Source organism: Dipodomys spectabilis, unplaced genomic scaffold, assembly GCF_019054845.1.
Source record: "Dipodomys spectabilis isolate Male_0828 unplaced genomic scaffold, ASM1905484v1 ptg000365l, whole genome shotgun sequence".
Taxonomy (NCBI): domain Eukaryota; kingdom Metazoa; phylum Chordata; class Mammalia; order Rodentia; family Heteromyidae; genus Dipodomys; species Dipodomys spectabilis.
The window spans coordinates 12,116,896-12,188,984 of record NW_024871042.1 but is presented as its reverse complement, the minus strand read 5'-3'; the positions used below and the strand labels follow the sequence as shown (position 1 = coordinate 12,188,984).

Sequence of the window (72,089 nt, the reverse complement as noted above, 5' to 3'; positions counted from 1 at the left end):
GGGGATAGGGTCTACTGGTTAACTACGGGTTTATCTGAGGATGTGCAGGACAAGAGTTAAGTCACATAAAGATGAACAAAGAGGAAAAGATGGAAAGGATAGGAAAGTGAGAAGAAAAGATCAGAAGTTCAGTAGAGCTAGAAAAAAAAACAAAAAGATAATTAAGAATGAAAGAAAAAGAGAAAGAAGACAAGAAAAGAAAAGAAAACACACATTCACGTATTCCTAAAATAAAAATTATAAGAGGAGAAAAAAAAAAGTTAATGGAAAACAATTATTTTTTCAGAAGAGGCAAAAATTAAAGATTAATAAAAGTTTTAGAAAAGCAAAAAAAAATTTTTATATATATATAAGGTAACAAAAAACGAAAAAAAACAAAACAAGAAAAAGAAAAAAAGAAAAGAAGAAGAAGAAAAAAAAAGTTCTTTGATTTTTTTTTTTTTTTTTTTTTTTTGGGAGGGGTGGGAAGAGTCCTGTATCTCCCTTTTGTCTGTAACCAGAGTCTGGTTGGAGTCTCTGGTCAGCTTGAGGTCCTGTGGCTTGATTGGTTTCTTAAGTCAGTTTGTTGGAACAGGCAGGAAAATGCTCTGCTTTACCCAAGATTTTGAGATCCCCCTCCCAGTTTAGTTTACTGGGAGGGTGATCTGCTTTGAGAATCACAAAAGAGGGGGATGCAGTGATGAGGCTAGGTTCTGGGTAGAGTTGAGGCCTTTCAAGAAACAGTAGCTTTTCCCTGGGGCTATTTTGTGAAAAAAAACTCACAGCACCCAGCCTGGAGCCATTCTCAGGGTTTCTGTTTTTCAATTGATTGTGGTGGCTGCTAGAGGGAGGGGCAGCCTCTGGCTCTGGCCACCCAGCGAGGAGAGCCACTCCAGTGGCTGGTGCCTGAGCTGGGCGACCCCTCCCTGGATGGAACTGAGTCTGTGAGGTCACCTCGCCGCCAAGCTCCTGTGACCTGCCAAATGACTAGCTGTATTCCAAGGCCTGAGCTGGAGCTAGCCGCTCCTCCAAGCTTTGTCGGTATCCAAGATGGAGATCACCGGTGCTGGGGGGGGAGGGGTGGCCTTCCCTCCTCTGCTCCCAGAGGAGTGAGGAAGTGGGGCTTCTACTCACGCGGAGTCTTGGATCTCGGGTCGTCTCTGGTCTGCAAAGTGCAGGATGAAGTTGTCCGCTCCTTGTCGGTTCTTGCTGGTGTTGAGTAGAATCCGCTCGTCCGCTGCGTCTGGCTCCTTCGTCCCGGACTGCGTCTCAGGTATGCCTCCGCGGCGGTGGTCGCCGCTGCGACCCTGCCGCCGCAGCAGCAGCTGCTCAGATGTGTCTGCTTGGCTTCCCCTCTCTTGACTAACTCTCTGTCCTGTGATGGCACACTTGGTGTGATTCTCTGGCTTGGGACTGTTCACTGGAACTCTGAAACTGTTTTCTATGCAAGAGCTTGTTCAGATTCCAGCTTCTCCTCCGCCATCTTCCTGGAACTTCCAGGACTATTATTTAAGAGCTGGATTTCCATGTTTACTGGCAACTGCCCGAGAGCCTAGGGATACACGGTCCCACATCCTGACACCCTCACTTTGCTTAGGAGGCTTCTGTGCTAGTGTGATGTCAGTTAGACTCAGAATGTTTAGCTTTCTGGAGATGTTATAAGCACTTCCTGGGAGGAGCTGTGGGTGGCTGAGTCACAGCCCTGCTCAGACGCACATCACTGTGTCTGGATTGAACTTGGGGAGCTGGGTAAACTTGTCCTAGCTCTGCAACTGCAAGGTGGTAAATGAGGAGTTCCATCACCAGCCAAACGAGGGTCTAGAGAACCCAAAGGGCCATGTATCCTTCACCCCAAGTAACTGACCTTCAGGGGGAGCTCCCTCTTTGTCGATGCCTGTGTCTTCTGGCTAAACTCAAGTCCTCCACCAGATGACTGCTTTTACGATAGGGTTCAACTGAATAATGAAATTAGAATATGTCAAACTTACCTCCACATGCTAAGCTCTTGTCTCATTCCTGAAGATTCTGAGATCATAGTTCGTGTATGTGGTGTGTGTGTGTGTGTGTGTGTGTGTGTGTGTGTGTGTGTGTGTGTGTGTGTGTGTGTGTGTGTGTGTGTGTGTGTGTGTGTGCCTGGGCATTGTCCCAGAACTTTTCTTTTCTCAAGGTTGGTGCTCTACCATTTGAGCTACAGCTCTTTTTTCAGCTTTTTAATGGTTAATTGGAGATAAGAGTCTTATAGACTTTCTTGCCCAGGCTGGCTTTGAAATGCAATCCTCAGATCTTAGCCTGCTGAGTAGATAGGCTTACAGGTGTGAGCCATGGGCACCCGGCTGAGATCATAGTTTTATAGGGGAGGCAGACAGACTTTACAGTCGATGCGGGCACCATGGTGCAGTATGATAAGGAAGAAGAAGGTTCTTGCTACTCTTTGGATCTGGGCTAAGAGAGCTGGGGGAGGCTAGTGGGTTCAACAGGTGAAACTGTGTGTACTGACTTGGAAGATTCCACTAGCTCTTGGGTTCTGGGCTGTCTCAGTAGTGAGAAATGACAGTGAGGGAAGGTTGTAAGGAAGTGAGAAGTGAGAAGTGCTCATGAAAACCACAAGAGGAGTCCTTGCCACAGTGGACCTACAGAAGGTCAACCTTAGGAAGAAGCAAAGCTCCAGGAAGGCTTACATGTATCCTTTCTTCATTGTAATGGCCTCCAGTGGGGGTGGCAAGGAATCAAAGCTCCCAATAGTGGGATTTCAGGAGTTGACACACTTGTGAATGAGTTTCTTCTTGGATGAGGAAGGTTTTTTAGTTGCCAGTGGAGGTCTGCCACTTGGCGTGGTATCTGTTTTTTTTTTTTTCCAAGAAGAGCTGACAATACTTGACCTTATATGGAGAAGGATGGGATGACGAAAAGCCAGATAACCTGGGAAAGGATGGAACATTCTGGAACATTCTGATCAGTAAGGCCATCTGCTCTTGTTTGACTCTCAGTTTTGATTTTTAAAGACTTTTTTATTGACATCAATTAGTTGTACAAAGGGTTTCATTGTGACACTTCCATACACACGTGTGACCTGATTAAATTCACACTCTTCCACATACCCTCATACCCTTCCACTTCTTAAAACAATCTCAAGCTGGGCGCCGGTGGCTCACGCCTGTAATCCTAACTACTCAGAAGGTTGATATCTGAGGATAGAGGTTCAAAGCCAACCTGGGCAGGAAAGTTTGTGAGACTCTTATCTCCAATAAACTACCAGAAAACCAGAAGTGGTGCTGTGTCTCAAGTGGTAGAGACCTAGTCTTTTTTTTTTTTTTTTTTTTAAATTTTATTTTATTTTATTTGAGAACATACTGTACAGAGGGGTTACAATTACATGGGCAGGATAATGCATACATTTCTTACCAAGCATTGCATCCTCCTGGTAGAGACCTAGTCTTGAGCTGAAAAGCTGAGAGACAGCGCCCAGGCCCAGAGTTCAAGCCCCACAACAGACATAAAACCCCCCAAAACCCAAAACCCAAAACCAAAATAACCCAATCTCAACAGGTCTCATTGTTGAATATTTATAGGTGCGTATAAAAGTACTTCAAACACATTCCCTCTCCTCTATTTTCTCTATTAGCTCTCTCCCTCCCACTGGTACCCAACCCCATTATAATCTGTCCTGCCATTCACGTTTATTTGTAAGTGTATATTAATTTGCACAGCTTATTTTAATATAACCTGAATCATATTGCTTTGTAAATAACTTCTTTTTAGTTTCTTTTAAGGTTTTCTTTTTCTTTTCTTTTTAATTTTTGGTGCTAGTTCTTGGGCTTGAACTCAATGTCTCACATTTTCCCTGGGCTTTCCTTCACTCAAGTCTGAGGCCCTACCAATTAAGCCATACCACCATTTTTTTTTTAGTGATGGGGCTTTCTAGAATCTAAGGAAATTTATTATATTTGAAAAAGTAAGTGGGTTATTAACTGCATAAAATAAACATAGCTTGGATGCTTAATGTGTACAAATACCTTGTTTCTTATGACCCCTTAAGACTTTTCCCTTTTTCTTACTCTTTAAAAATCTTATTCCCATCTTTCCTGAGAAGTAGGGAGTACCGTATTTCCACATGGGCTGGAATTTTTACAGGGATCATTGTTGATGGTGATATGAGGCTGTTGGTAGTGTAATGGAGATGATCCTGGTGATGCTGACAATGGCTATGAGATTATAGATCCTGATGAAATCATCATGTGACAAGTAGGTTGTGGCATGTAGAAGGTACACAATCCCTTGATTCTAGCTGTTATCAGTAAGCTACATAGTGATAATGAAGGAATTATACCAAATTGCTAACAACTCCATTGCACATCTTGTAAATTCCTTGTCCATGTAAAGAGACTTTGTTTGCTTTTAGTGGAGAAAATAGAGATGAAGACTGACCTAGAAGTCTTGAACCTAGTACAGTAGCCACCATCATGGTAGATGCATATCATATTCACATATGGTTATTTAATAAGTAAAGAAAGGCAGAGTGAACCAAAAGATTGAGTTTAGAGTCTAGCATTTGGAACCTTGCTATATCCTGAATTACTTTAGGTCCCTTCTGAACTAGCTCACAAGATGTCAACTTAGACTAGACACCAGATATTTTTTTGAGCAGCTACCCTGTGCTCAGAACAGTATGTGGCTGAGAAATACTGAAGTACCACAGTGAGACAGAGCTTCTGTGTGCTCATCTCATTGACAGGTCTGACTTGGCTTGATGGAGCCTTATTTATTACTAAGTCCCTAGGGCTCCTGGAATCCCATGTCATGTGCTCAAGAGAGGGTTGATGAGAGAATGACAAGTACTCAGAGACCTGTGTTAGGAACACATGTCATTTGTCATGTGTGGGACTGACCTCAATGATCGTACTTTCCAGAATTTATAGATAAGAGGGTGGACAGTGGCAGGGCAAGACAGATCTGATCTTGCTCCTTCCGTGAATTGTGTTCTGACCTTAGAAGGCCCTTGGCTGAAACAAGCCTCTCAGCATGGTAAAATGAGAGCTTTGGATCAGTATTTTCTCCAGTGTCTCTTGCAGCTCTATTAATAGGGATTTTAGAACTCAGGATTCCAAGATGTAAAAATGTGTTGAGTCCTGAGGTTTGTGACAGGATTCAAAGGCCCTAAAAAAGAATTCTTGGAACTTTGGACCTACTTCTGCCTTGCTTAGAAAGGTCTTATTTCCTTCCCTTATAAAATGTAGATAGGAAAGCCTACTGTGTACCCTGGGGTCTTAGGGCAACTAATTAGTTAATATTTGTGAGGTACAAAAGGAACAACAAAAGAGCTGCCTGTAAAAATAGTCATATAAGTGCTAAGTGTTAGTGTTTTCTGTCTGTTTTTCTCCATTCTCTTTTAGTTTCTTATCAGAGTAGTTATAACAACATCAGTTGGGGCTCTTCTGGCTAATTATGCTCTTCTCCCTGTTATCTCTTGTTCTCTGTTCTCTCCTTCTAATTATGAAGTTCCCCCTGTCTCTAACTCCCTCCTCTCATCTCTAGTGTGTCATTCAGAGTTGCTAACCACTGTTGCTGACCAGAGTTACTCACCTCTGTGATCTCTCCACCCTCTCTCCAAGTTAGCAAATGGTACATCAGTGCTTCTAGACATAAGCTATGAAGGACTCAAAAATAACCCCCCAGCAGCTCCCTACTTCCCAGAGCTCCTGTGTGTGTGTGTGTGTGTGTGTGTGTGTGTGTGTGTGTGTGTGTGTGTGTGTGTGTATGTGGGGGGAAAACAGTCCTTCTCTTCTGCCACAGGTAGAATGTGGCACACTGGCTGAGGGCAAGACTGTGGTGTTTTTGATGTGCCAAATAGTAAATGTGGGGCGTTGAGACAAATGCAGATGATTCTGTGAATTAGCTATTTATTGCCATGTTAATTTCACATAACAAAACAACCTGAAATTTAGTGTCTGAGTGCTATATTTGTTCAGTCTTAGAATCTGCAGGTGGATAATTCTCTTTGGGTTTTCCCCTCATGTCTGGGATCAGGTGGCTATTGACAAGTGGCTGGCCTTGGAAAGGATGGCCGCAGGATAAGCTCTGTCTTACCCTATCATGTTGACTTTGGCCACCTTGAGTGTGTCACTCATAGGAAATTGCAAAGGCACAAGGAGAGGGACATCCACAGGCTTCCCAAGACCTATGTTCAGAAGTGACATCCTCACTGTTGTCTGTTTGCTTGGCAAAAGAAAGTTATGTAGCTCTGTGGAAATCAGTATGGAGGCTCTTCAGAAAACTAAAATGGAACTACAATATGATACTTCTACACCACTTCTGGGCATATGTCTGGAAGAATGTAAGTCTGCATACAATGACAGCACATGTATACCCATCTTTTATAGCAGCACTATTCACAGTAGTTAAACTATGAGATCAACTGATGAATGAATAAAATGTGAGTATCTATCTATCTATCTATTTTACACACACACACATACACACACACAGTGGAGTATTAGTTAACCATAAAGAAGAATGAAATTATGTCATTTGCAGGAAAAATGGATGGAACTGGAAATCATAAACAAAATAAGACATAGTGAGACAAATATCACATTTTCCTTCGATTGTGTAGTCTCAATTATATAGCTATATAAGCTGCAATCTCAATTATATATCTGTGTGTCACATTCTCCTTCAAATATGTAACCACAAAGCCAGGACCAAAGAGACAAAGAATGAATGTTTTCTTTCATATGTGGAACCAAGAATTAATGTATAAATAGAAGTAAACTTTGGGGTGATATACAAGAGGGCATAACTGTATTAACTGAAATAGAATAGATTCAGGGGAGAACTCAAGTGGCATAATTTCTTAGAAAGGCTAACTTGCAGTCCAACAAAATAAACACCAGGAAATGTGTACTCAGAAGGGGCGATGGCGCCAAGGGGAGGGGTCTAAACAAATGTAGACAGGAAGTGGGGGGGGGGAGAATGCAGTCATAAAATATTTAATGCATATCCTACAAAATTAAGAAAATTGAGAGAAGGTGTGGGGGTGGTGAGGGGGTGAGTGGTGAAAGCGGTAACGTTGGTCAAGATGCATTCATTGTTCACAAATCACTTTGTTGAATGGCAACTCTTAAAGATAATTAAAAAACTATGCAAAGATAACTTTAAAAAGTTAACGTAGATGTGACTGTTGGGGGGAACTAGTAGAAGGGGAAGAGGGAATGGAAAAGACGATGGGGTAATACAATTGAAGCATATTAAATTTGTGTATGAAGATATCATAACGGTATGCACCTCCATGGTCATTGCTGCACTGTTCACAATAACCAAGATATGGAAACAAACAACCCAGATGCCACACTACGGATGAATGGATCCAAAAATTGTGGTACCTATATACAATGGAATATTATGTAGCCATTAGAAAGGACAAAATAATGGCATTTGCAGGGGAATGGATGGGGCCAGAACACATCATGTTGAGTGAAATAAGCCAGAGAGACAAATGGCTCATGGTCTCCCTGATATGTGGGTGTTAAATTCAAAACACAATGTGATATGACAAAGTAAACGGGATTCAAGAAACAAAGGACCTCTTCTCAATTTGTAGCATTGTTTTTAGCTGACCCTATGTTCTTTTTTTTGGGGGGGGGGTCCAGTCATGGGGCCTGAACAATGGGCCTGGGCGCTGTCCCTCAGCTCTTCAGCTCAAGGCTAGTGCTCTACCACTTGAGCCACAGCTCCACTTCTGGCTTTTTCTGCTTATGTGGTGCTGAGGAATCGAACCCAGGGCCTCATGCATGCAAGGCAAGCACTCTACCACTGAGCCACCTTCCCAGCCTCGACCCTATGTTCTTGACCCCACGTTATATGCACAAAAGAAGGTAGCTAGGGGGAGGGCACAGAATCAGAGGAAAATCAGTGGGGGAAAAGCAAGCTAGTGCCAGTTACTAAAGAAGCAGAGGTAGGTGGATGGAAGTCTAAGGCAAGCGTAGGGGAAAATTGAGAGACATTAACTGAAAAACAGACTAAAAGCAAAGGATTAGAGTTGTGGTTCAAATGACAGAGCAGTTCAATGCCTAATATGAACAAAGAAAACACAATTTTCCAGTAACTTGATGGCAATTATATCAGCCAATTGTATTGCTCAAGAAAAATCTTTTTCTGTGGTGTATATAAAAGTAATTTTCACAAACAAAAACCATAGTAAAATAAAATGCCATTTAAATATGTTTAATATAAAAAGAAAATATCATAATGAAATCCACCCAAAACTCAAAAAAAAAAAAAAGGAGGAAGAGAGGGGAAATGGGATAAGGAAGAGTAGTAGAAGGGCCAAATTAGATCCAAGTACAATAATATATGTATATGGAAATACCACAGTGAAACTTCTTTGTACAATTCATATATATTAATAGAAGCGAAAGTCATGTGATTGAGATTCAGGAAGGGGTTGGGAACTAGGGCTATTAATACAATCAACCAGCCACAATACATGTGAGCTCTCCATCTCTGTCATTAGTATGTTTACATTCTTAAGGAGTTCCCTGTTACTTGGTCACATGATCAGCACAGTTTGGAGACAACTGAACACAAGCAGAGGTCAGTGGAACAGAAGGAGCCTGGAGAAGACATGAGCTCAATAGAGGCCTAAGCCAGTCTGCCCCAAGTTCTCCTTGCCTGTCAGTTCCATTTCCACCTTTCCAGAGCAATTGAGACAAATCTCAAAGTTGTTAGGCCAAGCACACCGTGACTCTACATTGGCCCCTCCAAGGAGGCCCTGTAGAACTAGGTCAGGAGCCCTGGCAGTCTGCACAGACTTCAGCACAAGGGTATGGAGACGCAGTCAGAGCAAAAGCCTGGAGGCAAGGGAGTGGAAGGAACTGCAGTCTGGTGTGGAGAACTGGGAGGGATGTCTGGGATGGTAGATTCATCTCAAGCTGTGCTGTGTCTTTCAGCGGCTGGGACATGGTTGAGTCAGTGGTTAGTGTAGGAGCCTTGGGGACAAGTCTGAAAAGAGTTCAAGTTTGAAATGGGAACAGAAGTACCATGTGCTGAAACAGGACTTTTCCAATTCTAACATCAGAACTCATAACACAAGGACCTGCATTAGAAAATGGTGTTGAAAATGTGGTACCTATACACAATGGAATTTTACACAGCCATTAGAAAGAATAATAATATCTCATTTGAAGTGAAATGGATATACCTAGAACAAATCCTATTACGTGGGGTAAGTCAGTCTCAAAGAGACAAACGGTAGTAGTGTCTCTCATGTACAGAAGCTAGATATAAAATAAGGGGACATGATAAATTATATAGGACTCTATGCATGCACACACAGTGAGACCAAAGGAGGATACTCTTAGGAGAGGAATACAAAGCAAAATGCCTAGGTACATCTGATCATTCAAAATAATATTATTGAAATAAACTCCAGGAAATGAATACAAGAGGTTTTTTCTTTTTTGCTGTTACTGTTTTCTTTTTTGTTCTGGTTGTTTGTTCATATGTCTTTGGGAGGGTCAGGGAAGGCACAGAAATGAAGGGACAAAAGGTGAGCAAATGCAATGAACTACACAACTTGTGGGTGGCAATGGGAGGGAAAAACTGGGAGAGAGCAAGGGAAGAGGTGAATTGTTAAAAAAGAAATGTACTCTTTACCTGTAATTGTAACCCCTCCGTACATCACCTTTATAACAGCAATAAAAATAAAGAAAAAAGAAAATAGCATTGAATCAGCCACGTGGGGGTGTAATCATATACAATTTTTTTGTCTCATTGTTTTATTGTTATGTCTGATGGGACTCCACTCTTGGGTGACAATTCACATGGACTCAGTGAGTTCTTCAGTCACTGCTGGGCTGAGTAATTCAACCATCATTTTCAAAGCAGGAGTCAAAACTTTGAGCTTGGTTTGATGTGCTGTCTTCTCATTTTGCATTTTTGGTTCCACCAGCTAGTGAATGAGGAGAGGAAGAGGAGATCTCCACTTCTTCTAGTGACTTCAGTGTCTACCCTTCATACCCACACTGCCATCACAGCTGCAGCAGGTCTATGACTAGGATTTGAAGAAGAAAGGAGAGGAGACAGGAAGACAGGAAGAGAGACAGGAAGCATCTTTCCCTGAGGGCGGGGTCATCTGATATCCTCTCTGACTTTTTCTCTTGGGGCTCTGCAGTGACTCCTGTGGTAGACAGAGTGTAAGTAGTGGCAAAAACTGGATGGGAAAACTGTGATTTCAGGCAAGTTCCCAGGAGAGTTGATGGCTAAGAGGGAGCAGGAGTGTAAATTACACCTTGGAGCTTATTCTGAGTTATATAGACTTCATCCCTGGGCCTCCACCCATCTGGTTCGACTTTGGCAGAGTGCCACACAGGCAGCAGGGTGCAAACATAAACTTCCAGACAATTGCAGCTACTTGTCCCCACAGAAGCAGCCCCAGCTTGAGGACAGACTTAGAGACAGAGAGAGAGAGAGAGAGAGAGAGAGAGAGAGAGAGAGAGAGAGAGAGAGAGAGAGAGTTCAGAGGTTGGAGAATCATTAGACAATAGTGAGTGGCAAAGGCACTTTGTGGGAGGTAATGGTGTGCTGACATCACCCCGGCACTCACTCCTCCTCCCTGGAGGCAGCAGAGGGAGCCTCACAAAGTTCCCAGTGCTCCTGTTTCAGTCCTCAGGCATCTGGGAGGTCCTAGTTTCTCTCTGCTTAGGCTTGCTCAGTCCTTCCATGAGTCTCTGTAGGCGGGAGTCAAATGACCCTCTGTCTGTGTTATTCTCCTTTCAGTAAGTTCCCACTGTCCTCAGGAAACGAGAATTGCTGTCTTTCCTCCCCCTCCTCTCTTTTATTGGTCCTGGGGCTTGAACTCTGGGCCTGGGTGCTGTCCCTGAGCTCTTCAGCTCAAGGCGAGAGCTTTACCACTTGAGCCACAGTGCCACTTCCAGTTTTCTGGTGGCTAATTGGAGATAAGAGACTCATGGACTTTCCTGCCCAGGCTAGCTTTGAACCACCACTATCCTCAGATCTCAGTCTCCTGGGCAGCTAGGATTACAGGTGTGAGCCACTGGGACCTGGCGTCTCCTGGCATCTCTTGAGGTAAAGGCCACCTTACTAGCCCTCCCTCCTCTGATATGGCTTCTGGCTGTTGCCCAGCCTTTCCTTTCTGTGTCTATTGTATTGCCTAGTGCTCATCTCATAAGTGAGCGTGGTACTCCGAGGGGATTCTCCAAGACCTTTTTCCTACAATCAACTCCCAGTCCCTTTTTGTGGACTGAGACTCCTGCCATCTTCCTTACAAATATCCTAGATGTTCTGCTGTGTCCTTAGGAATGAGTTTTAGATGAATGTCATTTCTTCCATCCTGTCACTACTAATTCGTATGACCTTCTGCAAGAAGGTCTCAGATATTTTGTAACAGTATCACAAAATGGATCAAGACGTGTGTATGGGGGTGTCCTCAAAAATCTTCCTAGTGACTGAATGAAAGGAGCAAGGCCTTTCGGTTGTGAAATGAGTGCTAGTTTTCTTCCTTTGAAGTCAAGAAGTTAAAAGAAAGTTCTTCTCTGTGACTAATACTTGTAATTTTAGCTACTTGAAAGACTGAGATCTGAAGATCGTGGTTTGTAGTCAGCCCAAGCAATAAAGTCCATGAGACTCTTTTTTGTTTGTTTGTTTGTTTTTTTTGAGTCCAGTCATGGGGCCTGAAGTCTGGGCCTGGGTGCTGTCCCTCAGCTCTTCAGCTCAAGGCTAGCGCTCTACCCTTTGAGCCACAGCACCACTTCTGGCTTTTTTTTTTTTTTTGCTTATGTGGTGCTGAGGCATCAAGCCCAGGGCCTCATGCATGCAAGGCAAGTGCTCTACCACTGAGCCACCTTCCCAGCCCCTCCATGAAACTCTTAAATTTACAATTAGCTACCAAAAAGCTGGAAGTAGAGCTGTGGCACAAATAGTAGAGCATTTGCTTTGAGCAAAATAGCTCAGAGACAGCACCCAGGCTTTGAGTTCATGCCTCGGATTGGGCACAAACACTTTAAATTACAGGCTCATGCCTATAATCCTAGCTACTCAGAAGGCTGAGATCCAGAGGATCAAGACTTGAATTTGGCCCCAGCTAAATAACCAGGGAAAACTAGGCTTGCACCAGCTGAGCAAGCAGTGAGAGTGTAATACAGACCCTGAGTTAAAACCACAGTACCAACACCAGAAGGAGGAAGAGGACTAAGAGATAAAGGAGGAGGAGGAGAACAAGGAATAGGAGAAGGGAAAAGAGGAGTAGGAGGAGGGGAAGAAGAAAAAGAGGGAGAGGAGGAGGAGGAGGAGAGGAGGAGGAGGAGGAGGAAGAGGAGGAGGAGGAGGTCCCACTATTTCCTCAAAGTGCTCATAGAGGAGTATGTTTTATCAGAAAGGGAGTTGGGAGGTTCAGTACAACTTCATCCCATGGGGGCCCCCATCGGGCTAACTGTGGAAGGAAGAGAGTAAGACAGCAAAGTAGTCCCTCTGAGGATTGTTTCCACTGCCAGCCAGTGGGCCAGGAGGGGACACAGCTGTGTCAGGTATACCTGTGTGACAGGTACACCAGGGGCTGGAACGTTCATGCTCTCTGCAGCAGGGTGATTTCCAGCAGCCTCGCCGGTCTATGGTGCGTGTCTGCAGCGTGTGCTGTGCTTCTTCATTGCTGGGGCAGTGGCAGTGAGCACCTCGAAGCCTCAGAGTGCTGTTTCACTTCAGGCTGGGTTACCTTCAAGCTCTGTATTTGTGAACATGGTTCTCAGTATCCCTGGGTCTCGGTTTACTTGCCTGTAAAATGGGGGCATCTGTGCCTGGTGAGGCAATGCAGTGAAGAGGAAATGAGATAGTTCGTGGGTAAAGCCTCTGAGACTTGGCAGAAGTGCCACAAATATCCATTTCTGTCCTTGCTTACTGGTGAGAGGGGTTTGGAAAGAAAGAGGAGCAACTGGCTTCCCTTCTCAGCAGCCATAACCTGGGCCTGGAAGCTGGAGCCTTACTGGGGAAAAGCCTGTCTCATTTAATTGTTTTCATTGCTCTTAAATGCTCAATTTCTCAACAAAACAAGACAGAAAAGCAACTTGCTCTTTGTGGGGGCTTGGGGGGTGGGGGTGAGGGGTGGGGGCGGGGTGGGGGGTGGGGGCTGGGCGGTGGAGGCTCAGGTGGTGTAGCAACAGCTAATAAGCAAAAGTGGCAGATACCAAGTTTGAGCTCTGGTCTTGGAAGGAGAAAAAAAAAGCAAAAGATAAAACCAAAATAAATGTCTGAATTCTGCAGGGAACTTATAGGGCCTAGGTTATCTAGTGCCTAAATAGAAAAGCTAGGGTAAAGGGGACGCCTAAGAGCTGATGTGATTGGCCCAAGGCCAGCCAATGAGTGAAGGAGTTGGGAGTCAACCGTTTTCCTGGGGCTCTGTGCTAGTCTGGATGCTGCTGGTTGGGAGAGTGAATTGGTTGTGATTCTGCTCCTGGCTCTGGGATGCACAGCTGGGACCCCACTCCTGACCCTATATAATAGTTTCTGTCATGGCAGGGGTGTGGTGGTGGAAGTGAGGAGGTTGGGGGGGCAGGGCAGTTGCTTTCCCCTCCAGGCATCTTTTCTGACCTTATTTCAAGGGAGGTGATCCTTCCGGGTTCTCCTGGGACCCTGGTATGAAATGTGTCTGTTTCTCTTTTAACCTGTTTTTCTAGACTCTGGAGGTATATCTGGGCCTTCATGTCCCTGAGCTTAGACGAGGGCTTGTTCTTTATCTAAGGCTTTCCAATGCTCCTAGCATTAGTGGTTGGTGGGTGAATGACCAGGTCAGTTGAGTTCACCTGCTGAACCCTGAGCCAGGCATTGGGGGGAGGGGTCCAACTTAGTGTGAGTCCTAGGGATTCCTACTCTAGGAATAATCTAGCTTCTCAAGGTGGCCCTAGTTGGGGCATGAGGGGCAAGAATACTGAGGGCTCTGTGGTCTAAACTCAAGGAGATTCAACTTTTCAGATTCAGCTTCCTTTTTGCCACCTGAAATTTGGAGAATGCCTGAATAGCTGTCAGATGGACTCTCCAAGACAAGCTCAGTAACTTGTACCATAAGAGCACAGAAGCTCTTTGAGTTCTGGGGTCCCATTCGGGGCTGCTTCTGGGTATCTATCTGCCCTGAGCTCCTAGGAAACAAATGCCTACTTGTGTGCCAGGCTGGGGCTGTGTAGTGAGGAGATGAGCTAGCTACTCTGGGCTCCGTCAGTGTCAGCTCCCTTAGGCACAGGGTGTAGTCTCAGGAGATGATGACTATCTAGAGCTGTCTTCAGTGCTATGGAATGCCTTTTGTGCTAAGCAGAACAGGCAGCTTTAGCTGGATCATTACATCTTCTCCCAGGAGGCTAGCAAAGGCAGGAGGAGAGTGACATGGATGGGCTGTAGTGACTTATTGAAATTGCAAAGAAAGACAGATTCAGGGTGAAGCTGTGAGGGGGGAATCCCAGTTTCACTGATCTTGTTGGGTAGGGGTAGAAAGGTACAGAGGAAAAAGGAGGGAGAGGATGAAGGCGGGGCCAGGGACAGACAACCAAATGTATGGTTATTCATGTTGAAATAATACCCATATGAGCTTGGTGCTGGTGGCTCACATCTGTAATCATAGCTACTAAGGAGAATGAGATGAGAGGCTTGTGGTTCAAAGCTGGCCTGGGCAGAAAAGTCTATGAGTTGCTTATATCCAATTTTAGTAAAAAGCTAGAAACGGAGATGTGGCTGCGGTGGTAGAGTATCAGTCTTGTGTGAAAAAGCTAAGGGAGAGTAAGCAGGCCCTGAGTTCAAGGCCCGGTATTAAATAGGGGGACACACAGACACAGACACAGACACAGACACAGATACAGACACAGACACAGACAGACAGACAGACAGACACACACACCACAAAACAAAGAGTACTAAAATAATTTTGTGGCATTTTCTTAAAACCATAGTTAATTTGAAATGCATAATCTTCTACTTGATTGGGTACTTATTTCATGGGTTATATTTGTCTTTGCTGTGAAATCTTGCAAACAAATCTAAATTTTTCTAGTAATAGTATTTCTCAGGTACAGTACCCATATTTGCACTCATGATGACAAAGAGCTGTTTGATCAGAGCTGTGATGGCTCTTGGGATTTTCAATACCTAGGAAATTCAAGAGCAGAGGGAATGACTTCAGTTAAGACTTTACTGTTTGTAAAGAGTTTAGTAGAGCCAATGCATGCTTCAAGGTCCAAGTTCTCTTCCCTCCCCTTGTTCCCTCTCTATCTCTCTTAGTTATTTATTCATCAAACATTTATTGAACATTTACTAGGTACCAGCTGGGATACAGAGATGAACAAGAGAAACAGACCATAATTTTCCAGTACAGATATGGTAGGAGACAAGAAGAGTCAGTCATTTTTTTCAATAAGCATTCAGAGAGTTCTTGATATTTAATCATCTCTGTGCTCGCCGTTGGGAACACAGATATGAACCATAGAGAACAATAAATTATCTTTGCTTTTATGCAGGCTATAATTAGATAGGAAAGATGGTCAGCAAAGAAGTTCCTAAAATAAAGACATAATGATATAGTCTGGAAGATGCTGAGCGGTCTAGACCACATGGGGATCTTCCCTTGTTGGCTTAAGTCTCATGAATGCATTCAATGTAAAGCTGTATAAGTGCACATCTATGTGTTTAGGCGCCAGGAAACCAGGGCAATGTGCATTTCCTTCCTCATCTATTCTCAAAATGGGGTGGATTATTGATTGATTGATTTTTTTTTGTCTTGTCCCTGGGGCTTGAACTCAGGGCCTGGGTACTGTCTCTTAGCTTTTCTGCTCAAGACTTGCACTGTACCAATTGAGCTACAGCTTTTTGGTAGTTAACTGGAGATTAGAGTCTCAATGGCTTTCTTGTCTGGGCTGAACTTGAACGCTGATCTACAAATTTCATCCTCTTGAGTATATAGGATTAGAGGTATGAGGAGCCACTGGTGCCTGACTTCTGGTTGATTCTTATCAAGTGAATGTCTGAGGTCTTTTTGGTTACCATCTTTTAGCCCCAAGAAAGCTCAGGGGATCGATAAGGCCCTTTAACATCATGTTATTGGAAAGCCAAAAACCAGCAGCTGAGACAGTGCTGCAGCCACTGTTGGGCTTCATTTTCTCATTGGTTTTAGTGGCTTTCTTTTGTTTGCAGTCCTTACCTATAAACATGAACATCCCATCTATCGCTACAGGGTCTTGACACTTTGTCAGAAGTTAAGTAGGCAGAGCCACAAACATTATTGTCTCTGTTTATCCAGAGGGATTTAGCTTGTATACTCAGTAGGCTGACATTCACAGCTCTTCCCAAACACCTGGTATTACAAATAGAAAACCTCTAAGATCAAGTTATGGAAATATCTCAGATGTCCTACAGCAGGTGAATGGATCAAGAAATATCATCCATCTATCTGTCTGTCTGTCTATCTCCATACATACATACAGTTGAATTTTACTCATTCATCAGGAATAATATTAGGTCATTCACAGAGAAATGTATGGGCCTGGAAAAAATTATGATAAATAAAGTATGTTGAGCTCAGAGAGACAAAGGATACATATTCTATCATATGTGGAAGTGAGATCTAAATTATAAACATATATGAAAATATATATAGGGTCATATATATATATATATATATATATATATATGTAAACAACCATATTGGCTAAAGTATGGTATATGCAGTAGAGGATTCCAGTTCCGTGGAGCAACTAACACGTAGTTTAACAAAATGAGTACCAGGAAGCTAAAACATGTGTTGTCAGGAAGTAGAGAGGTCAAGAGGAGGAAGGGCCGAGGAATGAAGAGAAGAATGGTGGTTGAGTACCGTCATGATATTCAATGTACATATGTGAAAATGGGACCAGGTAACATGAGGGGATGGATGGGACTGTGAGAGAGGGAAAGACAATGGAAGGCATGGCATTGATGAAGACGCATTGTGCTCTTAAAAGGACCTGTCGAATTGAAATCCTATTGTGAAACTACCTAAAGGTAATAATAACAATAGAATGGCTCCCTTAGAAATCCCATCACCAGACCAGGGAGTCTCAATGACCAGGTCTATTTTCTGCCTTTAGGTCTTTTTAATCCTCTTCTTTCCCTCTCTAAACAATGCTGACCTCAAGGGCTTTATCAGCCTTTAAAGACACATTTTGCACAAAAGGTTTTCTAGCATCATCAAAGAGCTGGGTTTATTATTGTTATGAGTGCTCATAACAATAGTGCTCATGAGGTCCTTGATGCTTACTTTTGCAAGCATGGAAACTTTAGGGGGGATTTGTGGCAGGTTATGCTGTCCAAAGTTGGCCATGGCAACACCTTTCTACCTCCCATGGGCTTCACTGTGGCTTTGTCATTTCATCTCCAAGAGTAGTAGTCTGAGGCCCCATCTCCTGGGCTGCTCCTGTGGGATATGACAAAGCCACACTACTAGTCCTAGGACATAGCCCTGAGCTAATGATAATTAGCTGCCAGCTAATTCCTAGCTGCTGTGTAAGGTTATAGTAGTTGTCCTGAGAAAGACACAGGAAAGTATGCCATACATTGGTAAAGAAGCCATCTTGGAAGTGAATTACTCAGCTATTAACCTATCTATTTTTTTAAGGATAAGATAAGTTTTTATTTATAATCCTATAGTAAAGGGGAAAGCCTTAACTTGCAAGACAGTTCTTCAGCAGTATGTATAGCATACTTTTTATTTCCATGGAATGGAAGCAAACATGGATTGAAACTACAGAATATATACTAGAAAATCAGCGAATGCCAATAACAGAGTAGGAAAAAGACAAAGAGATGAGACCTAAAGACATAAAACCCTTCACTGGGATCTGTTGATGGCAGCCAGAACCAGGGCTGGACCACACAGTGGAGACAGGTTCCAGGAGAGGAATAAAGAACTCACAGCGAGGGGGGGATGGGACCGCACTCAGGGGCGGGTTTAGTACCAGGTAAATCGCTCTTGGTATTTACATACAAAATCAGCTGGCTCTATTTCTTAGAAGTCCACACAAAAAGAAAGGAAGATTTGATCATGACTTTATGAATCTGTTGCTTTGCAATAGCCACATCATCAGAAATAGGGACAGTTCACTCAGATTCACATTTCAGTAGAAGGAAATAAATATCAAAACATGGGCCACTGCAGCAAAGGTATGGAGGGGGAGGGCAGGGGGAGGGAAAGCCACTGACAACAAGAAGCCGAGTCTCCCCCCCCAACTCACTCACTCACTCGCTCCTTCCCACCCACCACACACACACACACACACACACACACACATACAACACACACACACTCACACAACACACACAACACAGGTGAGAATCACTCTTCACTGCAGCACTGGATCAATGGTGGCCCATCTATTTTTTTTTTAAACCATGTTAAAACATTAAGTTTTGGGAGTGTGTGTGTGTGTGTGTGTGTGTGTGTGTGTGTGTGTGGTGCATGTGTGTGTTGGTATATGTATATGTGTCTAGTGGGGGGAGTTATCCAGCAATAGAAAGTTAAAATCTTTTCTCTTTCTTTTAGGTATGTGTGTCTTTTCTTCAAGACTTTGATGATCACATAAAATCGGGAAAAGCAGACTCCTCCTGTGTTCAAATCTGGTCTGATGTTCAAATCCTGACTTAGTTTCGGAACTGTGTTTTCACATAATACTTTGAACTCGAGCTGTTGTGGCCCTCACAGGGCCCAACAAGGCTTCTGGGTGAGGGAAAACTGCAGTGAGGTAATCCAGTTGAAAAGATGTCGCTGGGTGACTGGTCCTCAGCACACGCTCAGACACAAGTTGAGAAACTAAGCACCCTCCCCTGGGAGGCCCTGTGGGACAGGCACCCCTGCTGGTATCCCTGCAGCTCTGGTGGGGATGATTCCAGCAGCCCTGGAGCTGGAGGTATTCAAGGTCTGCTTTCAAGTTGGGACTATAGCTCATGAATTCTCAATACTTACTTTGTGTGCTGGGCCTTCCTTTAACCTCTGTGTTATCTTTTTCTTTTTCTTTTTCATTTGTGTAGCCCAGTTTGAAGCCCATGGTTGGCTTCAGGTTTGTTATGTAGCCTAGGCTGAACTTGAACTTTGTATTCTCCTGCGTCAGCCTCCTCAGGGCTAGGATTACAGATGAATGTTGCTGAATCCATCTATCTTACCTCTTTGAATACTGTAATACTTTTCTTCATCTCACAGATGATGAAACTGAGGCTTGGAGAAGCTTGTGCAGCTTTCCTGCGGACCCCTCCTAGTAAAGATGGAATCAGGATATATATGAGATTTTATACAATCATCAGGAAGAATGAAATGATATCATTTTCAGGAAATGAATGGATCTGGAAAATATACTGAGCAAAGTAAGCCAGGCTCAGAAAGACAAAGGTCATATAGTTTTTTCTTTTTATCTTCATGCATTTAAAATTGTTATTATAAAGGTGATGTACAGAGGGGTTACTCTTTTTTTTTTTTTTTGGTCTGGTCGTGGGGCCTGAACTCTGGGCCTGGGCGCTGTCCCTCAGCTCTTCAGCTCAAGGCTAGTGCTCTACCACTTGAGCCACAGTGCCACTTCCAGCTTTTTTTTTCTGCTTATGTGGTGCTGAGGAATGGAACCCAGGGCCTCATGCATGCAAGGCAAGCGCTCTACCACTGAGCCACCTTCCCAGCCCCAGAGGGGTTACTCTTATATGTGAATCTTAGGTCCAAAATACAGCTTCCCATAGAATCACACATAGAGGCATATACTTATATACATGATTCAGCTGACTTGAATATAGCATGGAGGGGAGTGAAACTCCATGGAGAAAAAAAACCTTTTGGATAATTAACAGTTTGACAGAATGAATATCAGGAAGCTGAAGCAATATTGTAAGGGAGGGTAGTGGTAGGAGTGGGTGGATGAATGAAAAAGGGAACAGGGACAAATTCAGCCCGGATGTACATATGTGATAAGGGAAGTAGGAAATGTGAAATGAATCTGGGGAAGGCAACAGATGGAGTGGGGGAGGATGATGGGAGGGGTGATTCTGAACGGGAGGCTCTGGACACTTGGATAGACACATCCACTTGTGCAACTTTTGAAAGTTCAGAAAAAAAATATTAAAAATAAGGAAATCAGGTTCCTGGTCACCAAATTTAGCTGGATGGCTCCAGTCCCACATGCCACTCCATAACCAACACAAGAAAAATGCTGAATTCCTTTCAAGTTGCAAGCATTCCACATTTATTCCTTTTAGCTGATCGTCCCAAGAACTGAGGACCTAAGATGCCCCTTTCCCTCTGTGTGTGAGCACACGTGCTCCCCTGTTCTGGAGTTTTCCTTGACAGAACTAGAGAGGGTTTTGACAAACAACTTTAATATTCTTGGTGTCGGTGTGGCTGGTTCTAATAATCCTGCAAGCTTACAAGGTCACGGCGGAGATTAAATCTGAGTCATCAGAGGCAGATGTTGACACATCATTATTTAAATCCTGAGCTGCTGAAGGTTTCTTATCCCCAGGAGCTATGATTCACTGTCCAAATGAACACCCCAAATTCCACACAGCGGCTGAGCAGGGAACTCTACGTGTCCCAAGGGAACAAAGCCTGCTTTGCTTTGTGTGCTCAGGCCCTATTTTTTGTGATAAAAGAATCCAGCTTGTGGAAGGAATGAGAGTTTCTGGATCTCTTGGCTCTCCCTTCCCCTCTCCCCTTAAAACTAATTTCTTTTTCAAAAAAAAAATTGTGTCCTTCTTTTTGACTGACATGAAGAGCTTGAACTCTGGGCCCTGGTTTCTTTGCTTCTTTGTTTGATTGGCTCTCCACCACATGAGCTATACCTCTAGTCCAACTTTTTGCTTGTTATTTTGGAGATGGAGTTAGTGAACTTTTCTGCCTGAGCTGGCTTAACCATGTTGTTCCTGAGTAACAAGTATGAGCCATCATCAGCCAGTTTTTTTCTTTTCAATTTTTGATGAGTGTTTAACCTTTAATTAAGTATATTTAATCTTTTCTCTCTTGTCTCTGCTTCTCTCTCTTTCTCTCTCCCCTCCCCTCTTTCTCACATGTTTAACCTTATCAGAAATAGTTCAGTTTTAACACTTAGCGTGTTCTGTCTTTTGTAGTTTTAGCAGTTCAGCTTAGCAGTGCCAGATGAGTTTAAATTTTTATTTTCCTGATGAATATTGATGCTGCTTATTGACCAACTGATGCGTCTTTTATTTTTATAAATTATCTAAGAATTTTGCACATTGAAAAAGATTCAATTTTACTAGCAGGAGGGATTCATAAACACGTTAGCTTGAGGACAGATTGCAGAAACAGAAATAGAAATTGCAGAAATACAGAAAGAAAAGGTGCTGAGGAAGACAGAGCCCCCAGAGCAGCCATGAAAGCAATGGATTCTATTGTCACCTTCTACCCTGTTTTCTGTGACTGAGCAGAAGCTGTTAAGAATGCTAGCTCTCACTTTGGAATGAAGTGATGTGAGTGATAGGACACACACACACACACACACACACACACACACACACACACACACACACACACACACTACACTGAAGAAGGAAGATGAACTCAAAGGATAATGACCACTGAAACACACCTGTTACTGGGACTGTTTATGCATACCTTTGGTTCCTGCCTCCAATTCTTTGTTAGGTGTAGGGAAGGTTTTATTTTCTGCCAAGGGCCATTTGGATATTTATGGGTCAAACAAAATTCTCAGTACAGTCAGACTCGCAGTTGGCAGGAAGCATTACATGTCTGTCCAGTCGTATACTAAGTGATTCAGTGGGCTTCTATGACCTGTGGATCAGATATTCATCACTCCTGAACCTGTAGCTCATGCTGTAGCCCAAAGATGGCTGAAGTTGGGTTGAAGTGCTTACTTCTCTTCCTTTCCCATGGTTGCTTAAGTCCCATAATAACTTTCCTTTTTCTGCCTTTCACTATGTCTTTTTTATTTGGCATATAAGAGTGGGTGTCTGGGCCTGACATGGAATCCCAGGAGTTTGAGCCTAGAGGTTAAAACTCTGGTTTCACCAGGACTACTACTACCATAGAGCATGCACAGGGCTTGGAACTATTTTAACATTTTGTTTAAGATAATTTTATTAATAAGCTAAATATAATAGACAAAAAAAGAGGAACTCAAAAGCCAAACAGATTGTATCCAATCCTGGGAGCTTGGACATGTCATGTAAGGGATTATAGTCATCTGTACCTAGAACCACTAGGTTCAGAACTAAAATAGGGTTTATTTGGGGGGTGGGGTTCAGTAGGCGTGCAAGCAATTCCAAGAGTCCCTGTATTCCTATAGTGTGGAGGTGTGGAGCTCCATGGCTGAGGCTGTAGAGAAAGAAGCTTCGTGTCCATTTGGATTCTTATGTTCACAAGTTGGGAAGGCAGCACCGAGGCAGTGGAGTTCTTGGCATGGTTAGGAAGGAGAGGCCTGTGGGGTTCAGGAATGTTGTTGCCATCAACCTGTTCTTTGGTCAAGATAACTCAGACCCACTGACCTTGTTGTTTGATGAGCCACTACATACTGGACAGCCTCCAGAGCTGCCTGGATTTGTCTTTTGATAAAGATTCATTTATCTCTTAGAGCCTCTGTTTTCCTACTTGTAAGAAGAGGATGGTGAAGATTAGAAGTAATTCTGTAAAATTCCAAGCACAGTTCTTAGAGTTTTCTTCATTTTAAGAGGAGAACATTTGATACACTTGTTACCAATCTGAAGTCTTATAGCATATGGGAAGTTTGGCTCCTTAGACGACTGACAGCTGTATTAGTATATTTTTGTTGCCATAATAAAATAAAGAAAAGAAATTAGTCAGGTGCTAGTTGCCTGTAATCCTAGCTACTCAAGAGGCTGAGATCTGAGGATCACAGTTCAAAAAGCCTCTGAGATTCTTATTTTCAACTAACCAGCAAAAAGCTGGTTAATTGTCAGAGCATGCTAGTGGTGTCCAGGTCCTGAGTTCTAGCCCCCAGTACCAGCACACACACACACACACACACACACACACACACACACACACACACACATAGACACACACACACACACACACAAATAAAAGAAAAAGAAAATTATTTTTAGCTTGAGTTCTGGAGGCTCAAATTCATGGCATTGGCACAAGCTCAGCTCTGGTAAGGGCCCTCTTGGCCCTTGGTTTGCATCAGGTTGAGTGTCTTGAGGAGCTTACATTATCAAACAAGAAGCCATAATACCTTCCAACGAGTTGCACCCCAATTGACTTGAGGATGTCCAACTAGGCCACACCTCTCAACGGTTCTACCTTCCATCTTTTTTTTCTTGTTTAAACTTTTTTTTAAAATAAGTTTTTTTATTGTGAGAATACTGTACAGAGGAGGGGTTACAATTACATGAACAAGGTAATGAGTGCATTTCTTATCAGGTATTGTTGCCTCCTCCTTTGTTTTTCCCTACTACCCTTACCCTCCCATCTCCATGACTATTCCTCCCCCCACCAAAGTTGTAAAGTTCATTTTTTGACATAGCATCTTGTACATCTTACTGTTGCAATGGGTCCACCTGTATCCCTATTTAAACAATTTGTTTTTTCCCTTCTCTTCCCCAAATTATACCAACATCAAATACAGTGAAAACAGGGGTTATACCATGGGGGAGGGCCATACAAAGCAACAAAAAAAAATCACCTTATAAATATGTTAGAAACAATAGCAAGAAAGAAAAAACTACTTGTGTCCTTATCTTGGGGTTCATTTCACCTAACATCATCTTATCTGACCTTTTCTGCTTGTCTCAGACATATACTACTTATTGCAAATAAGAGAAACCACTCTGACACACTGAGGACCAAGCTCCTAACACAGGGCTTGAAATTGATTGAAATAGATCTTTTAAAATGGATAGATAAAGCTTATCTATGAGCACTTAGGGGAAAAAATCCTACCTTTTAGGAACAGGCTGCAGATATTGTATAGAGTGTTTTGTGAGGCCAATGAAATTTCCTGTTTCTGTATCAGAATGGGCCATTTAATCCTTCGTTGGATTTTCTTTCTAGGTCATAGTTGAGTTTGTTTATTTGCTCATTCATTTAACCACTCATTCATTCATCAACAGATGACTTTTGATAACATACATCTGCACATTCTGAGGGATATTCCAAGAAATACCTGCTAGTTTTCTTTTCTTTTCTTTTTTTCTTTTAGCAGGGAAGGACTGAGTCCTAATGATGACAGCCTAGCATTCGTGGGAGCGCTGAGGGTCTCACAGTGATTTCAGGAAGGCAACGGCAGCATATTTCTGTTGCTAGCTGATACTTCCCCCAGGATCAATCTGCATTTGAGAGTGGCATTCAGTGACCTCTAAGGAATTTAATATGGAGATTATTAAGCAATGGCAGAATAGTGTGTTCTAATGATGGAAAAAAACAACTCTTCAAAAGTGGAATGGACAAATACGAGGCATTTAGATCTCCTTGAAAGTCTGGTTGCAGCACCCCTGGATGAACAAGTTCACTGGCTTATGGGCATCAGAATTTATCCACAAGACCTGGCAAGCAGAAATGAGCTCATGGAGCTCTGGTGAGCTGAAGCTGGGAGGCAGTCACTTGGAGAGACTTAGGGTAGGGTGTCACTGTGGGAAGGAGGCCCAGATGGCAGCTGGGCAGACACTGGACCAGTTTTTCCCTCCCATGTCTACCCACACAAGTTATATAGTTCATTTTCAACATAGTGTTCAGTGAGTACCAATTCTGCATTACAAATATCCTTTGTAATGGCAGGCTTCCATGACCTAATTTTCCTTCCAAAGTCTCACCTCTTAAAGTTCCATCACCTCCCCCAAGAGTCATAGACTGACATCAAAACCACATGGCCGTTGAGTGATACTTTCAAACCATTAGAAAAGGGTAACTTTTTGCTGGGAAGCAATAAATCAGCCATCTTGGTTTGGTTTATCTTGTAAAAACCATTGGAAAATATTTGATGTGCAACCCCATCTCCCAAAGAAGCTTCACTGCTTAAAAAGTTTGTTTAAAGAGTTCTAGAGAGCAAACCCTTCACAGGGCTTGACTCCCAGGAGGGAGATCTGGTATGCAAGCCTAGGTTGGTGCAGTCATTTGAATGTAGTCTCTTCCTCCTGAGAGGTAGTGTAGATAAATTTAGTTTATAGTTTGAGGATCATAAGAACAAAGGTTAGATCTCAGTACTCCCATTAGCCAGGAGTGGGTTCAGATACCAACATGCGTATAAGGCAGAGTTGGCCTTCAAAGCAAACAGCATTCCCCATCATATTCCACCCACCACTACCTAACACAGGGACTAGCACACTGTTCCAGGGAGTGGTCAGCTACTAAAAACTTTTGGCATTGCAAGTCACAGAGACTCTGCTGGAACTACCCAACTCTTTGTAGTGCAAAACCGTAAGTCATCCCCTGCCCCCTTTTGTGGTGCCAGTACTGGGCTAGCCTCAAAAACCATGCTCTTGCTTTGCTTTTTAACTCAAGATTGGCACTGTATCACTTGAGACACCTTCACATCTGGCTTTTTACTGGTTACTTGGAGATGAGTGTGAAGATAGCTTTGAGGGAGATTGGCTTCTCCCATGTCAGAAGAGCTTCTATGTCAGGTCTCGTTGATCTGCCTTGGGATGGTCTGTTAGAGTTCTGATGACATCCCAAGAAATTATTTTGTGTTTGTGTCTAGAGCATGTGGAGTTAAAGGTCTTGGATTCTTTTTTTTTTTTTTTTTTTGTCAGTCATGGGCCCGAACTCTGGGTCTGGGCGCTGTCCCTCAGTTTTTCAGCTCAAGGCTACTACTCTACCACTTGAGCCACAGCACCACTTCTGGCTTTTTCTGCTTATGTGGTGCTGAGGAATTGAACCCAGGGCCTCATGCATGCAAGGCAAGCACTCTACCACTGAGCCACCTTCCCAGCCCAAGGTCTTGGATTCTTACTATCTAAAACCTCCAGGCTTTTTATTGAAACATAGTCTTCAGGATCCAACTCTCTAAACCTAATAAAGTGGAAGCTTTTGGTAAATTACTGAAAAGCAGGATGTTGGAGTCTCCTGCATTGATGCACTAGGAGACATAGAAGGTCCAGCCCTCTGTGTAGGCAGGAGTAATGACAATACAGATCAACCAGTCAGACCTGGTGATATTCTTTAATTTTTGCTATTGCCAAAGACTGTAGGAGAAAAGTTATCCCTGGAGGCAGAGGATCATCTGTTATTGGCACCTGTGAATTTTCTTGGTCAGAGTAGAGATAGGAAGTTTGAATATACTTATTTAAGTTTGAGATAGTATTGTTATTTTGTTGTTGTTGTTGGTAGTGGTGGTGGTGGTGGTAAGGTATGTGCATTCATGCGTGTGTGTGTGTGTGTGTGTGTGTGTGTGTGTGTGTGTGCGTGTGTGTAGGTAGACAGGTACTATGGCTTGAAGTCAGGGACTTGGTGCTGTCCTGAGGGTTTTTTTTTTTTTAAACTCAAGGCTAGCATTCTACTACTCAAGCCACAGCTTTACTTCTGTTTTTTTTTTTTTTTTTTTTTTTTTTGTGGTTAATTGGAGATAAGAGTCTCACAGACTTTCCTTCCCTGACAACTTCTAACTGTGATCCTCAGATTCAGCCTCCTGAGTGCGTGAGCCACTGGTGCCTGGCCAGAGAGTATAATGTAAAGAAAACTCAGACAATAGGGGAAAACCACTTAATGAGATGGGATGGAGCCTCCCAAACAAACCCTGCAAGAACATCCTAGTGCTAGGTAGCAGCTGTGTGAACTTGGTAACTGCTTGCCCACCTCACCAGCGCATATGACAGGATGGCCATGCACACTGGCATTTTCCTATGCCCTTTTTTTTTGTGTGTGTGGGGGATTTCTTCAAATTCTGGGCCAGAAAGGTTGAGCTGAGATATTTATGCCCTTTTGATAACTGCTGCCTAAGCTGCTTCTTGACAATTATAATGAAGCAAGTATAATAAGCTGCAGAAACACACAGTTCTCCGTGCCTTTCCTGTGGCATGTCACATCTGAAAAAGCCACAGCCTGAAACTTGCAAAATCATTTTCAGGATCTGTCTATGAGAAGCTGCCTCGGTGGTTTCTCCAGAGATGTTCACTAGACTAACACTTCCTCCTTCTTCTCCCTGACTGTGAAACTATTCTAGGCATTAAATTCATTGTATGAAAGTTCAGATCAAGGAGATTTGTTATTTCCTTGCAATAAACTTTACCTTTGGTTTGGGATTATTATATCCAATGAGGTAGCTGGTTAGGATTTAAACTTTGGTTTTTCTAATATCATGCAGTCCAGGACATAAGAGGAAAATAAAAAGCAAAACAACAATAATAAAACAATAGACTGAACAACCCAAGCTCTCTGGTGACAGAGGCTGGATGTGATTTGATCTGGGTGAGAAGGGTCACTATTGTGATGGTATTTAAGTAAATAGTTACAAGCTGGGCCTGGAATGAGGCTGACAGAGTGCAGATTCAATTGTGACTATCTCCTAAGGAGGGGGCTTTATTCACCCAGGACTGCTTGTATAAACTTATTAAATGGCATTTTTCTGCAGGCTGTATTAAAAGTAGTACTCAAATGGAAGCAAGCCTTACTTTATATAATACATTTTGGCTTTAAATTGCTGTGTGACTTTGTTCAAGTCACTTAGAGTTTCTGACTCCGGGAAGATGATGAATTTGGTATGTTGTATGCATTTTGGATAACCTAGGCTTGTTCACATGGCAGGCCTAGTTTTCCAGGACAGGTGTAGAAGCCTTTCAAGTCTCAGTGCTTCTTCTGTCATACTCCATGGGCCAAAGCCAAGTCACGTGTCCAACCCAGTGGGAGGGGCTGCAAATAGCACTAGGAAGTGTCATGGAAGAGAAGAATGATCATACTTGGTCTCCCAGTCAGCTCTGAGAGCAGCTCACGGTGCCTGTGAAGAGCTCTGACTATTGGTGTTTCAGTAGTAGCTCTCCTCCAGAGAGGACCTGTCCTCATGGGAAATCTTCTCTTGTTAGCTCAACTTTGGAATTGCCTGATCCCTTTGGGGACAGGCAGAGGATCCAAGAGCATCAATCTATATTCTATGCGTTTGTCCTGGTTGATTTTTCAACTTTGTTTTCCAGCTGTGAAAAACATATGTATGGATGGCTGTAATTGGGAATTTAATAATTTTTTGATGTTTCTTGTGGTACTTGGGGAAATCCAGTGAGAATGGTATATATTGTTTTCAATGTTTCCCTATTCTGTGCTAAAACTCTGTGCTAAAACGATACATGGATTTTATTTTCTCCTTTTGTTCTTTTTAAGTACAAGGCAGGCTAACTTTGAAGTCAAGTTTCCTTGTTGCAGGATGGATGTCTTACTTTTTTATTTTTTCCTTTTGTTTATATCACTATAGCACTCTTTATAGCATTTGATTTTCAAGGTCATTTTAAAAACAAAGGAAAAAAAACAGATGGAAGAAAACGCTAGAGTCAGACATTCAAACAATTGGAGTGTTGAATCCCCATGAGAATGGATCTGAGGCTGTAGTGACATGCTTAGGGTTTTTTTTTTTAACCTGGGGTTATTTGATTTATTGTGTCATCAAAATAACACCAGCTCTACTGCACTGATTCCTGAAAGTTTGAGAGTAACTGAACAAATAGCAAGTTACGCTGCTACCAGGTCCTGCAAGCCCCCATTTCATGGCTGAAGGAATCAACATGGTGCTGTGGCATGTTCTGGAACTGGTATGGGGAGGTCAGGGTACCAGGCCTGACAACATGGTCAAGGACCAGGGGTTGGGGAGAACCTTGAAAACCGGCTTCACCTTGCTGTGCTTTGCTTTCTACATCTGGTGATAATGACTGAAAATGAATTTTAATCTACAAAAGTTGACCATTCTATCTGTAGCATGCATGCTGGAGTAAGCTAGGACCAGGAAAGACCTTGTTTACTGAAGAGTTGTATTTATTTTAACATCTGAAAGAAATTTTCACTCTTGCTTCATGGGCTTGAGCTAAGAACCACTTGGGGATTCTAGGTGAGGAGAAAGTCTTATTACATAAGCATCCCATTTGTATTATGCCTTTAGAGGAAATCTTTCACCCTATAGTAACCCTAATTCTTCCTAGGTACTGGGATCCCCTGCTTGGGTAGTTTTGAGGTCTCCTACTTTTCACTTACCATGATTTTTAGTTATAAAGCGTCACCTGATTGTATGAACCCGCAGGGACTCAGGTGCAGAGAACTGAGAGAGCAAAGGTCAAAGTTGACTTTCAACCTTGTCAGCCTTTAAATTCTGCTCGTTATCCACCATGAAAACCCAAACGTGTTTGCTTCCCGCGGCAGCAAGTGAATTTCTTTCCAGATAGGTTCTCTCACTGGCTTACTGGAGACACAAATTAAGAGGCTTTACTGTAACCAAGGGACATTCTTGGTGGGGATTGGTCTGGAAGGCAATTCATCTCTCCTCCAGCTGCTTTTGTGCTTTTACCCAGAATATGAGTGGCAAGTGAAGGTCTAAGAGGTACGGAGTAGAGTTTCTTTCTTTCTTTCTTTTTTTTGGTCGGTTGTGGGGCCTGAACTCTGGGCCTGGGTGCTGTCCCTCAGCTCTTCATCTCAAGGCTAGTGTTCTAGCACTTGAGCCACAGTGCCACTTCCAGCTTTTTCTGCTTATGTGGTACTGAGGAATCGAACTCAGGGCCTCATGCATGCAAGGCAAGCATTCTACCAATGAGCCACCTTCCCAGCCCCCAGAGTGGAGTTTCAATCACGCAAGGAATGATTATTTCCTTTAGCTGTGTAGAGAAAGAGAAGTTCCATTAACCTACTGTTGGGAAGACTCTAAAGGGTGACTATAGGCAGGACATGCTCTCTGGGACCAGAGCTCACACTCTCTTTGTGTTTGGGGTATATTGGCTTGTCTATGGGTTATGGTTTTAGAAGGAGCTCAGCACTTGGGCAGCAGGCACTGTGTCATGTCTTTGCCCTTATGACTGCTACCATTTGCCTATTACTATGAACTGACATTTATTAGGCACATACTAGGTACCAGGCAGTGGCATATACATTAGCTATTTTACCTAATATTGAAAGCAACCATTTGCTATAAGTAGTATCATTATCAACTTTCTATGCCTTTTGTACTCAGCTGGTAAGGGGTAGCAATGTGATTTCAACTGAACTAGCCACACTCCAGAACCCTCTCTTAAATATTGTGGGTTGCCCCAAGATAACAAGGATTAAATGACTTTTGACTAGTTTGTGTTTATGCTCTTAGGCTGTTTGATCAATGGCTCTGGTTAGAGCAAAAATGTCTGTGGTCATTATGCCATGAAATTTCTAACACTAGAATCTGTGGAAGTCCCATCAAGGATGTGGTATTATAGCCATATGTTTTACAGTAGTTCCTTAATATTATCTATAGGACTCCCTGGTTTGACCCTGTTCCCCCTCCCCAACCCTCTCTCTCTGTCTCTTCTCAGTCATGGAGCTTGAACTCTGGGCCTGAGCTGTCCCTCAGCTCTTCAGCTCAAGGCTAGTGCCATACCACTTGAGCCACAGAGCCACTTCTAGTTTTCTGGTGGTTAATTGGAGATGAGAGTCTCATAGACTTTCCTGCCTGGGCTGGCTTCAAACTGTGATCCTCATATCTCAGCCTCCTGAGTATCTAGGATTACAGGCATGAGCTACCAGCACCAGGACCTTTCTTTCTCTTTTCTTCTTCTTTCTCCTTCTACTGTTCCTCTTCCTCACTTTTCCTTCCTCCTTCTCCTCCTCCTTTTCTGCTTTTTTCATTTGTTTTATAATTTTTATTTAATTTTGTTAATATTATTATTGCTATTATTATTATTTAGCCAGGCAGGGTCTCACTATGTAGCCTAGCATGATGCTCCTGCCTGAGCTTTCTGTCAGGAATGCAGGTACGTACCACCTCCAGCTTAATTTTAATTATTTCTTCTTCTTCTTCTTCTTCTTCTTCTTCTTCTTCTTCTTCTTCTTCTTATTATTATTATTATTATTATTATTATTATTATTATTATTATTATTATTATTTAAACTTCAGCAATGCCATGAACTTGCAGTTCCCTAAATTCACTGTGATCTTCTGATGTCCAGGATGTTGGCCTCCTTCACCATTCTTTACACTGACCTGTTTTCTGTAGCAGATGCCCTGATTCCAGATTTTTCTAGGTTCCTCATTCTTAGCCTAGATGGTAAACACTGGGATTTATTGCAGTGGATCTAAAGGGGTTTCCTCAAGGTCCACATACTTCTCCTGTGGCATTCTCTAGCTCAGAGTTGAGATGATCTTTGACAGCTGTTTCCGTATCATTTGTCTGAAACACACCTGAATAGGATATGCTCTATCTAGCAAATGGCTAGTTTTTGATAGTTATTAGACCATACCACTCAAAACTGCTGTTTGCATAAGTCAGAACTGTTTGTGCATGATGTATGGTTTGAAACAAAATGTCCCTCACAGGCTCAAATGTCGAACACTTGATACCTACTGGTAGCAATGTTTTGCCAAGTTCTCAAAACTATAGAAGGTGGGGCCTATTTGGAGAAAGCAGGACACTGGGACCTTGACTTTGAAGGTTATCTGTGATCCCGTATCCCCACTCAATGTGCTTCTACGAGATGAAGAAGCTCCTCCACCACACACTCCTGATGCCATTCTGCCCAAGTTCATGGGGCCAAGCAACTGTGAGCTGAACCCTCTGAAGTTGTGAGCTAAAACAGATCCTTACCTTTTTAAGTGGTCTGTGTTGGGTGTTTTGTCTCAGTATGGACAATTGTGGCTCACAGAACCAGCATCTTGCATGTATACATATTTCTTGTTTTTCATGGATATTTTCATTTTGGTCTCTCTCCATGTTCCCACCTCTGCTTTATAATACTCCAAGGTTTACTCTGTCTTCATCATGACTTTCCCTTTATTCGGTCTCTGCCTGTCCCCTAGGCCTTAATGCTGACAAAGAGTTGTCTTCCCTCACTGTTTCCATGTCTGCAGTACTTGGTCACCTGTGCTACTTTGCTCTCTGGATATCCTATCATTTCTCTTACAGTTGCTTGGGTGGTTTAAGTTGTCCTGTGATAGCATCAGCCAAAGGCCATTTTTCACCTCTATGATCTTCCAACACATAGACACTGACATCTCTACCTTCTGTGACTCCTATGATAGAAAACTCTCCTGTCTATATCTCTCCTGGTCCCCTAGCTCTTCTTCCCATCCTACCTCTTAATGATTCTTAGTGCTCTAAGTCCTGGGCAAGGGTGTCTTCACCTCTCTCCCATGGTAGCCTTGGCCACTTCCACCTGTCACATGCACTCCAGATGCAGAGTTTCTCTCTGGCCTTTGTGCATCTGTGTAACAAAAACCAAGGTTCTCATCCTTCTCAAATCACCTTCTCCTCCTGGAGGACCTCACTTCTATGTTCCCCTCTCACATGGCCATCTTCAATGCCCTTTCTTTTGGTCCCCTGTTATAGCAGTTCCACTGTTCATTTGCTACTGTCCATACCCTCACTCTTGATTATTTAGCATCTGATTTTTCTTAATCCTTCCACCAATACCACATGTTCATACCATTGAAAATAGTCATCATGGGTGAGCCAAACTTAGGCATTTTTTGTATTACCAATTCTGACTTGTGTAGCTGAATAAGCTATATATATATATACATATGTGTGTGTGTGTGTGTGTGTGTGTGTGTGTGTATGCTGAGTTCAGATGAATTCATTTCTTAAAGCTGACAGTATCATCACACATTTGGAAAACAGAAGAAAGAAAAGCCACTTACAGATCTACTACCCCAGTGAAATCTGGGCCTTTCATCCACCCTCTCATTGTAACAAAGTTGCCATTGTTACCCAAGGAGAGGAGTTCTCAGCATTTATGCAAAGGGCCACATCAGAACAATTCATGGTCCCTTGGAGATATTTCCAGTTCTTTGTCTTCCTGGCACATGGTAGGATTTTATTTTTCTTGCTTTCTTGTTGCTGGTGGTTAGGCATGACCATGTGAGTAATATTGTCCAGTGAATGATCAATTCAGTGCTGGACCGATAGCTCCAGCACTGTTGCAGAGTGGCTATTCCATCAGCCTTAGAGAAAATGGCATAGAGGAGCCCCTCACTGACCCATAGTGGGCCTAAAGTAGAAGTGCAAATTAGAAAAAATAAAAGCTTTGTTACTTTAAGCTATTAAGGCTTTAGGATTGTTTGTCAAGGCAGCAAACATGAATGTAATCTGACATATAGATCTAAATCCCAGTAGGCTGGAGAAAACCTGAAATATTTTCTGGTTTTATAACATCATTTTACAGATAGAGAAACGGAGGCCCAACAAGGAGAAATAGCCTAAGTCCTACCGGAAACTAGTGCTGGTCCCCACAAGGCCCAGGTCTGCTGTCTCCTTGAACACTTTTCTCTGTTTGGCAGCATCCTGGACCCCACAGGAGGCCAGCCTCCAGTGCTGCTGCCCTGCTTTCCCTCTCTGCTTTTGGTGGCATTTCTGCTGCAGTGTGCTGGATTGGAAAGTCCCTAGAGTCTAGGATACTGGTGTCATCTTGACAGGGTCATTCCACAGCACCCTGGGGTCTAATTTTGGAGGACACAGGTGTGTAAAGCAGCATTTCAGCATGTAGAAGAAGGCTTCCATTTACAGAAGATAGCCTTGAATTTTATGTAATAGCATCTCTGTACAAGTGAAAGTTCAACAATTCTACTTTGGAAGTATCCGATGGTGACGAAATTCTCAGATTCGAAGGTATGAAGATAATTAGGACTCTTGTTAATCATTCTGCATCCCTCTCCCCACCCCTACCACCCCTCCCAGCAACAAGATTCACACAGATTAATTACTGCCTGCTATAAATAAATGCAGAGAAAAGCAATCTGCATAGGAGAGGCAGAGGGTAACTGTCATTTAATATAGCACAGCTTTCTGCACACCTGTTCTCCTTCGCTGTTGCCATGGCAACCACACTTTATAAGAGAAGCTATGCATAATTAGCATGGATGGAGGTCTATATCAATCAGAATAATTTGGAAGAATACTAAAAGCCCAAAGGAGCAGGCAAAACTACTTGTCTCAGTAGGAAGGAATCAGACCTCCACTGTGTGGTAAATGAGGAGGCAGTTACAGTAGGAAATCAGCAAAATTAGCAATTCTGGGTCAGCTGAAAAACAAGGAGCCAGCCTGACACCACAAGAGAGAAAGAAAACTTTGTCATCCAGTTTGCTTTTCTCTTTTAACTGCTATTTACAGTAGCACAAAGGAAATATAAACCAGACAAACACTTGAATCTATTCTGAGGCAATGGGGCTTGGGCGGTGGGATCTTCACTTCTTCGTGGGGGGGCTCTGATGGAATGATAGGCCATGAGACTGGGGACCCAAGACCCCAGGTCACTGAGTGCATGGCTCCTTCAGGACATCAGGAAGAGCTTTCAATCAGGGTTCCCATGAGAGGTTGGAATCATTGCATTTATCTTGAGAATTGGAAGAGACTTAGTGAAGAGCTCAGTGCCCCAGTTTTTGGAAAAGGAATAGAAATTACAGAGGACTGAAATTTGCCCAAGTTTTCCAAGCCATCTGGTGTCCAGTCTTGAACTGGGACTCAGCTCTTGGTTTCTTGTTTCCAACTGTCTCTTAGGACACTGGTCTGGACCATCATTTCATTGCTTACCTTGGCCAGAAATTCTTAGGCCCTTTATCAGAGCACTTGTCACAAAAAGTCACCCAGATGTTTCCTTTCACATATAGACATTTCTTGCATCCATACTACAAACATTCATTAAGGAAAGTGGGATACCATAAGCTCTTTTGAGATACACATCAAGTTTCCTATGTGATCCAAATTGCAGAGCTCATACAAAGTTATTGTTTGCATCAATTACTATTCATTAGTTAAACATTCATGTATTTGGCTATCTGCTAGGAGTGAGCTCTGTTTTGAATGCTAGGGTCCAGCCATGACTTGTATCCTCCTGGGGAGATACACATCCTCAGTAGATGAGTAAATGAACAATAGAATTTGAGACAGTGATAAGGTCAGTGTAGAAAATGAGGCAGGGTAGTGGACTGGGACTGGGAGTTTGGATTTGATCGCAATTACAATACAATTGATTGTAATGCACAACAATCAGATATCTACGTACCTTGTCTCATTCCCCAGACCACGACTTGTGGTCATTGCTTGTGGGGTCTTCTAGATAATGTCCATCAGTCTTGGACCAGTGGGGTCAGTTTCTGCTGTCCTTACAGCAAAGTTGAAACACAAGCTGCTAAAGGGTACAACTTGGGGATGTGGCTTTTCCCTTTTTTCTTTTTCCCCCCTTTTTTTCCCTTTTTTTTTCTTTGTTACTCATTTTATGCTTTATCTCTGTGGTCCTACTAGTAGCTAAAATAATAAAAGTAAGAATAATAACAATGATGAAAAGTTAATAATAGCAAACATTTATACAATGAATGCTTAACCATATGCCTGGTGCTGTGTGGATTGCTGTATGGTATGTTAATGCGTCAACTCTTTAAAACATGAAAACTATCCCCATGTTGATTTTTGCAGATGAGAAAACGAGGGGGAGAGATTAAGTAGTATTTCTGAGGTCAAATACTTAATTTAATGGTGGTGCTAGGATCTGAAACCAGGGCCTCTCTATGCCATTAACCCCTATGCTAATTGATAAATGAGTGCTGTCAATATGTTAATAGAGAAGACTTAAACTCCACAGTTCTCCTGTTAAGAGGAATGGGAAGAATGAAAGCATAAATGTTTTGTGTCTCCTGTGTGCAGGAAAATAATGTTACACACAATAAACTCCATTGGTTTCCCCAGCTGCCACTGCACTCTCTGGAATTCATAGTTCTTAAAACCATACCATAATGTAGGTAGATAGACACTCAATCTTTGGGGTGAAGATATAGAGGTTCAGTAGATAACAACCAGAAGCTGTCAGGTTAAGGCCTTTGGCCTGGGATGCTGTAAGAAAGGCAATCACAATGGAAACTCAGAGCAGTCCTGCCTGGGTGCTCAATGTGCCTGAATGGGAGTAGAAGATACTCTTGAGGTCACCAGGTAGTGAGCTTGAAGCATTTGCAAGGCCTACCTGGCTGGCTTTGGCCACTGGTAGCCTTGCAAGAAGATCTTCAGGGGTCCTAGAGACTGGAACATTGAGGGACCTGTTGGTGCCTCCCATAGGCCCTGCAGTGAGGTCAGAGTCATGCTATGAGTGGCTGCAAGCTCTATCCTGTTTGCCAGGCACAACACAGGAATGTACTCCTGTTTAGGGAGACTGACGAGCTCTTCTTGATCTTCAAGAGCTCTGCAAGATCTCTTCCTTTCAGACCGTCTATGCCCCTTGCTTGCTTGCCTTACGGTCTCCTGTCTCCTCAAGGTTTTGCCCAACCCAGCCTCTTTAAAGGCAGTATGTCTCCTGGCATTCTCTATCACTGTCTTGACCAAGACTCCAACTGTACATTAGATGTTAGAATGACAACCCTCAAAACCAGTCCTGGCAAGAACTCATGGTCAGCACAGTCAGTACCCTCTTCTGTCTCAGACATTAAATTGTTTCCTTTCCTAATTGAGAATCTGGCTGAACTGAATCTTGTCTGCCAAGACCCTTTTACCTCATCCCTAGCTTGGTCTACCCAACTCCAATTTGACCCAAACTCCTCCCAGTATCCTTGGCTTGAGCTAATACCTCCACCCTAATTGATTCAGCCAGATATCTAGCTGGCTGGAGAAGGAAGCTCTCCAGCAAAGTAAGGAGGACTGCTCTGAGACCTAGTTAGTATGGAGGATGTGAAGATATACTAGGTTATGGCTGAAAAGGTTAAGATGACCTCTTGGCTCAGCTGCGTTTCTAGGGAGCACAGACTGGCAGCTGAGTTTGAGAATAGTGAGCTGAACTATAATCCCAACAATCTGCTCAGGCAGGCCTCCCTCCAGGTCTGGTTCAGTTGAGTGGGCTTTGAAGTGCTAGACGTCCCTTTACAGATGGTTGTGACACAACTGAATCATTTGTATCAGCTAGCCTTTGTGCATAACAAAATTCCCGAACATAAATTAGTTTAAAACAATTGCCTCTTATATAGGGACTGACGCTTCTTAAGTAGGTTAGACTATAGCTTATGTCTGTGGTCAACTGGTGAACCAGCTGGGTTCTGGCTGGTTCTTTATGACTTCACTCATACACCTGCCCATTGGCTGGCCATTGGCTGTGTCCACAAGGATGACTGGACAATGTGACATTATTCTGCCTGGACACATGTGGTTACAGGTATCCAGGAGCAGTAAGAGAAGAGGCTCAGAGACTTAGTGTTCTTCAGGGCCCTGCTTGTCACGTGCATTGGCTTCACTTGCAAAATCAAGTGAGGTGGTTAAGACCAGAGCAGCACGAAGAACTCAGAGAACCATATGTAAACCAACTGGGTCATTATTGCTAGTGATTTTCCACTTCATCATTTCAATTCAAGCCTGTGGGGAATTAATGCAAGAGGCAGAAAATACCCTGCTATGGAAAAAGAAAGCTGGTATAGCCAGATACTGGTAGCTCATGCCTGTAATCCTAGGTACTTGGGAGGTTCAGACTGTGGTGATCATGGTTCTGTGCAGAAAATGTTCATGAGCCCTCTTTTCCAGGAAGAGCTCTTCAAGGTAGTGAGAGCGTGTTATCCTAGTCACCATGAAGCCCAGTATAAGTAGATCATGTGCAGGTGCATGCCTGGGTAGGAAGCAAGATGCTATCTCAGAAATAATGATAAAAAATCAGAGTGGGAGGCATGACTCAATGGTAAGGAGTGTCTGTTTGGCAAGCACAAGGGTCAGAGTTCAAATCTCAGTATACAGGAAATAAAAAAGAAGGCTAGCAGAAGAAGTTGTAATCTTAGCTACTTGGGAAGACGAAATTGAGATTCAAACCCCCTCCGAGCAAAAAAATGGAGAGACCTCATATCAACATGCACCAGTGATTCCAGGGACATAATGCATATGGTAGGAGGATTTTGGTAAGAGGCCAGTACTAGGCAACATGGTGAGACAATATCTAAAAAGTAGCTAAGGCAAAAAAGGGCTGGTGCCAAGCACCAGTGGCTCACGCCTGTAATCCTAGCTATGCAGGAGGATGAGATCTGAAGGGTGCGGTTTGAAGCCAGCCTGAGCAAGAAGGTCCATGAGGTTCTTTTTTAAAATTTTTTTGTTGTTGGTTGTGGGGCTTGAACTCCAGGCCTGGGTTCTGTTTCTGGGCTTTTTTGCTCAAGGCTAGTGCTCTACCACTTTGAGCCACAGAGTCACTTCTGGTTTTCTGGTAGTTATTTGGGGATAAGAGTCTCATGGACTTTCCTGTCTGGGCTGGCCTTGAATCATGATCCTCAGATCTCAGTCTCCAGAGTAGCTAGGATTACAGGAGCCACTAGTGCCTGGCTTATTTTGAGATTCTTATCTCCAATGAGCTACTCAGAAAAAGCCTCAAGTGCTCCATGGTTCAAGTGGTAGAGCACTAGCCTTGAGCAAAAGAAGCTCAGGGACAGAGCCCAAACCCAGAGGTTCAAGTCCCAGGATTGGCAGAAAAAAAGGGGGGGGGGAGTGCTGTGACTATGTAGCAGAGAAACTATCTATCAAACATAATGACCAAGTTCAAACCCCAAGTAAACAAAAGTTAGCAGAAGGCATTCAAGCAAGTACCCTCTGTCTGGAACATGTTCTCTAACATTGCTTGTGCAAGAAGCCAGTCACTTCTCTGAGAAGACCTTCTCTCTCTCCCAGTTTAAAAGTGACACACTGTTTTGTTTTCTTTTACATTCATTCAGTGGAGGATTTATGAAAAATGATAGCACTATGATCCTGGATAAAGCAAGGGGCAGAATTTTTTTTTTCTAGAATGTTTATTTGGATGTCATGCTGTGGCCAATAATCTTTTTGTTCTAGGTTTTTCTTACATCTACCAAATCAAATCATATTTTTTATGGCATCAAGGAATGTCTCAAGCTCATGAATTCCTTAGTTACAGCATGCTTTCTACGGTCATTTTAGCTAAGAGTGGAGCACAAAAGGCTGATATTGTGTTTATTCATTTGGCTTTGATATTGATTAGATATTTGTACTGTTGGACTGAATGTGGTTATATATATATATATATATATATATACATGAATAAAATATGTTTAATAAGCATGCATAAAATATATGAACTTGAAAACTGTTCCCCAGTGGAGCATTATAGTCCTGGTTGAAATATCTTAGTGACTTCTAGAAGCAATCATTAGTTCTACTCCAGCGTGCTTCGTTTGTGCATAAGAGGTCACCACACACACAATTCTAGGTCCTCATTTGTTGTTGCTGTTGTTGTTGTTGTTGTTGTGATACAAGTCTCCTGAGAATTCTAGTAACTTTTGTGAACAGGACAGAACAAATTAAAAAAATTAAACAGGCTGGTTTCTAGATGAGCCTGAGGATTCTGTTGGTGATTATATGATTATATCGTTATGTCATATGCATTAGAAAGCAGGACTATGGAAACAATGTATGGGATTGAGGTAGATTTGCAGAGCTGCTCCTTATCACCTTCCTCCCCATGTTGAGGAGGAAGGTAGGTGGCCATCTGTGGTTCATACCTGTAATCCTACTTAGGAGGCTGAGACCTGAGGATTGCAGTTCAAAGGTAGCCCTGGCAAGAAAGCTAATGAGACTCATATCTCCAATTCACCACCCAAAAGCTGGAAGTGGAGCTGTGGCTCAAATGGCAGTACACCAACTTTGAGCCAAAAAACTCAGGGATTGCACCCACTACCGTTTCCTGCTCCCCAAAGGGGGTTGTTTCTATTTCTCCAATTCTGTATCTGGACTAGCCTTTGTGATTTGCTTTGCCAGTAGACTTTGGGGGAAATGACAATAGTCACTTCTGAGTTTTGGCCTTGAGAAATTAGGGACACTCACTTATCTCTCTCTTGAGATTCTATCTTCTACCAGTGAGATCAATTCCACACTAGCTTTCTGGAGGACAAAGAGAGCATGTGAACTAGTACCAAGTCAGTCCAGGTGTCTCATGCAAGGTCACCCAAGTTAACCAGGCTTACATGGCTCACAGACTGCAGATGTGTGAGCCTGGCCTCACCAAATCACTCATGGAACTATCAGCTCAGGGCAGAAGTGAAACTAGCTGTTTCCAATCACTGAGTTTGGGGATGGTTTGCTACACAATAGTAAGTAAGGGAAGTACAAAATGTCACAGGAAGTGGACTTCTAGAAGGGAGGGTTTGCTTCCGGTTCTCCAGTGCATCTGCTTCCGGTTCTCCAGTGCCTCAGCTCCCAGCACACAATAGATGTACATTATTACATGCTTATTCAGTGTTTGAGTATGATGTGCTCCATTTGGTTTCCTGGGTGGGGAGGTCTTTCTGGGGGCCCAGGTAGGAGGATGGTTGTTTTCCTCGGATGGTGGGACTTCTATGGGGGAAGGAATGTGTTAAGTAGCAGAGATGTTGCTTGTTGCACAATATCTGCATTCACCTACTTTAACAGATTTAGAGCCTCTTGTTGTTAGCTAGATACTTGCTTTCAGCAAAACAAGTTGCATTTTTGTTTTTTGTATTTTTGGCCTCTTCCATTGCTATCCACTTGACTAAGATCTACCACCAGTGCAGTGGGAGTGGGCAGGTGATGTACTCCTTTTCTCTCTCATTCCAGCTCCCTAGATGTCCTGTTTCTTGGAGTGTGATGTTTTGACTGTGTATTTGTGGTCATCATGTAGAACGTGGTAGAGACCATGAGCTATGATGCTCCCAGGGCAAAGTTAAGGATCTTAGATCCCTGATGCCTTTATGTAACTTTCTGTATCCAGTGTTCTCTGTCATTCATTCTTTTCCTTATAGGAGACTCATTCACTCTTATCCATGGCCAGTAATTAGCAGTGCCTCCCTGTAGATCTTCCTATTTTCTTAGGCTTAGTGATATGACTTCTTTTGGACAATCAGGCGAGAGCAGAGGTGATGCCTGCCTCATCCATTTAGAAAGAAATCTGGAACGCTCCTGCACACCTTCCCAACCTTTGACTCCCTTTCCATCTCATAAAGACAGCATGTCCCAAACACATGGAGAGGGTTGGTGATCAACTTACTACACATGAGTAAGGAATAAATATTTGCAGTAAGAATTGGATCTTTACCTCCTTTATCTCTCTACTTTTAGACTTCTTTTAATGTGTTTTCTGAAATTCATGGGTCATTTGAATTGCATCTAATTTTTTATTTGGGGTATGAAAGACACACCTATTTACTCAAATGACACTTAGTCACTAGGCCTGTAGTTAAGATTGTCAGTTTGGTAAGCACTGGGGTGCAGTTATGATAGAAAAAAATATACCTTGCGGTTCTTGACCTCATGGTGCTAAAAGTGAAGTAAGGAACCCAAGGATGAAATGAATGAACACTTGAAACCAATTCAAGAAAAATCCAGCAAACTCTCAAGGAATACAGTGGGTTTACCTATTTTAGGTTGGGAGGTGGGTGAGGAAATTGATATTTTAGTAGGCATCCAAAAGAAGAGAAGCTAGGTGAAGACTTGGAGGAAGGTAGAGCAGACATGACAGGAGAACTCAAAAGGTACACAAATCCCTGAGGTAGACAAAAATGGTGCATCTTTGAAGGCTTTACAGATTTATAAGTCAATAGAAAGTAAATGAGCAAGGAGGAAAATGGATAGACAAGGCTGAAGAATTTGTCATGGAGACTCATAGGCCATGACAAATACTTTGGCACACACACACACACACACATACACACACACATACATATACACACACATACACACACATACAATATCACAGTTTCCACCCATCATTTCCAAAATCTTTTCATATCCTCACTCTTCATGAGGTATTCCAGGACAAAGAAACATCTCACTTGATACCCCAGAGTAAAACAGGTTGGTAAGTAGATGTCCAGGGTGAACAAGTGATTAATATTAGCTTTCCTTGTTCTGTTTTCCTTTCCCTTCTGTGTCCTTCACTCATTAAAAAAAATCTATGATTAAAAATAATCTATGTTATTGTGTATGTGTGTGTTTGTGTGTGTATTGTGGGGGGAGAGATGTTTCCGCTATCAATAACACGACCTTTTCACAATAAATCTCATGACTGATTTCATTGAATTCATCTTTTTATGACAGGATTTGGATTTGAACACTGGGCTTTGTGCTTGCTAGGTAGGTGCTCCACCATATGAGTTACACCCCTCACCTTTTTTTTTGCTTTAGTTATCTTTTAGATAGTTTCTCACTTTCTCCCAGGACTGGCCTTGGATTACAATTCTCTTACCTATATCTTCCACATAGCTGGGATTACAAGAGGGAAGTACCATGTGCAAGCTTTTTTAATGCCTTGGTAACATTTTGCCTAGGCTGATCTGAAACTATGATCCTCTTGATCTCTGCCTCCTGAAGAGTTGATCTTCCATGCTTCTGTACTCCACCAGACACTGGAAGGGGGAGAAGGTCATGAGGAGTATAGAACATCAGCATCAGTGTTTACACAAATGATGTCTACTCTCCAAGGTTTCTTCATTATTATCTTTTTGGCAATACTGGGGTTCGAACTCAGGGCTTTGGGCTTCCTAGGCAAGTGTACTACCACTGAGCATTTTGCTTAACTCATTCTGTGTAAGTTACTTTTCAGATAGAGTCTCCCTAAGAACTTTAATCCAGGCTGGCTTTGGCCTATATTTTGAGAACATTGGAAAACTGCTAAATATAGCCTACTATAATCTAATTTGTGATTTAAGAAAGTCACCTGGTTTGCATTTCTTTTATGGCTAGAGAGGTTGTTTAAATAGGGATACAGGTGGACCTATTTCAACAATGAGATGTACAAGACACTGTTGAAAAATGAACTTTACAACTTTGGCAGGCGGGGGGAGTAGTTGTGGAGATGGGAAGGGATGGTAGGGGAAAAACAAAGGAGGAGGCAACAATGTTTCATAAGAAATGTACTCATTACCTTGCTCATGTGATTGTAACCCCTCTGTACAGTATTTTCACAAAAAACTTATTTTTTAAAAAAGAAAATCACCTGGGGTTTGACTTCAGAGCCTTGAGCTTGCTAGGCAGATGCTCTACTACTTGAGCCACCTGATCTGCATTTTCCTATTTATACTTCCTGAGCAGCTGGGATGACAGGTGGGAGGCACCACACTCAACTTTTATTGATTGAGATAGGGTTTCAGGAACTTTCTCTCCAATAGCTGGGGGATGACAGGTGTGAGCTAACTTTCTATGCTACAGCCATCTTCTTAAACTTGAAATGTAAGAACTGCATATATGAGTTATTTCCTTATCTCTCACAGAGAGAAATATTTTTTAGTTTTTCATTTGCCCTTTAATTTTTTATATGGCATTTAAAAACATTTCATCATGGGAAATATAAAATTTACATAAAAATAGAGAAGTTCCATCAACTTCATGAATCTGTCACTCATGTTCAACCATCATCTATATTTTATTTAGAGATTTTTTTTGATTTATTAAAGTTTTACATTTTTCGTAAGCCAAATATTTTAATCTTTTTTCCAACTTTATGTGGAGTCTTTTGATATAGAAATTTTAATTTTAATGTTACTTATACATATTAATGCTTTCTGTTATGTTTTGACTTTTAATTTCTTATTTAAGATGGATTTTCATATTACAAAGTTGTAGAGGTACTTCTGTTCTCTTCCAAAAGATTTCCATCTCAGGATGGAAGAAGCATGTTTTCTCTATGTGGCATGACAATTGTCTGTAGTTGCTTGATCAATAGGTATGGCTTCTTTATTCATGTCATCTGTATTTTCAAATTAACTTTTTCACTAGTTTGTTGTGGTTTTTTCCCCACAATATCAGGCTTGAGTTTAGGATGCCACTTGCTAGGCTTTCTTGGGCATTGCTGGTGCTGTACCAATTGAACCACACCTGCAGCCTGACTTTTTGCAAGTTGTTTTGGAGATGGAGGCTCACAGACTTTTCTGCCTGAGCTGTCTTTGAGCATCAGTGCTCCAGATGTCAGTCTTCTGAGTGTGTAAGACGATAGGCATGAGCCACGGTTGTCACGGCACATCTCCAGAACACAAAATTTCAATAAGAGGTTATACCCCTGTGATTCTGTGTTAGCCCATTTAAGTTTTCTTTTCTTCAAGTTTGAAGCAAATAACTTCTAATATAAACATGTGATAAGTTGTGATATTCTAGAGTTTTATCTTTGTGGCCTGGCTTTCCAGTAATCCTCAAAGAATGTGTACATCTATAAAATTGCAGAAAAAGTACCTGAAAACAGTATATGTGGATCCAGAGGTCTGATAGTGTGGGCTGGACGCCCAGTGTTGAGTTGGATGTGGAGTGATGGAGAAGATTCTAGCCACGAGCACTGAACTCACTTGCTTCTGTATTGAAAATGTGCAAAGAACCAAGGGAAGACAAAAGAGACATGGAGAGACAGAGGAAGGTAGAAGACAAGGAAATGAAGACAGCCTTAGGATCTGGAGGGGCAAGCCCAGCACCAAGACAGCAGAGGAAGAGCAGAGCTTTGGTGTAGAGAGAGAGGCCATGCTGATGCCCAGAGTGGCCATTGAGGCCCCAGAGACACAGCTGGGCCCACTTGGCTTCTGGCGCTTTTTGTTAGGCCATGCAGGAATTTATTTAAGAATACTGTTGTTATTTTGAATGCATGTTTAGGGCCCTTGAGTATTTCTGGGAGCTCATCCCATCAGGTCATCCCATGTGTTTTCCTGTTCTCTGCAATACTTCTCCTAGAGAATTGTGATGAATATCCAGTGTAAAAGCAATGTAGAATGTCCATTCCACACAGATGCCAGAAAATTATGTTTTCACTGGGCTGCAATTTAACTCACATGGGGTATACAATAGAAAACTTAGATGTTTTGAAATCAAAGGGGTCATCTGAAGATGTTAGCCCTGATACTCCTCATTCACCATGTTTTCCTTTACCCAGCATTATTATGAAGTAATTGTCACATACCAGATACCTGACTGGCAAGGTTGTGGTGGTAATTGTTTAACAACCATCCTTTCCATCCTGATTTTGGATCATCTGATAATGTCTGTGGTGTAAATATCCCTCCATGGTTGATTTGAAGTTATTAGCAGTGTGACACTGAACACAGACTTGGAAAGAACTGTCAAAATCAGTAGGTTCATGTACGATTACTGTAGTGTGCCCTTGTGTGTTAGGCAATGTAGATAAACAGAAGCCATGACCTGAAGAGTTAGTTAAGCAAAGGTAGAGAGGGAGAAGAGGGGAGGAACTTTAGGTAGACAATGGCTTGTGCCAAGACCATGTGGTTGTTGCATAGGTAACAAGGAAAGAGATCACTGAGTGAGAAAGTTCAGGGAAGGTTTTCATCAGGCTCTGAACTGGCAGGTTTCTAATGGGCTTGTCATGACTTAGCTTTACCATTGATTGTCTAATTTCAGAACTCATCAGAAGCAGCTCAAGGGTTTGAGAAAACCTAGATGACTAGGACCAACCTTATAGGTAAGGGATATTGCCATTGTTGCTGTGGAAACTACTGGCTTGTTGCATACACTGTCATGAAACCCTGAGACTATTGGCCACATAGAACACCTTCTTCTTCTTCTTTTGTTTTCTGGGGTCTCTGCAGAGGCTATGCCTGTCATGTAGTCCATGCTTCACTTGGATGCTTTGCTGCATCTTCTGTGTCCTGTGAGAAGTGGCATTTGAGGAATAACACACCAACCCTCCTGGTTTAGAAGGCAAAGTCTTTTTGGTAGGTCTAGGTGCTTACTTTGAAGTACAAGTCCCTTCTATTTGGGGTGAAGGGTTGCGATACAGATCTAAGAGCTTATGTCCTGAGAGTAGAATGGCCCTGCAAAAGAAAGCTTTGCTTGGGAACCTCCCACCCACCGCTTATTACTTCTGTTCTTGATCACCAGTTGAAGAAATTAACCAATCCCTCAACAAACAGGTCAGAACTGACTGGAGTCCTGTAATGGACGGTGAGGTGGGTAGTGATTTCTCCTCCCTGGTTACTTTCCACTTCCTCTGGCTCTAATCCTGGTGAGGTGAAGATGACAGGTGTGTGTTGTATGTGTGTGTGTGTGTGTGTGTGTGTGTGATCTATGATATGGAATTGAGGAGAGACAGGAAAGCCGAGGGGGAAGGTACAATAGACACCACATGGAGGTCAAGACTGATAAGAGAGGAGAGCTCAAAGTATTTTCTTTTTCCTTGTGAGAAATTGGTGCTACCTCTGAGAGAAGGCAGCCCAGCTGGGGGCTCCATTGCTGAGGACAGAAGCTGAGGCCTTCTATGACAGTCTCTTGTCTGCACATCGTGAGCCCCTCTGACACCTTGGGTGTCACCTCCAATGGTGACAGAAATAGAGGTCTGGGATTTAGCTGAGGTTGGGACAGTGGTCAACAGCAGCAACACAAGAGCTGCCACTGTGAGCTGGAATCAGGTAGTCAAGGAATGGCAAATGGTCAAAAAGGGTATGTACCACGCGAGTCACTGTGTCCTTTCTTAAATTATTTTTAAGGAGTTGTACAAAGGAGTTGCCATTCAACAAATCTTATTGTGTATTATAGGCCAGTGATAACCTGACCTGGGGCTGAGATTTTTGCCTACACCATCTTATTGAATCCTCCCCCCTCCCCCCCCAACCCATAGCAACAGCCAAAGACAGAAAAAAAGGCTGTCAGAGAAACCCAAAGATGGGAGTCCTAATGCAAGGTCAGGGTTCAATGAGTGAGAGACTACTAACTAATTCCACCTTCCTATTTTCTCAGCTGTGATGAAAGGCAGTAACAATCATGGTGACAGGACATAGGGGTTCTTTCTGTTATCTCTTATCATATCACCAACTACCCCTAACTTTTTATCTAAAAATGCTAACTTTTTATCTGTCTGTCTTTCTGTCTGTCTGTCTGTCTATGCTGGTACAGGGCTTGAACTCAGGGCATCATGCTCTCATTTGACATTTCTGGCTCATGTCTGGTACTCTACCACTTGAGCCACAGCTCCATGCCAGCACTTATTTGTCTCACTGATGCCTGCAATCTATGCAGTGCTACCTGGGGTTAGTCAGCTTCTGTGCTAGAGAATTGGGGGTTCTGTGGGGAGGACAGAGAGTCTGGGGTGGCCAGACATTTCCTTTGCATGGGTCTGAGGCGTGTAGCAGCTCAGAGTATGATGGGATGCCAGCGTTCTGGAGGCAGAAAGGAGGTGTTGGAAGTGGTACCCCTGCATTCCTACTGTCTTCTGTAGGCTAATATACTTTGAGGTTCAGGGGAAGGAGGCTGGCTCTACCTCTCAATGGAGTGTCCATCTTTGCTGACACCTTTAACCAACAATTCTTAGAGCCATAAGGTTGACAAATAAGACAGGGATCTCAAAGATCTCAGGTAGCACAAGGACATCTTCAGGGCCCAGTCAGGGGCAGCCATTGTCATTATTAGAGGTCGTCTGGACAATCTGAGTGAGACTTGGGGCTAAGGTGTATGAGTCCATGATCAAGAATTCTTTTGGTGTCTTAGATGCAGGGCCTTTCGTGGCTGTGGTGAGGTGGCCAAGGGTGCAGGATGGAAGGTGTTCAGAAGTATAGGCATGGGGAAGATATAGGAAAGTGGCTGCTGGTAGACAAGAAGAGCAGTAGGAGACTCCTCCCTGTGGGGGTGGTTCGGGGACATGTATGGGGACCAAGTGTGGCCGTATGTGAAAGAGGAGAAAGAGAGAAAGGTGTATGGAGGAGGAAGAGGGGTGTGTGTGAGAGACAGAGAAAGTATGTGAGTATGCCTCTGTTTTAAAGGTCACATTTATTCTAGGGAAGCTATTGATTTAAGGTTGCATGCAAAGGGCAATAACCAGGATATAAGCTCCTGAGAGGAGGATATCCTGTCTTCCATGCTGGCATCCTGTCTTCCAAAACCTAAAATGGAAGAACTGGAGAGGTGGACGTAGAAGGGCTCCACTTTTAGTGTCAGTGGCCAGCAACCCAAACTGTGTACTCAAGAGCAATGGATAGCAAGGTAATATGCAGCCAAAGCCACATCAAAAGCAAGTCAGGAGACCCTCAGAGCTGGACATTTAGATTCTTCTTCCTCTTATTTTCTTTACTAAAAAGAAAGAAATATAGATATACCTTAGAGTCACAAAGTGGAGGAAAGAGCTCATTTTTCCCATGATATTTTGATGTTCCTTTAAAAATAAAAGTTGTGCTTTGTCTGTGTGTAAAAATATTGAGGCTTGCACACCTGGCCTTGAGTTATTGTGTATTTTTTTTACAGTTTTTTTTCTCATGGATGGTGCTCTCCCATGTGAGTTCTACTTTTGGCTGTTTTTTTTTTTGTTGTTAATTGAAGGTAAGGTTTCTTGGATTTGTCACATCTCAGCCTCCTGAGTAGGATAGGATTACTCATGCTGGACCAAAAAGGTACATTAAAAAAGTTAAACTGTTGATACTTTATGGGAGCTGTAAGCATTGGTTGGCTTGGAGGGTAGCTAGGCTCTGAGGGCAAAGCTTGCTGTCCTCAATGCCAGCCCCAGGAAAGCTGCTGGTTCTGGAATTCCTTCCTTGTAGATTCAATACAGTGGGCAAGGAATCTTATTGTCCCTTTGACCAGACCCAGGCAGTTCCCAGATACCTGTTGTCCCATTTGAATATCTATGGGGATTTGTCCCTACAGAGCTCTCTTTGTTTTTGATGTGGGCTCTTCTGGTGTAGGCAATTTGGATTGGTTTTATCCTTTGCTATACCTAGAGCTAAGTTCAGTGCCTGGTAAACAGAAGCACTTGGTCATTTGTCAACCTGAGAATAAAAGGGATGCCATAGGAAAGTGGGTACAAGAAGGAAGACTGAGAGCAACTTGTGATTTTTCCAGGATGATGGTGTAGTGAAATACTAAGGTGGTCCAGATGGTCAACAGCCAACTCCTTATAAAATAGTTTCTAAGCCTCAGGGATAGAGAATAGAGGATTATTTCCACAGACCTGAGGGAGCTTTTCTTTCTCTCTAGATAGAGCCTGGAAAGTTTACAGTCCTATCTGAAGCACAGAGGGAAAGTGTGCATGGTCCTTTAAAAGAGGAGACTGGAGCTACTTATGCACAGGCCATATGGACTGTGGAGTGGGTGTTTATGGTGCCAAAATAAACTCCTCGAATTCGTGGCCAGGTTGAGAGCAGTTTCTCTTCATCTCTGAAACTTCAGTTTATTTTGAACAATTTAGGGTGGACTCTTCCCTTCTAAAACCAGTGCAGGCTTATTTTAGAAAAAAAATCACAAAAACATAGAAGAGACAAAGTTTTGCCAATGAAACTTTGCATAGTATAAAAGGGATACTGGATGATGGCTGAAAGGACAAACCTCAAGGTAGAGCAAGAGTTCAGAGCCTTGGGTCATTTGTGAGTCACCTTGAAAGGCAGGCTGCAGCTGTGGTGGGCCCACCTACTTCTTTTAAAAACTGAGCCCCAATTCTGCAGATGTCTGTGGATAATAAAGCGGGGGGGGGGGGGAGGGGGAGAACAAGTGGGCTCTGCTGCCTAGGCCTGGTGATCTGTGCTGCCAGCCTGTCCCTGTAATTTCATATTATAGTGGCCAAGTTTCTGTGATTCCCAGAAGAAGGTCTGCTTTTGGGAGGAAATACAGGCTGGTGTTCCGCATGGATTATAAAATTTCTCCAACACAGAAGAGCCATAATCAACCCTGCAGATAAAGAAGGATTAGTTTTTTCTTCAGCAATAGGTTGAGTGCTTCTACTCCACATCGAGCCCTGTGCTGGGGACGTGGTGGTAAGTGCCTAGGTGTGAGGCCTCTTCTCCCAGGGTTCCAAGTGTAGCCAGAGGGTCGCAGGAAAGGCTGCTTCCTTGTTTTAGTCAACTCTGTCCTTTGGAGGAGGTGTCCTTATTACCTTCATAGCCCCTCATCTAAAATCACCATCTAAGTTTTGCGCAGTTCCTCTTTTTGTTTTGTCCCAGAGTGAGATCCTTGGGGGTTTGAAGGAAGTATTGTGAAGTCTTGGGGTAGTAGGTGACAGATGCAATAATGGGAGATAAATGGGTGGGAACAGTTCTGGCAATGGGGTTGTGTAAAGTCAAGTTCAGTGCCCAGGACCTGCCTGTTGCACGATTCATAGTATCCCCTTCACAACTCTCTCTCCACAATCCCTCAGGCAATCAGCATGCTCCTCCCACCTTCTACCTTCCTTTCACAAAAGAGGCCAATCATGGCTTACAACAACGTCCTCTCTTGAGGTTGTTAACATTACAAGGAAGGAGCAAGCATAGAAGGAACAGTCAGTGCTGGCTTCTCAAGCAGTGGGGTTAGGGGTGGTACCTTGTGGGGGTGACCCTGCATATAAATGGGAATCTGGGGGATGGGCACTGTTCATGGCATGCACCCTGCACCAGAGACTCAATTCTGCAGAGACCCTTTAAGGGTCTCATAAAGCTTTTGCTCCCATCTTGGCCATGGCACTATTGCCTGTGGCTGTGGCTCTCATCGCTCTTCCATTCAACTTCTTTCAGTGGCTCTGGTTTGAAAGACTGTTTCGTTGTCTGCCTGAATCATGAAAAGCTGTCAGAAGGCCTGCCATTTTGGTACCAAATCTCTTGCATTCCCCATTGCCTCACATCAGGAAGTAATTAAAGCCCTTTCGTCCATTCAGGTTGCAAAGAGTTTTGAGACGACCAGCCCCTGTGTCTCTCAAAACACAGTACCACATGCCACACTCTGATCTCCAGAGGAGGGAGGGACAGCTGCTGTGCAACCAGTCCTGGCTGGGAAGAGCAGCTCCAACTTCAAATATTCTGTCCCAGTAATCAAGTCCATAGGCTATTTTTATTCATGTATTTTCTTTTCCAGTGCCAGTACCGGGGTTTGAATTCAGGGCCTAGGCCCCGGCCCTTAGCTTTTTCTCTCAAGACTGGTATTCTACTGCTTGAGCACAGCTTCAGTTTTGATGGTTAATTATAGATAAGAGTCTCACAAACTTTCCTGCCTAGGCTGACTTTGAACCTCAGTCCTCAGATATCAGCTTCCTGAGTTGCTAGGATTACAAGTGTGAGCCTCTGGCACATGGATTTATTTATTTATCTATTTTTTAATAAAGTCTTACTGTTTCTTGCCAGGCTGGCCTCAAATGAACCTCCTGCCTCAGCCTCCTCAGTACTGGGATTATAAGCATAATTCTAAAACCCACAGGTTCTAAATTTTAGTTTAAAAATGGCTTTCCATAGCTGGGAAGCAGTTACTCCCCCTACTCCTCCCCCCACCCCAGGACAAGGACTTCTCTATTTCCTGTTTCAGCCTCCCCAGGGGGGAGTGAGATGCAGTATTGTGAAGTTTCTGTGGACTTCACACAAGGAAAGAGAGCCTGGTCCTTTTTTCATCTACTAGTTTGTCTTTCCACAATCACTTTATTTATGTATTTTTCTTTGTGGCATTGGTGAGACTGAACAGCCATCCACTCAGGAAACGGAAACAAGACTCTGATACTAGTCTTGCTCACTCCAAGTGCAAAGGCCTCAGAACAATGAAGTTGATTGTCTTGAAAGAGCAGAGGAGCCTGTTTCCTGCCTTCCTAGCGAGGGGGGAAGAAGAGAGAGGGAGGGGAGCAGGGAGAGCTCACTTGAAATGGCTCCTCAGTTACTTCATTGGGACACTATGGCTGACCTCAATAGAAAATAAGATCCTACTTTTTTTTTTTTTTTTGTTGGTCATGGGGCTTGAACTCAGTCCCTGAGCACTTTTGCTCAAGGCTAGTGTTCTACCACTTTGAACCACAGTACCACTTGTGGTTTTCTGGTGGTTAGTTGGAGATAAGAGTCTCATGGACTTTCCTGCCCTGGCTGGCTTCGAACCATGATATCTCAGCCTCATGAGTCATCAGGATTATAGGCATGGGCTACCAGTGCCCAGGTAAGATCTTATTTCTTCACTCTGTGGAATCACCCTTGTGTTGATTCCACGGGTAGCTTGTGAATGGGGATTCAGGTGGAGTGAGAAGACCCTAGCTGAACAAGCAATGAAGCAAGATGCTAAAAAAGCAGTCAAGACCTTGGCAAGGGAGCTTCTGCGGGCACTGACAGAGGAGTGTCCTCTGTATGGACAACTCCAAGCAGCTGGGGAGAAACTCTTTAATCTTCTAGGGGATCTGGATAGCCTTCCACCCCCGTCCCCTACCTCACTTGTCTCTTCAACAATGGAAGTATGTAGACATCATCTGATTGGGGACATTTCTAGGACTGTGGATGTTTCTTTGCAAGAGAATTGAGCCTGCATTTGTGAGCATTTTTTTTCCCTTTTGTTGGTACTTGGCACCATTGCCACCTGTGATTTAGGAAATCCACATCGTGGTTAGCGTTCTAATTTTATAATTACCTTTCCAGAATAATAACCCCATCCAGGTGTTTTGTAACACAAAACAGCAAGGGAAATTAATTTCAATTAGAAGGGGGAAATACAAATTGAAGTGGAGTTGTGGAGAGAAAAAAAATAAAACAAGCCTCCATGCATTTCTTCAAATGTACCTCGTTTGGGTAATTAAATCCCTGTGATGAGACTCAACCATTGGCAGCAGTGCCCTTTCAAGACTGACATTTTAAAAACACACTACAAGGTGGAATTTGAAGCTGTTATGGCTGTCCAATACACACCTGGAAATAAGGGCTGGAGAGAGAGACTGGGAGATAATGGATACAAAGAAGCTTTGGGAGGAAACAACAGATACAAATAGGCATTCTTTTGTGATTTTCTCCTGAAATTTGTTCTTAGCATAAGAATGCCAGCCTTGTAAAAATGATTTCAAGTAGTTCAGTATTTGGAAGGCTTAATGAGGGAAGGGAAGGTAAATGGGTCTGTGTGGACCTCAAAGCTTCTTCCTTTCCTCTCCTGGGGAAACCAGGTATCTTAGTTGCTTGGGCTGGCCTAGCAGAATTGCAGGGTGCATGGACTAACATAGGGGTGTGAGGATCTGGTAGATAGAAAGGGAGAGACAGGCTCAGAAAGGAAGGGAGGGAGGTAAAAAGACCTGCAATTCTCAGCTAAGAAGCATTCGATCCTGGGGCTCCTGGAACCGGGAAGCAGTGTGGTTAGCCTGCCAACAGCCTGAACCTCTGTTGAATTTTCCAGATGATCTGTTCTCATGTGGACACAGTACACAGGGTAGCTCAGCTGAGCCGGGGCCTACTGAGAGGTTCTTTCTAAATATCTAAATTTCACAGGGGTTGCAGTGATTACACAGCTTTCTTCCCCCCAACAGAGGTTTCTGAACTCTCTTTTTGTTGTCTGGAAACTACTTGGCAGGTTCTTTCTTCTGGATCTTTCCCAACGGTTCCATTATGGTGTTAGTTTACCTACAGTAATGGGGAAGGTGGCACAAGAGGTCCAGTGGGAGCCGGAGATGGGCATGCGGCATGTCGGTGAGGAGAGGATTGGGAGTTGACTTGAGCGTTCTCATTTCCAGAAAGGGGCAGGAAGTGCACGTCTCCCTCTGTGTTGACCCCTACCTGTTTGATGCTTGTGATCATTACTTGATGACCGTAAGTGTCACCATTATAAATCTGTGAGACCCTTATCTCCAAATAATCACCAAAAAGCTAGATGTGGAGCTGTGACTCAAGTGGTAGAGCATTAGCCTTGGGCAGAGAAGCACCCAAGCCCTGGATTCAAGCCCCAGCATGCACCTGCACACACACAGACACACAGACACACAGACAGACACACAGACACACACACAGATTCACCTTCAAGTCTATGAGACTCTTATCTCCAAATAGCCCTTCCAAAGAGCTAGAACAGCACCCAGGCTCTGAGTTTAAGCCTCAGCGCTCTCTCACTCTCTCTCCCTCTCTCCCTCTCTCAGAACCATTATTATTATGTAATGCAAGACTTGAGGGGTATTAATATATCTTGATTCCTCCTTTAGAAACAGGACCCATCACAAACCTGATTTAACACATCAAATTAAATACTCTGGTGTGCTTATGTTCACATTAGCACACTTCTCAAAGAGCCACTGTGAATACCTTTTGCTCAATGCTTTGACTGTATTCAACTTTCATTCCATAGGTAGAGAGGACTAAGAAATCTCTGGATTGATGTTTTGGGTCCCTTTCTGCTTTGCTATCTCTCAGCACTGGAGAAAGGCTGGTCTATTCCTTTAAAATCGGTCAGAATATCCATCACGATTTCAGCCAATTCTGAGACAGGCCTTTTGGCAGTTACACCATCTCTTTCTCTCTCTCTGATTCTGTTTTCTTTTCTTTTAAAATTATGTATTTATTTTTATTATCCTTATTTATATAAGAATGGCCATCATCAAAAAATAAAAACAACAACAAATACTGGTAGGGATGTAGGGGGAAGGAACCCTAGTATACTGTTGGTGGGAATTTCAACTGTTGCAACCACTGCGGAAGGACGTTTAGAACTACTGTATAATACAGCAATACCCCACTTGGGCATGCATCTAAAATATTACGAGTTAGGATACAGTAAAGACATTTGTAACCCATGCTCATTGCCGTACTAATCACCATCACCAGGTTATATAAACAGCCCTGATGCTCTTCAATGGATGAATGGCTCAAGAAAATGTGATATTTACAATGGACTTTTACTCATCCATCAGGAAGACTGTATTGTGTCATTTGCAGGAGAATGGACATGCCTGGAAAAATTATGTTTAAGTGAGAGTAGGTCAAACTCAGAGAGAAAAGGACACATGTTTTCTTTCATATATGGAAGTTAGATCTGGATATATTTGAAGTGAAGTGATGATAAATTAAATGAGTGTACCTTACAATCTGGATTGGTGCTTCTTTATAGATATTACTTTGCATTTCCACCTTAGTTCATTTTGTCAAATACTGCTGCATGTCTGTTCTTTATTGGGATCCGTGTGTCTTGCACTTGCTATACATTTGGAGTTTCAGACCTACATGGTAGCCAACAATATTAGATCCTTTATAGCTGCTAGTTGTGAATTTCTCAGAGAGGCTTCAGGATAAAGGCCGTTTCTTTGCCCAGCTGTGAATTTTCTAGCACTTTTCTAGGCCAATATCAATTGGCCCAGGGAGTATCTGCTGTTAGAATGTCTCTCTTCCTTCCCTGGTTTCGGTGGAAAGTGATTGCACAAAGACCAAAACCTATTTGTCCCACCAAAGCAAGCTGCCAGTTGCTTTACAATTCCATATACTTTCATGTTAAATTGTCTTTGAAATAGGAACATAGTCTTGGAACTGCTAAGGTTTTGAGTTTATCTTACTGCCCAGAGAGGTTAATAAGCCTGCTGAAGGTCACAGGGTGTTGAAAAGAGGCTCTGATCTCTCAGCTTTCTAGTTGGGAATTTTTCTTCAGGATAGATCTTCATCTTTCTAGAAACAATGACTTACTGGAGTTTTGTTATTTTATTAGTTTCTGTTTATCATCTTCTCCCTTCTTAATATTTTCTTGAAGGTTCTTTATTTGAAACCTGAATCTCATTATTTTAAAATATTCCTTCTTCTCCAAAACACACACTTAAGAAAATCAATTCCCTGTACTTTCCCTCTGTAACTTTTGATATATTATTATCACTAATTTTCTATAGCTTTATTACATACATTGTGTTTTGTTCTTTGGCCCATAATATATTTAAAAGAATGGTTTAACATTTCTAACTATATGGGCTATTTAGGTTTACTTTTCATTATTGATTTCGAACTTAATTACATTGTAGTCAGAGATCATGACCTCTATCCTTTTCATTCTCTGGGATTTACAGTAATTTTCTTTGCAACTTTTATTTGATCTATTTTTGTAAATGTTTCATGCTGCTTGAAGAGAGTGTGCAGTCTGTATTCATTGGCGATGGTGTTTTATATAGAGCCATTAAATCAAGTATTTTAATTGTGCTTTATATCTTCACTAATTTTTATTTGCTTAATTAGATACTGCGACATGAATATTAAGATTTCTGTTATGATTGTGGATTTGCTAATATTTCCTTGCAATTCTCTAGATATGTGTGCCTTATATATTTTGAAGTTGTACTGCTAGAAAAAAATTTTTAGTGTTTCTACACTGTCATCAGATCAGCTGAATGCATGATGGCTGTGCTAGTTTTTAGCCTTGGACTTTGGGAATGTTTCAGTGTTCTTGTGGATGAAAAGGGCAATGCCCTTGAGAACATGGTGAAGGTTAGCTAAATTAATGCACATAGAAACCACTGAAACGAGTGTCTGACACAGTGAATGTTCCATAAATGTGAGGTGTTATTTGTAAATTGCCTGTTTTATCTCTATATAATGAGAATATACTCATAAATAAAATCATTTTTATATTGATTTGGTATGAATAGAATAGTTATGTCCTTTCAGATTTCTTGTGTGAAACTCCCTTCCCAGTATGCTGGTGTTTAGAGTTAGGGCTTTGGGAGGTAAATAGTACTCCTGTAAAAGAGGCTTGAAGGCAAGCATTGGTGCTCACATCTGTAATCTTAGGAGGCTGACAGTTGAGAATTGAGGCTCAGAGTTAGTTCTGACAACAAATCCAAGAGACATTCATCTCCAATTAACTAGCAAAAAGATGGAAGTGGCCAGGCCACCAGTGGCTCACACCTGTAATCCTAGCTACTCAGGAGGCTGAGATCTGAGGATCGCAGTACAAAGCCAGCCGGGGCAGGAAAGTCTGTGAGACTCTTATTTCCAATAAACCACTCAGAAAACAGGAAGTGGGGCTGTGGCTCAAGTGGTAGAGCGCTCGCCTTGAGCTGAAGAGCTGAGGGATAGGGCCCAGGCCCAGAGTTCAAACCCCATGACCGACCAAAAAAAAAACAAAAACAAAAAAAGATGGAAGTGGAGTGTTTCTCAAGCAGTAGAGTGCTAGCTATAAGCAAAAAGCCAAGGGAGTTAAAGCCTCAGTGATGGTATAGATGAATGAATAAATAAGTCAACCAATCATTCAATAAGGTTTGAGTGAGTCCTTTTGAGCCTTTCCCTCTGGGAAAACACATGGAATCAGCCATTCATAAAGACAAGTCATCACCAGGCAGTGGATACTCTGATGCTTAGATTTCTGCCTTCCCATCCTCCAGAACTATAAGCAATAGATTTCTACTGATTATCGATTATCTAGCCTGAGGCATTTTGTTCATAGCATCCTGAACTGAGACAAATACAGACAAATACGTATCACTATCTCTATATTTGTATTTCTAAAAAGAGAAAATAGTAAGCTTTTATTTTCTTGTTTTGCAAATAAATCTAGTTGATTGCTTCTGGGAAATTAGTCAAAAAGACCAAACCCCATGTCCTCATCTGGTTCTTCTGACTCTTCCTTGGCTTCAGCCTTGGCAGCACCAAGTGCAGCAGTGGTGGCAGCAGCTACAGAAGCAGCAGCCACAAAGGCAGATGGATCAGCCAAGAAGGCTTTGACCTTTTTGGCAAGTGGGAAAGTGTAGTCAGTCTCCACAGACAAAGCCAGGATCTGCTTGTACCCATTGATGGTAGAATGAGGCACAGAGGCCACCGTTGGGTAACCGCTCTGCAGACAGACACTAGCAACATTGTACACACACACCCTCCAGGAAGCGAGAATGGAGAGCATCCTCAGTGATGTCAAGTACTTCCAGGTTGTAGATGCTGCCATTGTCAAACACCTGCTGGATGATCAGCCCAAAGGAAAAGGGAGAGACGTGGAACATATTCAGCAGTGTGACTTTGCTGGCTCCCACTTTGTCTCTGGTCTTTATCAGCTGTACATCACTCAGAATTTCAGTGGTGCCCCTGGAAATCTTAGTGGTGATACCTAGAGCCTAGACCTGTGTTCTGAGCAGGCAAGAGTGACTTCACATGAGCAAGGGCACCAGGATGGGCAGCAACCAGTACCTTTTTGGCCAGCAGCATGGCCCTGATCTCAGTAAGGTCCTCCTTGGTGAACACAAAGCCCACATTCCCACCGGTATGAGGCTGCAGTTTCTCCAGAGCTGGTTGTTTTCTAGGTACTCTCAGATGGCCTTGCACATCCTGGTGTTTTTGTCCATCAGCACCACAGCTTTCCCTCGGAGTGACAATGCGGATCTGCTGCATCTACTTGGACCCCACATGGTCTGCTCCCACAATGATAATCATCCAAAAGTTGGATGATCTTAAGGAAGTAGTTGGACTTCCATGTTGCCCTGTCTTCCCTGGGCATCAGGACAGTTCTTCAGGGATTGCTATGAGGGTTTTAAAGACAAGGTCACTTTCACAAGGATGCCTGACCAAAGAAAGTATATTTGTATATTTTTAAAGTCTTCCTTTTTCTGTCTTCCATTTTGCCACCACGCCTCCCTCTCTCTCTCACATACGCACAAAGAGAGAGATCTTTGTTCAGTCCTGGGACTTGAACTCAGGGCCTAGGCTGTGTTCCTGAGCTTTTTCACTCATACTGGTCCTCTACCACTTGAGCCACACATCCAGCCCCTTCCTTGATCATTTAATTAATTGTTCTTGAAATTTGTCATTCTGTCATTATTTCATGAGCTATATATTTTTTTTTATTTTTAACATGCACAGCTACTTAAGAAAAAATTTCAACAGTAATATACTGAAAAATTTAGGGATTTTAATTTCCAGAACATCTGAATTCTGGCATTTTTCCCATATCCATCTATTAAAAAAAATAACACTCTAGTTCTGCCAATCTTAAGTCCTTCAAATACATTATTTCTGTTGTTACAAAATTTTTTCTCATCAAATTCTTGTATGGCTTTTACCCATATATTTATCATTTTCTTTGCTTACTCTTGGCTTGTACATCTTATTCATGCCATTAGGGCTTAATTTTCTTTTCCAGGAAACATTTCCTCTAGTAGATATTTCTGTTATAAAGGTAAGTCTTCATGCCCTCAGTCTTTATTTGAAAGTGACTAATATCCTATCCTCCTTGAGTTATAGATTGACCTGACTTTGGATTCTGACATGATTATTTCCATGCAGTCTTTGAAGATATTAATCTATTGTCTGGCTTCCATTGTTCTTGTTGAGAATTCTGCTGTTGATTTTACTGTACTTGTTGATAACCTATTTTCCCCCATAAGTACCTTTTGTGGTATTTCCTTTTTGAATATTTTTATTATCTTTAAGTAGTTATCTGAAGGCATTGCCATTCAACAAAGCAGGTTATGAACATGGTGTCACCCTGGTGTTTTCTTTTTGACCTGAGGATATATATAATTACATATTTATATACATGATATATATGAATCATTTTCAGAACTCATTACCCGTGTCTCATTAACTCTATAAGAGTATCATCTATTGCTTTCTGGATTATTGTTGCTTCTGTGTGTGTGTGTGTGTGTGTGTGTGTGTGTGTATGTGTGTGTGTATGTATTGGGGCTTGAATCTAGGACTCTACCATTTGAGCACATTTCCACTTTTGGCTTTTTGGTGGTTAGTTGGGGATAAAAGTTTCACGGATTTTCCTGCCTGGGCTTGGCTTTGAACCATGAGCCTCAGCTCTCAGCCTCCTAAGTAACTAGGATTATAGGTATGAGCCACCACTTCTTGGCTCTCCTTTCTTTTTAATTCTTATTTGACGTTCTTTTTATTTGTTTAGAATTTTTTTTTTTTTGGTTTCACTGAGGATTGAGCTGAGTGAGCATTTTGTACCTGCTAGGCAAGCACCCTCCTGGCTTGAGCTGAATTCCCAGATATTCTCAGTCTATTTCACATCTTTTATTTTCTGTTGTTAACTTCTTCTCTTCTCTGATCGACTAACTTTTCAGTTGTGTTTAACTTTTTGTTAGTCTAGGGTAGTGAAATTTTAATTATAATAACGAATTAAAACTATTTAATTTGTGGAAATTCTTTACTAGTTCTTTATTTTCCCTAGCTCTTTTTTTTGTATAAGTTTGTTCTTTTATCTCTTTAATCATCTTAAGTAGCACCTCACTATATATCTCCTGACAGCCCGGAAAGCTCTATGCAGCCCATGTTGGCCACAAATTTGCAATTCTCAGCCTCCCTAGTGCTAGGACTACAAGTGTTCATTCAGGTTTTAGTTTTTGTGTGCTTATTTTTGGGTGAACTTTTACTTGTATTTTTTCTTTTCTCTTTTTCCAGTGGGAATCTTGGGGATTTAATTGATTTGATCAGGTGTTTTGGAGATACTTTCTTATTTAGCACCTTTAAATTGAGTTGTTTATTTCCGTGTGGAGGTTTCTGCTCCCCTTTTAATAGTTATACATTTAGAGCCCGCAGCCCTTTATAATATGAAGTTTTCGTCTTTGTTTCCTGGTGAAATAATTTTTTTTTAATCTTAGCCAGAGTTCTAGGTAAAGACAATCTGTTTTCCTCTTTTCCTGAGCCACACTGTAGGATTTTTTTGCTTTTCTTTTTATTAACTTAACAAATTATCTTTAAGTAGTGTATGATGGAATTATCATTTAACAAAGCAGTTTATGAATACAAAATATCTTGACCAACGCCACCCCTTTCAACAGCATTTTTATGGTTCAGTTTTTGGCAACTATTTCTGTTTTTTTTTTCCTCTGACTTTTGTAGACTCAAAGTCATATATTCTATTCCACTAGCTCTATTAAACAAGATCCTCAGGGTCTGTGTTTAGTCTGACATGATCCTGGTATGTTATGGGCCCATATGGCATATGACTTTTTCCTGATTGTTTTTTTTTTGTTGTTGTTGTTGTTGTTGGTCATGGGCCTGAACTCTGGGCCTGGGCGCTGTCCCTCAGCTTTTCAGCTCAAGGCTAGTACCCTACCACTTGAGCCACAGCGCCACTTCCAGCTTTTTTCTGTTGGTGTGGTGCTGAGGAATTGAACCCAGGGCCTCAGGCATAGGAGGTGAGCACTCTACCACTGAGCCACCTTCTCAGCCCTCCTGATTGTTTTTGGGCCTAGAGGGATTCTGTTTCTTTGTTTACTTCTGTATATCCTTGTATATAATATGTATGTAAATATAGATGCATCACATATATATCAGTTGGGGGTGGGACAAGGGAAAAGGCTATGTTATATCAGTTTATCATGTTTTGAAAAATATCTGAATCCTACCATGTATTTTTTAAATATGAAAACATAAAAAACCCATAAAACATTAAGATAAATGACAAATCAGAAAAATGCTTATAATATTACATATGATGTTAATATCTTTAATAAAAAGAGATCTATAGATTAAAAGAAAAATAATCAACATATATTGGATAATTTTTTTTTGAGGGGGGTCCGGTCATGGGGCTTGAACTCTGGGCCTGGGCGCTGTCCCTCAGCTCTTCAGCTCAAGGCTAGTGCTCTACCACTACAGCCACAGCACCACTTCCGGCTTTTTTCTGCTTATGTGGTGCTGAGGAATGGAACCCAAGGCCTCATGCATGTGAGGCAAGCACTCTACCACTGAGCCACCTTCCCAGCCCCTATATTGGATAATTTTAATAATAGAGAGTTGAAAAATTCAGTCTTTGTGGCAATTAAAAGCAAATTCAAATAGTGTAATATTTTATTTTTACCACCAGACTGGAAAAAACTTAAAGGCAATGATCCTATAAGGTCTTATTTAAAGTTATTATTTAAAGTTTGAAGATCTAAATGGTCTTAAACACTGATGAGAGAAGTTCTGAGATCATTGTTTATAAGGAAAATTTGGTTTTATTTCAACCTGTATACTTAACGTATTGTTAATATATACAATATATTATTATAATAACAATTAACAATACATTAAGTACACAAATATAGCTATAGAATATATACAATATAGCTAGAGAATGGAAATTTCTTTGATTACTAAAACTTTTGATTCTAAAGAAAATTTCATAAAACTGGCAAGCCTTAGAAAATAAGAGAGTACAAAATACAATTAGCTTTCTATGTAATGTAGTATATAAAACATACATAGGCATATGGAATGTAACATTACCTGTGTTAATAGTAGTTGTCAAATTAAGATTATTATGAATAACGACTAAGGCTTTGCAGATAATACGCTGGTGCTTTGCTTCATTTTTTTTTCTCTTTCTCTCATGGTACTGGAGTGTGAACTCAGGGCTGGTACTTGCTGAGCAGGAGCCTCCAGTCTTTTTCACGTTGGTTCTTTTAGAGATAATGACTTGCTTTATGCTTAGGCTAGCCAAGAATGAGATTGTCTTATTTATGCTTCCTGCGTGGCAGGGATGACAGGCACACATCACCACACCCAGCCTTTTTTTTTTTTTTTTTTTGAGATAAGGTCTTAATGTTTTTGATAGGGATGGTCTCAAAACTTGATCTTTCCAGTTTTAGCCTCCTGAATAGTTAGGATTATAGGAGAGAGTCACAATATCTGGTTACTTTTTTTTTTTTTTTTCCAATTTTATTCCAAGGGAGACAGCAGAGAAGCCTGTGGATGGGGAAGAAGCCTGTGTGAAAGGCTAACATGAAGGAGGCCAATGGAATACGTGTGTCAAGGCAGGTCTTTTTCTGTTTGTCCTCTTAGGCCTACTTCTTTCTTCTAGGAGTCCTATAAGCTTCAGGGGGGTTAAACATTTGTAGGGTAACCATTTGAAAGTGAGTGATATTAGTCTTCACAGGGATGAAATCAAATGAGACTAGCAATGCTATCCAAAAAGCATAAAAATGCTTTTATTAAATGTCAATTGAAGTCTACTTTGTCCCAAAGGTTTGTGGCACTGTGAAGAAGGTGGTCACTTAGATGAAGTGACCCAGGCCATTCCTCAGCATGGATTTGTTTGGACTCTCCCTAAGTGAGTTCAAGGGAACTAGCAGGCCTCTAGATAGAACAGTGGAATTAAATGGGACACACATCTAGATTGTATTTTCCACCTTCAGTTTTTCAGAGCTGGTGCCTTTCCTGAGTGCCAGTTGACAGAGCACAGTGAGGTTGACAAACGTGAGCTTGGATGAGAATTGGATGAGAATGAGGTAGAGAATTTTCTCTACCTCCATGGAGAGAGTTCACTCACATTTGGTAGCCACATGGAATGAGTATCTGGGTTCAGAGGGACATGGGAGCATGAGGGTCTACCCAGGGTAATGTTCTATAAAGGTAAATTCCTTCTAACTTGCTATCATGTATAACCAGCCTTCCTGATTTCCTGGGTTGTGCTCTCTCTCTCTCTCTCTCTCTCCTCTCTAGCGCTTTCTTTGTCTGCCTATCTGTTTATATATCTACTATTACCTACTCTTTCAGTAGTTGTACAAAGGGGTCTCAATTCTGCATGTCAATTTATGAGGATCATGCATCTTAATCAATGTTACCACTTTCATCATTCTTTCCCATTTCTCTCCTCCCCTCCCATCACCTCAATTTTTCCATCTATACATAGAAAATTATGACTACATTCTCCCATTTTTCAGCAGAGTATGTTTCATTTACCTGGCAACCCTGGTGTTTTTTTTTAAATTGTGAAAATACCGTACAGAGGGGTTACAATTACATGGGCAAGGTAATGAGTACATTTCTTATCAAGCATTGTTGCCTCTTCCTTTGTTTCCCCTTCCCATCCCTGCCCTCCCATCCCTCTGCCAAAGTTGTAAAGTTCATTTTTTTGTCATAATGTCTTGCACATCTCATTGTTGCAGTGGGTCCGAACACTCTTCCTGACTTAGCATAAGTCACAGCACAGCGGAACTTTTAACCTTAGTTAAATTATGAACTGTTTCAGATTAAGGCTATGGGAGGCTGGTAGACTTAGGCGGAAGTCTGCAGAAAGCTGCCCCCAGCATGGGGCCCTGTGGCTCTGCACGTCTCTGGTGGAGTGGTAGGGATGCTGGGGAAGTGGACAAAGCCAGGAGAGTGCAAAAGCTGCCAGGAAAGAGATGTTGAGCAAAAGTACAGGTGGCCACTGAGGCTCTTGGGGACGCTTATCATGGGCTGACCTGTACTGATGGCACTGTCTGGATGTCCTCTCCTGATCTCAAAGCTTCACACATGGAGGGCTGGGGTTTATTCCCTGTGTTACCAAGTTACCTACACACTACAAAGACAGTTGCAATCCTATCATAGGCAAAAGAAGAATTGTTCAGTATTAAATGGATGCAAATTTATTGAGTGCCTTGCTGTTATCATTTGTATTTCTCCCTCACTGAAATTGTGTCTTGGACAATGCGTTGGTGGTTATTCAGAACTGAGAAGGGAATACACCCACGTGTTTGGCACATATGAGATTATTTCACAATCTGTTGAATCTTTTTGTTTTTCATATTCCAAGAGAGGTTCACTGTAGGAGGGTATGAGCACCTCTGGTTTGCAGTTGAGTTATTAAAAAAATAACAAAGCTAAGTGTAGGTTTGGAAGGAGTAGGAACAAAAATAGGAGGAAAATAGGATAACACATGTGTGAGAAAAATGTCTCTTTTGAATTTTCTTGCAAAGTTTATAGAGTCCGTAAGAAAGAACTCAATGTTCTCCGTGTTCATTGGAAGATGGTAGAGACTGCCAGCATTCCATTTCACATGGACCTCAAGCATAAATAACTACATCTATAATATGTATTTATTTCATGACATCTCCCTCATCATAGGCACATAATCTATGATCTACGAAATTGAGGTAAGAATGAAAAAAATTACTCTTAGAAATCATTAACACACACTGGTGTCATTTAAACAGGAGGGAAATTAGAGAATTATTGAATTCTTTGAGAGCAGATTCTGGGTATGTTTCCCATATTCTCTCTCCTCTTTCTCTTTGTACTGATACTCAATGCCTATGCATTGTCTCTTAACTTTTTTGCTCAAGGCTAACACTCTACCACTTCAGCTATAACTTCACTTCTGAATATTTATTTATTTACTTATTTATTTATTTACTTATTGGTCAGTACTAGGGCCTGAACTCAGGCCCCTGTTCCTGAGCTCTTTCTCTCAAGGCTAGTACACTATCACTTGAGCCACAGTACCACTTTGGGTTTTCTGGTGATTAATTGGAGATAAAAGACTCATGGACTTTCCTGCCCTGGCTGCCTTTGAACTGCAATCCTCAGATCTCAGGCTCCTGAGTAGCTAGGATTACAAGTGTGAGCCACCAGCACTTGTCTATTTCTGAATTTCTGCTGGCTAATTGGAGTCTAATGGACTTTACAGCCTGGGCTGGCTTTAAAAATATTTTGTCTTTCCTTTTTTATTCCTCTGGTTTGTTCCCTGTGGTAACTGTTTCTGATTTTAGTACCCTTTGCCTTGTATATAAGTTAATCTGATTTGGGGAAGGGAAGGGGAATCACAGGAATGGTGGGACAAAAGGTGAACCAATGAAACATCAGTTCTCACTAGACACTATGTTGGAAATGAACTTCACAACTTAGAGTCGGGGGAAGGAAGTTGGGGGTAACTCTGTTGAAAAAGAAATGTACTTATTACCGGTCTTATGTACCTGTAACCCCCTATATGTCACCTTTACAATAACATAACATTAAAAAAATTGTGATCCTCAGACCTCAACCTAATTAGCTAGGATTTATAGACTAGTGTCACTGACGCCCGACTCTATCTTATTCTCTTTAATTTTAACTTTTTAGGTATTGTATTCTTTCTCCTAATCTTGTGTCTACTACTGTCCCATCTTCCCCTATTGACATTTTTTGTGACTGGACTTGCAGTTTATGTGAAAGAGACTGAGGAGTAGATCTCAATCTGTCTCTGCTTTTGCTTACTTCCTTTTTAAAAGGACTTTCTATGTTGCAAGCTTCCATTCTCTCCATTGGTACTAATGCCTCATTTTGCTTACCCAGCTCTGTGGCGACCCCTGCCTAAGCTGAATTCACTGCAAAGAATTCTGATCTTATGAATCTTTTACAAAAAAAAAATCTGTTAACATTTGCCTGTATTTATGGAGTATGATGTGATGATTTGATACATGTAGATGTCTAGTGATCAAATCAATCACTGTAATTAGTATTTTCTTTTCCTCAAGCCTCTACTATTTCCATGTGTTGGGAAATATACCTCCTTTTATCTATTTGGAAATATACAATATATCATAAATTGCTGTATAGTTACTCTGTTCAGCCATAGAACACCATAACGAATCCCTCCCATCTGTTTCTTGGTACCCATTATTGAACCTTCCTCTGTGTTCCCAGCTCCTTCTTCCCAACTGTAAAGACCACTATTCTATGCTTATCTATGATATTAATTTTTAAAATTTCCACCAGAGTCGGAAGGTGAAATGTTTATCTTTCTTTGTTCACCTTATTTCACATTACATGATTTCCTCCAGATAATATGTTAGCAAAAATGACAAGATTTCATTCTTTTTTACATAATATGTATCCTTAATATTTATATAATATATACAAAATAATATTGCACTGTGGGTTTGGGGGTTTTATTTAGAAGGTCTTATCTATCTTTAGATGACAATAATAGACATATTCTATATGTTTTCTATTAGTTTCATCATTTTTTGTCTTACATTTGAATACTTTCCGTATGAACTAATCTTTGTTTATGGTGTTAGATAGTCTCAGCTCTATTTTTCAAAATACAATGAATGAGTTTTCCAGTATCATTTCCTGAAGAATCTGTTTTTCTCCATGGACTTTTGGTATTACCTTTATATGTTTAATATGTATATATTCTATATATTACATATATATAAATTTACATAATTAAAAATATAAGTTAAAAATATCTTAATTATATATTTCTATAATTAACTATATGTATGTATATATGTGTATGTATATATCTACACACATTTATCTCTACATCTCTATATCGCTGTATCTATATCTTGGATATTCTGTTCCATTTCTTTTAATTTTTAATTTTTGCCAGTACCAGGGTTTGAATCATGGCCTGTGCTTGCTGGCTAGGCTGATGTTCTACCACTAGTGTCATGCCTCCCGCTCAGCTTTTTGCTGGTTATTTTAGAGTACAGTCTTTCAGATTTTTCTGTCTGGACTAGCTTTGAACTGTGAACCATTGGCTCTCAGCCTCTTGAGTAGTTAGGAATACATACATTAGCCATTGATGCTCAGTCTCAATTCCATTTCTGTTTGTTTGCTTTTGCCCTGAAATTAAGCTATGTTTTAAAATTATAACTTTGGTAAATTTCCAATCTATTTTCCTCCTTTTGAAAATGGACTTGTTTTTTTTTGGTTGAATTCTATTATTTCATAGAGATACTAATAATTAAGTGCTTAAACATCAAGTGAAGGTTTGACTGTGATTGCAGAGATAGTTTGTAAATTATTTGTCAAAGAAATGGCACATTTAACTTATGCTCCTGTATAAGACTATTGGATGCATTCAATCTCTACAGCTCCTTTTCCTTGTCTTTAGTAATATAATAAAAATCTTCCTTATCTTTACTAACCATTACTTAAGCTTTCTAGCTACTTGTTGTGTTTTGTTACTATTGTGGACATTAGCTCACTTTTTATGATGCTTTCTAGTTGTTCACCAAGTTACGCAGTCATGATTCTTGGGCTTTTCACTTCCTGTTTCCTGTCTACCATGAGGGAAGGAGCTCCTGCCAGCATGCAGCTCTGCCTAAGAGCATACTGTTTGAAGCAGTGAGTTAAGATAAATAATTTCTTCCTTAATGTTGTATGCTCAATGGCTCACTGCTAAGAGTTTGATTCTTGACTCTCAGAGGAGATTTTAGGCAAACTCTTAGTAGCAAACCCCTAAGAAAACAACTTAAGGGAGAAATGATTTATCCCTTTTAATTCTGTAAGTTCCAGTGTGTATAGAGTAGAATTTAACTCTCTGTTCAATGTCCATTTCTTTAATCAGTAAAAATTCCAGCCCTCTTTTCACATATCTATTAGTCACTTGCATATCTTCTTGAATAAAGTGTTTTTAGATACTTTCTCCACTTAGAAACTGTTTTATGTCTTATTGATTTTTAGGTGTTCTGTTCATATGTGGATACAAACTTTGTAAAAACATTTTTTTCCAGTCTGTCACTTGCTTATTCATTCACTTAAGGATAGAAACATTTTTAGTTTTAATAAAATCCAATTTAGCAATTTTCTTTTATGGTAGAATGGTTGGTGTTGTGTTCATGAATGTGTTGCCTAAGTGGAGGCCATGGAGATTTCCTCTTAGTTTCTCCTCTAGAAGTCTTAAAGCTTTTGTATATGACTTGAGATCAGGGCCTAAGCTTGTTTTTTTCTTCACCTTTTATTTCTTTTCTTGCATATATATATATATATATATATATATATTCAACTGTCTTCATGTCATTTGTTGAAAATCTGATGTGTCTCCATTGAATTGTTTTGGCATCACTGTGAAGAAAAATCACTCATTCATAAATACAGTGATTTTTTTTTTCTGGAACTTCAGTTCCATTATCATTTGTATATCTTTATACTAATATGACATTTTCTGTATCACTGTAGCTAAATAGAAAAACCTTGAAGTTCTGTATTCTAAATCCTTCAACTTTGATCTCATGCAATTACTTTCATTATGCCAGGTGTTTTGAATTTTCCTAAAAGATTTGGAATTGGCCTGAAAATTTCTAGTAAAAAGAACTGCTGTAATTTTCATAGAGTTGTGACATACATACAGATACATGGGAGGAAAATTTTCATCCTAACTAAAGCTTTCCAATCCATGAATGTGAAAGGGTTTTTGTTTATTTTGGTCTATAAATTATGTCAGTGTTATTTTATGGTTTTATCATCTATTTCCCCTCCCTCCCTCCCTCCTTCTCTCCCTCCCTCCGTCCAAGTCCTAGGGCCTGGACTTGGGGCTTGAGCATTGTTCCTGAGCTTTTGTGCTTAAAGTAAGTGATCTTCCACTGGAGCCACAGCTCCCCTTCCAGTTATTTTGGTGCTTAGAGATAAGAAGCTCATAGACTTCCTTGCCTGGATTGGCTTCTAACCCTGATCCTCAGATCTTAGCCTCTTGAGTAGCTAGGATTACAACTGTGAGATACCAGCACTTAACCTTGAGCTTCTTTTGCTCAAGGCTAGCCACTCTCACTTGAGCCACAGGTCCATTTCCAGCTTTTTGGTAGTTCATTGGAGATAAGAGTCTCTCAGACTTTCCCACCTGGGCTAGGTTTGAACTTCAATTCTCAGATCTCAGCATTGATGCCTAGCTAGTGTTTATTTCTTTGGTCTATCTCATTCCTATTTAAAAAATAATATTGTAAATGGATTAAAAATTTAATTTTCAGTTTAGTCACTGGTATTATATAGAGACATAATTGATATAATGTAATATATAATTATATAATAATATAATATAATTGATCAGTTGCATAACTGTGATCTTACAACTTCTTTTTTAGTTCTATCAGTGTTTTTTTTAAGTGTGCATTATTTGAAACACACACACACACACAGAATTAGGCCTATCTTCAACTAAAGACAGTCCTAATTGTTCTTTTTCAGTTAAGATGACCTTCCTTCCTTCTGTAGGACAGTTCTTCAGCTGGCATTGGACTGACTCAGCCCTCCTCATTTCTTGATTATAGTTCTTTAGAGTCACTGCAGAATATAATATCCTCTTGTAGGGAGGAACTGCTTGGAATAGCTTGGGCTTGTTCCTGTCCCTGTTAGGAAAGTAGCATCTGAATGTAGGGAGCAACTGCCAGGGACAGTATAGACTTTATTCCTTCCTTTCCTAGAAACACATTGTCCTTCAAAGTTTTGCCAAGTATGCTGCCTGGTCCCTAAGGTACAGCCTTAGAGTTGAGCTTCTTTCCTAGATCCCTAGCTGGGATACATGTGGGGCACATACAGTCAAGACTTTGTCTGCCCTGGGAAGCCTTATTGAGACTTGGGAGAGTGGATCATGATATGTTCTAGATATTTTTCTTCCTCCTCCTCCTCCTCCTCCTCCTCCTCCTCCTTCTCTTCCATCTTTCCCTTCTCTTCCTTCTTTTTCTTCTTCTTTGTTGTATTGGGATTTGAACTCAGAGCCTCATGCTTGATAGGCACAGGTATTCTACCACTTTATGCCCCAATATCTCTGGGTTTGTCTCTTGCTACACATCTTAAGCAACAAAATAAACCCTACTTCGTGGACTGTTTGAGTATGCGCTCTATCTCATCATACTCAGGCATTGTTAACATTAAAGTACAGGCTGCAGAGAATTGAAGTACTGGACTTCTATTCATGGGTCTTAGCCTGGGTGATGAGTGCTGCTGTCTTCTGTGAAGTGGAGGTCTGCTCTTGGGTTATTAATGAACTGGTTTCACATTTTGTTGTCTCCCTCCCTCCTTCCCTCCCTCCCTCCCTCCCTTTTTTCTTCTCTTTCTTCTACCAGTCTCTTTCACTCTTTCTTATATTACACTGGGGGCTACCTTTACAAGTGGAATGCTTACCTTGCTCCTCATCTTCGGGCAAACATTCTGATTTTAGTATTGAGCATGTTAACTATGATTTTCATCATGCTTTTTACTACCCTTTCTATCTCTCAGGTCAGTACAGATATTTCTGTCACCTCTTTGGTAACTAGTGCCATCTTTCTTTTCTTCTTCTTTAAAAAAAAAAAATATATATATATATATATATATATATTGTTGGTCGTGGGGATTGAACTCTGGGCCTGGGTGCTGTCCTTGCACTCTTCAGTTCAAGGCGAATGCTCTACCACTTGAGCCACAGCGCCACTTCCTCTTTCTTTTCTTCTTTTCCATTTTAGGAAGGATCTTGGTCAAATTTATTGGCGATTTTAATATCGACATCTACTATTTATTGATTCTTCTTTTCAATTTTGTTAGTTCTTGCTTTATGTATTTCAGTGCTTTGTTGTTAACCATGCAGACACTTAGAAACTTTTATGCCTTCTTAGTGTATTGACCCTTTAGTTATGAAATTTCACTTGTCTCTAATAATTGTTTTTGTCTGTCTGATTTTCTTTAATACAGTCACCTGACAGTCTTATGGGGATGGTATGTATAGTACCTACTTCACAACCTTTACTTTCAACCTGCTCTGTCTTTGCATTTAACATATGTCCCTTATACATAGCTTAATTGATCTTGTGATCTTGTTTAGTCACCGAGTTTGATTGTCTCTGTCTTTTGAGTGTGAATTTAGTTGATTCACGTTTAATGGCATTGTTGGTAAGGTTAGATTTATTTCTGCCAATTTACTACTGGTGTTGCATATATATCACGTCTCCAGCATCCCTTCTTTACTGCTTTCTTTTGTGTTAATAATTACTTTTAATGTGCTCATTTTTAATTGGTTTGTGTTTCTTTTCTTTGGTTTTTGAGTTGTTTTTAGTGGTTGCTCTAAGGATTATAACTATCCTAATTTATTGTAATCTGCCTCAGGTTAATACTCCCATAATTATGATAAATTTTGGAAATTGTTTCAGTATAGCTCCATTTCCTCTTCCCTGCTTTGTGCTATTATTGTCATATCTATTATATCAATAATCTACTTTATTGCTTTATATAATCTATCTTTTAAAGCAGTTAAGAAAAAAGGAAAAAAAGTAATATAATTATAGTCTTTTATACTCACCTACATATTTACCAATTACGGTAGCCTTTATTTCTTCCTGTGGATTTCAGTTTATTGTGTGGTATAATTTCCCCTCAGCCTGAAGCCTCCCTGTAGTGTTTCTTGTAGATCACATCTGGCAGCAATGAATTTTCTTGGTCTTTTCCTTTTTTTCTTAATTGGTTAGTCTTTATTTATTTATTTGTTTGTTTGAAGAATAGTTTTGTTATACATAGAGTTTTTGGCTGACAGCTTAAAGTTTCAGAACTTTAAATTTAAAATTAGAGTAGGTTTTTTTTTTTTTTTTGGTGCTGGTTCTGGGGCTTGAGCTCAGTCAGGGTCTGGGTCCTATCCTTGAGCCTTTTTTTTTTTCTCCTGAAGACTAGAGCTCTACCATTCAAGCCACAGCTCTCCACTTTGGCTTTTTTGTTTTGGTAGTCAATTGGAGATGAGTCTCGTGGGATTTCCTGCCACTACTGGTTTCAAACCAAGATCCTCAGATCTTAGCCTTCTCAGTAGCTAGGATTACAGGAACCATTGGTACCAGGCAGGACTGAGTAATTTTGATTGCTTTAATTTCACTGATTTTCTTCTTCTTTCATGTGAAATCTGTTGTTTACCTCTCTAGTAATTTTTAAATTTTTGTTGTACTTTTGCCTTATGGATTTTTGTTTTGTTTTGTTTTGCTTTTTGGTGTTGGGGTTGGGGCATAAACTCAGAGCCTG

General features: G+C 41.6%; 1 pseudogene; it reads right to left on the bottom strand.

The window, feature by feature from the left end:
- Window positions 1-57,167: 57,167 nt before the first annotated feature.
- On the bottom strand, window positions 57,168-58,140 carry LOC122096104 (annotated as a pseudogene).
- Window positions 58,141-72,089: the final 13,949 nt, after the last annotated feature.